This window comes from Chlorocebus sabaeus, chromosome 11, assembly GCF_047675955.1.
Source record: "Chlorocebus sabaeus isolate Y175 chromosome 11, mChlSab1.0.hap1, whole genome shotgun sequence".
NCBI lineage: Eukaryota > Metazoa > Chordata > Mammalia > Primates > Cercopithecidae > Chlorocebus > Chlorocebus sabaeus.
In genome coordinates, this window is record NC_132914.1 from 110,861,394 (window position 1) to 110,929,790 (window position 68,397).

At 48.1% G+C, this 68,397-nt stretch overlaps 1 long non-coding RNA gene across 1 annotated transcript; it reads right to left on the minus strand.

Moving 5' to 3' along the window:
• Positions 1–30,859: 30,859 nt before the first annotated feature.
• Positions 30,860–60,285, minus strand: LOC119623827 (uncharacterized). The gene is made up of 3 exons (XR_005239855.2): positions 60,217–60,285; positions 53,689–53,822; positions 30,860–32,884 (listed from the first exon to the last, which is right to left on the minus strand). It is a non-coding gene; the product is annotated as an uncharacterized lncRNA (long non-coding RNA).
• Between the last annotated feature and the right edge of the window lie 8,112 nt (positions 60,286–68,397).

Here is a 68,397-nt window from a genome sequence, read left to right on the forward strand (position 1 = left end):
TGAGAACGGGGCCTGGCAAACACTAGGTGTCCACACAATGCTGAAGGCATGAATGACTGACCCACCCAGTCCCTCAAGGGATGATAGAGGAGAAGGCAGGTTGGTTTGTTTCTCTCTGGAACCTCATGGCAGCCAGGCAGACAGGTCCTTGCAGCCTGATGTGACAGCTGGTGGCTGTCTGAGATGGGGGAAACTCTTAAGCAAAACAGACACGCTCAGTCTCTCCCAACGCCCACTGACTGCAGCTGGAGGTGGAGATGGAGAAATCAATATAAAGATTGGCTTTGGAGGAAAGGAAAAGAAGAAAAGGCCTCTCTACTTCATTGAGGAGGCAGCTGCAGAAAGGACAGGTGGGGGCTGCGTGACGGCGTCACATGGTGCACACCGACCTTCGTAGCCCTGCTTTGTGTTCTGCTCCGAGTTGCAGGTGTGGATTCCCACTCCCAGACCTCATTCATAGAGATGCTCGGCTCCTGAAGCCTTGAGAGTTCCTCCCAGACCATGTTTCCCCTGTTCAAAATTTAGGCATTTATCCTACACTGGAAGGTACCAAGTGACTTATTAAGCCCACTAGTGTCTGGCTCCGGTGTGCAGGTGCTGGGGATATAGGGGTGAACAAGAGAAGACAGACAAAAATCCTGGCCTTCATGGGCAGGGAGAGAGACAGATAATGAACAAGTTAAGTAAGCAAAGTGTGTAGTGTGTGATGGTTGTAAACACCAAGGAGAAAGACAAATCAGGAAAAAGATAAGAGTTGTTGGGTGTGGAATTGCAATGTTATATAGTGACATTTGGGGAAGGAGCAAGCCACGTGGTTATCTGGAGGAATGTTCCAGGCAGAGTAGCTAGTGCAAAGGCCCTGAGGTGGGAACATACTTGGAGAATTTGAAGACTAGCAAGGGAGCCAGCATTGTTGGAGTGAATAAACAATGTCATTCATGTCAATGTCAGAGAGGTAATGGGGGTAGTGGAACTATTATAAGCATGGAGATTGAGATTGGTGAATTAGTCTGTTTTCAAACTGCTGATAAAGACATACCAGACACTGGGTAATTTATAAAGAAAAAGAGGTTTAATAGACCCACAGTTCCACATGGCTGGGGAGGCCTCATATTCATGGCAGAAGGCGAAAGGAAAATGACAGCCAAGTGAAAGGGGAAACCCTGTATAAAATGATCAGATCTCAAGAGACTTATTCACTACCACGAGAACAGTATGGGGAAACCACCCCCAGGATTCAATTATCTCCCACTGGGCCCCACCCATAACACATGGGAATTATAGGAGCTACAATTCAAGATGAGATTTGAGCAGTGACACTGCCGAACTGTATCAATTGGGAAGCCTTTGGAAGAAGTTGAGTAGAAGAATTACATGGTGGCTTCCATGCTGTTGGGTGAAGAGACCAAATATGCCAAGAACAGAAGCTGGGGGGCAAGTTAGGAGGTGGTCATGATGGTGGCTTTGACCAGGGTGGTAGCAGGGGATATTATGGATGCTCATGAATTCATCCAAAAACTCTTTCATTCAGAAATCACTTATTGGACACCTATGGTTTGCCAGCACCATTCTGGCTATTGGGGGTGGTGATATATAAAATTCACCCTGTTTAAATGGAGCTTACTATCTAGTGGGTGCAGGGAAAGAGCCAATTAATAGGGCAACAAACTGTCTTGGTTTTCCTGGGACTATCCTGAGTTTAGCACTGAAAGTCTCATGTCCCAGGAAACCACTCAGTCCTCGGCAAACCAGAACAGTTGACCACCCTAACTGTGGAGATGTGTGTTTTGGAGAGTGAAGGGTCAGTGAGAGAGAACCAAGCTCCAACACCACACCCTTGATGACCTGGCTGACAACCTTCCATTGTTCACAGATGGAGAAAAGGCTCAGGGAGGAAGGCGTGGGCCCAAGGTGATGTGGCAAATTAGTGGCAAGGTTGGGCATCAAACTCAGGCCTCACATTTTAGAGCTGGAAGAAATCAGAGCTTGGGAAAAGGAGGCAGAATCACTAGCCACTAATGAAAGCCAAAGGAAGTTTCCAGTGAGAGACTGGGACAGAAAAGAGACTTCACAAACAGGCATGGTCTTGATGTTGACAGAGGAGACATTTGAAATCATGGAGACCAAATGGACTATTTACTGAACAGTGATTTTTTGCGGGGTAGAGATAGGGTCTCCCTATGCTGCTCAGGCTGATCTCAAACTCCTGGGCTCAAGTGATCCTCCCACTTCAGCCTCTCAAAGTGCTGGGATTACAGGTATGAACAACCACACCTTGCATGAATTGTTTATACACAGGAAACAAAATCTGAATCCCTACCTCACACTACACACACACACACACCCCAAACACACAATTCCAGAAGGTTAAAGAACTTAATTGTGAAAAAGCAAAACTTTCTTACAATTAGACAAATTAATTTCCTGATCTCAGGAGGTACAGATGTGCTTTCTAAATTATTCAAAGCAAGCACAAACAAGAAAGGAAAAGTGATACATTAATAATTAAAACTTTTATGCAACCAAAACCACCATAGTTAAAGTGAAAAATAAGCTATAAACTGGAAAAGATACTTACAATGCAGGCAAACAAGTGTTTCTCAGTTAGTATTCAGTGTACAAACCAGTAAGGTAAAAAGTCAAACAACTCGATAGAGAAATAGACAGCAGATAGGAACAGGCAGTTCTGAGAAGAATCCCATACAGTCAATAACATCAAAAAGAGGCTCAATCACATTGGAAGGCAGATTCAAATAATGAGACACAATTTCTCTCCCATGAGATTGGCAAAAATGGAAATGTCATCAATATCCAGTATTGGGGAGATGTGGTGCCAGGGAAATATTTATACTCCGCAGGTGGGAGTATGAATTGGTAGAACTACTTTGGAGAATAATTTATGAATATTTAGGAAGATTGAAAATGCATGCACCCCTTTAACCCACCAATTGTTCCCCTAGTTTCTGAGAAATGTCACACATACAAAACATTCAAGGTTGTTGATTGCAGCATTGATTATTAAAGTGTAAAAACTAGAAACACCCTAAATATGCATCAGTAGGAGAATGGACTAATGAATTACATCATACATAGGCAATAGAACGATATACAACAGTTAGCAAATAAGCTACAGGAATGTTTTATCATGAATAAATCTTAAAAAGTATAATGCTGAAGAAAAAAGGAAGTTGCAGAAAAAAATACCCTCAATACGATATCACTTCACATCAAATTTAAAGGCACACAAAACCTGTGCATATAGACAAATGTAATAAAATATTACAAACTGCTCATATCAATTTTAAACACCACATTGAAGTGTTCCCTTTCCTATAGAAAGAAAGGGAGAGTAATGCTTTTAACATATCTGTAATAGTAAAACTATAAGTGAAATATGGCAAATTGTTAAGGTTTGACAAAGCTGGGTAGAAGTGTGTAAGCATTTTGTTTTGTTTGCTCCACGATTTTTCATTTGTTTAAAACATCTTGTAAAAAGAGGAATAATAGGCTAGGTGTGGTGGCTCACACCTGTAATCCCAGCACTTTGGGAGGCCTAGGTGGGCAGATCACTTGAGGTCAACAGTTTGAGAACAGCCTGGCCAACATGGCGAAACCCCATCTCTACTAAAAATACAAAAAAAAAAAAAAAAGAAGAAGAAGATGAGCCGGGCATCGTGGTGCATACCTGTAATACCAGCTACTTGGGAGGCTGAGGCAGGAGAATTGCTTGAACCTGGGGAGCAGAGGCTGCAGTAAGCCAGGATCATGCCACTGTACTGTAGCCTGGGTGACAGAGTGAGACTCTGTCTCAAAAAAAAAAAAAAAAAAAAAAATATATATATATATATATATACACACACACACACTTTTTGCTGGGAAACTCCAAGAGGTCCAACATTCTTACTGTGGCATTCACACATGCTCCACCTACTGTGTTAGGTGTGGAAGCACAAGAATGATCGTCATCATCTTATAATTTGCTGAGCGCTTGTATATACAGCAGTAGTGCCAAGGGCTGTACATGCATTTTCTTTTTCTTTTTTTGAGATGGAGTCTCGCCCTGTCACCCAGACTGGAGTGCGGTGGTACATTCTTGGCTCACTGCAACCTCCACCTCCCACATTCAAGTGATTCTCCTGCCCCAGCCTCCCGAGTAGCTGAGATTACAGGCACGCCACCACGCCTGGCTAATTTTTGTATTTGCAGTAGAGACAGGGTTTCACCATGTTAGTCAGGCCGGTCTTGAACTCCTGACCTCGTGATTTGCCTGCCTCGGCCTCCCAAAATGCTGGGATGACAGGTGTGAGCCACTGTGCCCGGCCTGTACATGCATTTTCTCACTTTCCTTTTACATCCCAATGATGTAGGTACTATTATTAGCTTTTTGTCTGAAGAAACAGAGGGCAAGTAAGTGATGGTGGCAATATTTCACCCTAGGTCAGTCTGACTGTGGCAGATTGTATTTTCAAAGATGGCTGCCATCCTTATAATGTGACTTTGACCTTATCCCATGGAGTGGCAGGATCTATGCCCCCTCCCTTGGAACTTGGAGTTTTTGACTGCCTTGACTGATGGAGTATGCTAAGCCGGAAATGACATCATGTGACTCCAGAAGCTAGGCCCTAGGAACGTGACCCACTTCTGCTTTGTTTTCTTGGGATGCTCACTCTTGGAATCCTGTCACCATACTGTGAGAAAGCCCAATTAGCCCATGCAGAGGAACTAGTGAGAGGCCACATGGAGGTGCTTCAGTTGACAGCCCCAGGTGAGGTCCCAGCAGATAGCCTGACTCAGCCACAAGACATGTAACTGAGGGAGCCTTTGGGACGACTCCAGTTCCAGCCTCCATCCACCTGTGACTGCGTGAAAGACCATGAGCAAAACCACCCAGCTGAGCCCAGTCAACTCTTGAAACCAAGAGAGATAATAATAAAATGATTGTGTTTTTAGGCACTAGGTTTTGGGATGATTCATTATGCAGCAAGAGATAACCAGGATTGTCTCCAAAAGCTGTTCTCCCAGCCAGTATGCTCCATGCATCTCCTACCAAAGCAGCCAGCCTGAATGGAGAGGTGGACAAGCAGCAGGCAATTCCATCACAGGTTGATGGTTATCGAGTGAGCACAGGCAGCCTATATTTCCGGCCCCAACTGGATCTGTACCAGGAAGATTCTGGAGAGCTCCAGAAGTCTTCCCAGAGGTGGTGACACCTGCTCAGTTTCAAAAAGCAGGCATTCCTAGGGCATCTCAGACACAGGAAGCAGCACATAAAAGGGCTTAGGCTTCAGAGACCTTTGCAGAGTGGCCTCAGGGCCCAGCCAGGGGAAAGGCAGCACCTGCTGGGGAGGGAGGTAGGAAGCAGGTGGTAAGGCTGCTGGTGGGCGCCTGTATGTGAAGGGCCTAGACCATTCCTCTGGAGAGGTAGAAGGTGTTGCAGAAGGAACGCTAGCTCTATACTCATGCTCGGGTTCAAATTCCAACTCAGGTGACCTTGCACAAGTCACTGTATCTCTTCAAGTGCTATGAATGAGCAACTGGAAACCAATGCTAATGCTGTAGTTACCATGTCTGTTCCTATTCTGGGGCACAGGATGTGGGTTCCAGCTCTGGGTTTTCCTCACTGCCCATGGAATCTCCAGCAAGTCCCATCCCCTCTCGGAACTCATTTCCTCCCTGGTCTCGTAGGAGAATGATTCTGGTCTTCCTCCCCAACAGTACACACTGTGGCTCTGAGACACGAACATTTGAGGGGGCCGCACATACCATCAGAAGAAGGCAGACTGCAGAGGGGCCTGTGTCTTTATGTACAAATAAGTAAATAATGCCTTTATGTATAAATAAGTAAATAATGGGGGTGGGGGTGGGTGAGAGGCAGGGGGTGCATCAAATGCGCAGTTCAGCACTGTGGGGTCCAATAGATGGGGAGGCAGGGGGCTTGAAGCTGTGGAGAAGAAGGAAGACTCCACTCTGACCCTGAGGTTAATCATGATTACTTCTCCATCAAATCCCACCAAATTAAAAGGAAGTGTTTATAGGGGAGAGGGAGAGAGAGAGAGAGGACAAAGAGAGACAGTTGGCCAGGTGGCACAATCTTGGCTCACTAGTCTCGACCTCCCAGGCTCAAGTGATCCTCTGAGCTCAGTCTCCCAAGTAGCTGGGACTATAGGCATGCACCACCATGCCCAGCTAATTTTTTGTGTGTTTTGAAGAGAGAGAGAGAGAGAGAGAGAGAGAGAGAGAGAGAGAGAGAGAGAGAGATTGCTTTAAGTTGTTGCTGGAGAACTATGAGAGTGATTTTCTGAAATGGAGATGGAACTGCTGAGAGAAAAAGAACATATCACGGGTTCTGACACTCAACTGCCCTTCCAGCTTTCCCTCCCCCTACCCCGCCACCATTCTCTACAGGACTCACCTGCCATCTTACCTTTCCCAGGGCTGGGCTTTGTCTCCCTGGGGCTGCTCCTCCCTGGGGAAGAATGCTGACCTCCCTGCACGGAGAACACATCCTCCTCCAGGGCCCAGCTCCTGTCCTAGGAGGACTTCTTGTATTCCCCACCTCCCTACATAGGTTCCTCTGCTACTATTACCTTGGCTAATCTGGCCACAGGGGATGGGACATTTGTCCCCATCCCAAGACTGAGTTCCCAGAAGGTGGTCCCAGCACAGCTGGCGCCCAGAGCTCACCTCCAGACAGCCCATCTCTCCTACCCAGGGCAAGAGGACACTGTTGGGGAAAGGACTGGGCATGGGGGTATTGGGGTCACCCCAGAGCAGTGAGCTTTCACCTGCCCTGGAGTTGACATCTACCTTGCCCATCCATACAGTGGCCCACCGCACAGATGGGGAGAGAGTGGCACACCCCAACATTGCGCCAGGCCCGAGCCTCAGCACTTTACCACAACTCTCTTATTCCACATACAGCACAGTGCTTGTCCAGGCTCACCTAGCTAGGAGGGGACAGAGGATGAATTTGAGCTCAGATAACTTGATTCCAAGCCTGAGCTCTTCAACCCTGTGGGTCCTGAAGCTCAATCCTTTTTTCTGGCATACTGGTGGAAAAAGGTTTATTCATTAATTCAACAAATGGCCAGGGACACACAGGTGAACAAGACAGAGATCGCCTGTGCAGGTGGGGTTAGGGTCTGGTGGGGAAAAACGTAGTGAACCAATCATGATGCTAAGGATTGAGGACTAAGGCCCTTGTGGTGCAGGGGACCTAAAAGAGTTGAACTGCAAGGGCTATCCTGGGGGAGGAGGGGGACAGGGGTGGGAAAGTTCTCAGGGAAGCTCCTTAAAGGAAGGACTTGTCACAGCCTGGGAGGAATGTTCTAGCAGATTGGCAAAGGGTGGTGTCCAGTCAGAGAGAATAGCATGTACAGGTGCCAGAAGGCTGGCAGGGGCATGTGAGACACAGCAGGGAGGGAAAAGGAGGGAAAAGGTGGGGGCCCCCAGGCCAGTATGTGCAGAGCCTTGGAAGTTTCTGGGAGGACTTTGAGCACTTAGGACTGCTAAGCATTTCACATGATTTAAATCCTGACACCACCCAATGAGGGAGCTCATGCTTGATGCCCATTTTGCAGATGGTGTAACTGAGGCTCACAGAGTTGCACTCACTTGCCTGAGGTCACACAGCAAGTTGACTTCTGATTCTTTGCTCTTTTTTTTTTTTCCTCTCTTTGTTTTTGAGATAGGGTCTCACTCTGGTTGTCCAGGTGGCACGATCTTGGCTCACTGCAGCCTCCACCTCCCAGGCTCAGGTGATCCTCCAAGCTCAGTCTCCTGAGTAGCTGGGACTACAGGCGCATGCCACTATGCCTGGCTAATTTTTTGTTGTATTTTATGTAGAGACGGGGTCTCGCTATGTTGCCCAGGCTGGTCTCAAACTCCTGGGTTCAGGCGATCCTCCTGCCTCAGCCTCCCAAAATGCTGGAACTACAGGCACGCACCACCATGCCTGGCTAATTTTTATATTTTTAGTAGAGATGGGGTTTTGCCATGTTAGCCAGGCTGGTCTTGAATTCCTGACCTCAGGTGATCCGCCCAACACAGCCTCCCAAAGTGCTGGGATTACAGGCGTAAGCCACCGCACCCAGCCTGCTGAATATTATTAATATGGGGCCGGGAGCGGCGGTTCATGCTTGTGGTCCCAGCTAGTCCAGAAGCTGAGGCAGGAGGTTTGCCTAAGTCCAGGAATTCGAGGCTTCTGTGAGCTATGATTACACCAGTGCACATCTAGTGGTCCCAGCCATTTGGGAAGCTGTGGCAGGAGGATCACTTGAGCTTCAGAAGTTCAAGGCTACGGTGAGCTATGATTGCATCACTGTGCTCCAGCCTGAGTGACAGAGCAAGACCCTGAAAACAAAAAAAATCCGCAACGACTTGAGGCAAGGGCCACTATGTCAGGCTGATTTTAAAAATGTTTTCACAGAAATGGGGTCTCCCTATGTTGCCCAGTCTGATCTCAAACTCCTGGCCTCAAATGATCCTCCTGCCTTGGACTCCCAAAGTTTGGGATTACAGGCATGAGCCACTGCCCCTGGCCAGTTTGTTTGTTTGTTTGTTTTTAATTAAGTTAAGGCCAGGCATGGTGGCTCATGCCGATAATCCCAGTGCTTTTAGAGGCTGAGGCATGAGGATCACTTGAGCCCAGGAGGTGGAGTCTGCAGTGAGCTATGATTGCACCATTTTACTCCAGCCTGGGTGACAGAGTGAGACCCTGTCGCTAAGAAAAAAAAAAAAAAAATGAGATCTGCCTTGGAAGGTCCCTTAGATATTCATTCATTCATTTATTCCTCCAATCACTATTGCCCGAGCATCTGCTGTGGGCCAGCCAGTGTTCTAGGTGCTGGGGACCCTGCGATGAACAAACCCAGCAAACGTTCTGTCCTTACGAAGTTCACTTTCTCATGGGTGAAAGGCTGAGAGCACACAAACAATAAGTAGATTTCAGAAGGTAGTGGGCAGGGGTGGTTACAGCAGGACACGGGTCAGGGAGTACCAGGGGAAGGCTGGGTGCATTTTTAGGTAAGGTGGCCAGGGTGGCCTCATAGAGAGAACATGTTTTTAGCAATGACTTGAAAAGGATAAGGACATTTGCTATGGGGCTGTAACAGGGAAACAACTGCAGGCAGAATCAAATAGCCAGTGCAAAGGCCCTGTGGTGGGCAGCCAGGGGCTGGAGTGGAGGGAGGGAGGAGTGCGCACACAGCAGGGGTTGGGGCGGCCAGAAGGGCCGGAAGCAGATCATACAGGCCTCATCTGACACGGAGAAGACTTTGGCTGTTTCTCTGAGGGAGATGGGAGCCATGGGAGGATGTTGAGCACAGGAGGAGCTGATCTATTAGTCTAACAGGATTCCTCTGGGGGTTGTGGGGAGGTAGACTGTAGGGGGCCAGGGTGGTGACAGAGATCAGAGAGGAGCTAAGGCAATAGTCTGAGTGGGAGATGATGGTGGCTTGCACCATGTGGTGGTGTGGTGGAGTGGGTGAAATTGGATCTGTTCTGAATTTTTCTCTCACTCATTCATTCATTCCATTATCCATCCAATCCATAATGTTTGTTTGTTTTTGAGACGGCGTCTCGCTCTGTCACCCAGACTAGAGAGCAGTGGCACAATCTCGGCTCACTGCAACCTCTGCCTCCCTACCCTCCCTGCTCAGCCTCCCCAGTAGCTGGGACTACGGGCATGCACCACCACACCTGCTACTTTTGTTTTTTTTTAATTTTTAGTAGAGATGGGGTTTTGCCATGTTGCCCAGGCAGGCCTCAAACAATCCACCCTTCTCAGCCTCCCAAAGTGCTGGGATGACAGGCGTGAGCCACAGCACTCGGCCCAACCCATAAATATCTATTGGGACCCTCCTATATGGCAGACAGAAGGGGTACTAAACAGTAAGCAAAGGAGACCTAGACCCTGCCCGAATGGAGCTGAGGTTTAGTGGAGAGACAGATATTCATTTAGTAAGCATGAAATCAACATATTGTTATACACTGCAATAAGTGTCAGGAAGGGGAGGGCCAGGGGGCTACGGGAAGACTGTCACAGCCACAGGCTCCAGCCCAGGGACCTTCTGGCTCAAGCACCTCATCACACATGTGGAGAAACCGAGGCACACAGAGGGAGCATGACTGACTCAAGGTCACACAGCGGGTCCCTGGCAGAGCTAGGAAAAGAACTCAGCCTGTGCCTCCCAGCAGGAGGCTGTCAGTACCCCATCACCGCTTCCAGAGCCCGGGCCTCCCCCGCACCGCACCGCGCCACCCGTGGTTTATGGCCCCCGGAAGCCCCTCCGAAGTGTCTCGTCAGCGAGGCCCCGGGCCACAGGAGATGGGCTCGTCCCAGCTCGGGCCAGGCAGCTGCCGATCGATTGCGCGTGTGCCGCCCCGATACTCCATCTCATTAGGCCTTCGTTTTCATCTCCCGGCTTCCTGGCAGCCTTCAAATTATCCCATAAAATTTATTTACTATTTCATGAATACATAAGCAGCAGGCAGGCACAAGCTTTTTATATATTTACACTGTATATATTTCACGGGAGACTTATAGCTGTCTCTAAGGCAGAGGCGGGAGAGGGAGAGAGACTGAGCAGACGGAGCCGGCAGCTGGTGGCAGAGGGAGGCCGCGGGAGGGAGGTGCGTGGAGGGCAGGCGGGGAGGAGGGGCCCAGGGCGCCCACGGTGGCACTGGGCCACACTGGGCTGATCTGACACTGCTGGACAAGGGATGGGGGAAGGCTCCACTTTGGGACACACATGCGGGTCAGTGGAGGCAGGGCTCCCGGGCTCTGAGGCCTGGGGCTGAGGTTGATGCTGCAGATCAGTGGTGCTGGGTGTGAGGCTCCAACCTTAGAACAGTCTAGTGTGGAGGTACTGATGGGTCATAGGGGATCCTCATGCTGGTGGAGAGCTGGACCCTCATTCAGGCCCCAGAGTAAGCCCCGACTTTTGCTTCAGACTGAGACCTGATCCCAGTTACAGACTGAGCCCTGATCCCAAGCACAGACTGAGCCCTGATCCCAGTCACAGACTGAACCCTGATCCCAGTCATAGGCTGAGCCCCAACCCTTGTTATAGCCTGAGCCTTGAGCACAATCACAGAGTATCCCAATTACAATGTGAGCCCTAATCTTAGTCCCAGTATGACTCTTGACCGTAATCCCAGACAGCCCCAAATCTGGTCAAAGATTGAGTCCTGACCCTAGTCACATACTGAAGCCTGATCCTTGCTCCAGACCGAGCCCTGACCCTAATCCCAGACTGAAGCCCAATTCTAGTCATAGACTAAACCCTGATCCCAGCCCTAGGCTGATCCCTAACACTATTCCCCATGCCCATGACTCCTCACCCCAGCCTGCCGTCTCTCAAGGTTTCACTAATGTACACAAACCACAAGCAGCCTCGCCTCCTCCCTGTGAATCTGCATGGGGACTGTGTGTGGTGACCACGTGGTGGTATTGCCCTCCCCACCCCTTCACATGAGGTATGGCCGTGTGACTTGCTTTGGCCAGTGAAATGGGAGCAGCAGTGAAGCGTGGCCCTGTAGGCTGAAGTCCAAACATGGCAACGTGTGTTTCCATCTCCTCGTCCCCCATCCCATCACCAACCAGCTGTGTTCCACCAGCAAGAGCTCCCATCAGCCTGGCAACTGGTGGGGAGGACAATGTGGGGTGTAGCCCTCACCAACCCACAGGGTGAGATGTTAGCCTTTGATGAGTTAGTTGTTTTCAGGGGCTGAGATTTAGGGGTTGCTTGTCATTACAGCATAACCTGACTAATACAACCAGAAACCCCTTTTCCTCTGAAGTCAGCTGCTCAGGATTCTGTCCATTATTCATCTCCAAGGTTTTTCCCTACAGAAGGCAGAGGACAGGTGCAGAGAAATCACTCAACATGTCAGAAAACCTGTTGCACAAGATCAGGCACACTATAGGTGCTCAATAAATGCTGGCTGAATGGAAAATATGTATTTTTTTCTCCACACTTCTGTCTCAGTCCTTTAGAAAATCTGCTCATGCCAATACAGTGAGATGCCAGTCCAGGAGCCTTGAAGAACAGTGGCTGTGCCCAGAAAGTTGTTCTGGAATCGAATTCTGTCTCCAATATCAGCCATGTGGCCTTGGGAGAGTGTCTCTCCACTCTTGGTGTCTCTGAGTGCCCTATCTGTGGAATGGAGAGAGAAATCCGAGCCTCTGTGTGTCTCACATCCTGGTTTCTCCAGAGATCTGGCTGGTCAAACCCTCCAAATGTCAAGCCACTGGTACCATCTGCTGTCATTCTTATATTTCTCCACTCAGCTGTTCTATCTTCATTGTCATCACTGTCTTGACCATCATCACCACTGCTAATGTTCACTGAACACTTACTATGTACCAGACCCAGAACCTTTACTCATTTTAATCTTAATGACTCTTGGAGGTCAGTTCTTACTCTTTCATCTACCCATTAGTTCATGTACGAACTCTCTGTTTGCCTAATGATCTCTTTTATATCTCCCTCTCTCCTTCTTTCCTCCTCCTCTCCTTCCCTTCCTTCCTTCTTTCCTTCCAGTCTCTTCTCCCTCCCTCCCTTCCTTTCCTTCCTTCCTTCCTTCCTTCCTTCCTTCCTTCCTTCCTTCCTTCCTTCCAGTCTCTTCTCCCTCCCTCCCTTCCTTTCCTTCCTTCCTTCCTTCCTTCCTTCCTTCCTTCCTTCCTTCCTTCCTTCCTTCCTTCCTTCCCTCTCTTTCCTCCCTCCCTCCCTCTCTCTTCTCCCTTTCTCCTTCTCTCCTTTTTCTCTTCCTTCCTCCCTTTCTTCCTTCTCCCATCCTTCCCTCCCTCCTCTGTCCCTCTCTCCTTCCCTCATTCATTCAAAAGCAGTATATTACAAGGTGAGGAACATGGGCTCTGGACTCTGACTGTCTGGGTTCAAATTCTGGTGCCATCTTTTACTAACTATATGACACTGGGCAAATTCATTCTTCTCTCTGCCTTGGTTCCTGCATCTGTAAAATGGAAATAGTAATCACTTTTTCCTCCAGGAATTGGTGCAAAGATGAACTGAGTTATGTTTCAAATAGTACTTGGCAGAGTCAGCAGTGAGTAAATGCTGGTCATGATTATTCATGGAGCCACTGATAAACCCACATGTACCAAACCCTTCTCAGGTTTCAGTGAGGGACAAGACACAGGAAAGTAAACAATGACGGTGAACATTGGAATGGTCACTATGTGCAAGGCACTTTACGCCCATTGTTTCAATTGTCACAGAAGCGCCATGGGATGGGCACTGTCATTATAACCATTTTGGGAATAAGTGAACTGAGGCCCAGAGAGGCTAAGCAGCCTGTCTGAGGACACGTGGTTCATAGGTGATAAAGCCAAGATTGGAGCCCACGTGGCCTGGCTGCTAAGCTTGTGTGCCTCACCATCAGGCAATGCGGCCACCATGCAATGCATACATTCAAGGGCAGCAGTGCTCTCCAAGAGGCTGTGCAGAGCCCTCTGCATCGAGGACTGGGCAATGAGCTCTTCCCCAGGCCAGGGGGGCCGTGAGGTCCTCTGAGCTGGCCCATCCAAGGGAATCTTCTGGAGTGTCCTCATAAACCACCAACACGCTGACCTCCATCCAACTCCAGAAAGACCTGCTTTCCCTGTGGGTCCCCCGGCCTCTCCCACTCTCCCAGGGAGGCTGTGAATCCACGTGCCACAGAAGCAGGGGCTGCCAGAACGCCAAGGCCCTCCCCGCTCTCCTGCGTGAAGAGAGGAGCCCCGCAACTGCACAGGGCTCAGTGTGAAGGGCTCAGAGGCAGACACCCATCTCACATTGCAGCTTCTTTTGTCCGGACCATGTGGCATTTATTATTAATGGTAATAATAATTATAATTGCATATTGATCTCCCCCAATGCACCCGGCACTCTACCCAGCACTGAATTCGGGTCACTGCCCGGCAGACACACAAATCTATGCCCTGTGCAATGCATCGCACAGTGTTAGTGCTCAATAGACATCCAATAATGTGACCAGGTCCACATGTATGGTCCTGGCCTGCCATGTCCAGGCGCACAGGCTTGTGAGGTTCATGACTAACCAGAGAGCCTCCCCATCAGCCACGTGGAATCAGTCTTTGACCCACAAGCATTTATTACTCGCTTTTTTGTTTGTTTGTTTGTTTGTTTTTTAACATTTGCATTGTACCAAGAAAATGCTGTCCTGGAATATGAGAAATAAAAGGAAAATGCCGTCCTCTTCCTCAAAGACTGTCTAGGACAGTGCTTCTCAACCTTTAACACGTACACACATGCCCTGGGGACCTCATTAAAATGCAGATTCTGATTCAGTAGCTCTGGGACCAGGGACTCTGCATTCCTAACAAGCTCTAGTAGCTGCTGATGCTGCTGGGCTGCGAGGTTGCAGGCTGTGCCCTGAGCAGCAGGATCTAGTTGAGGACTGACAGTGTTCACCTGCAAATAAGTAAACATCCAGAGGGGGCAATGGGAGAAGGCAGGAAAGAACACGTGTTTTAAAGCCCAAGGTTGGGCTATCTATTTAGCTGTGTGAGCTTAGGCCAATGACATCACCCCTATGGGCCTCAGTTTTCTTGTCATTAGAAAACATGGATGATGCTACCTACTGGATAGACTCCTCACAGTGGTTTTAATGAGATAACAGATATGAAAGTGCCATGGGAAGTACTGAATGCCCTTTACCCTCCCTTCCTCCCTCCCTCCCTCCCTCCCTTCCTTCCTTTTCTTCCTCCCCTCCCTCCCTCCCTGACTCCCTCCCTCCCTGCCTCCCTTCTCTCCCTCCCTCCTTGCAGTTTTTGTCAGCACATGTAACCTAAAGTCATCAAAATGATTCAAATTATTGCCACTTTTTAAAGGGGAGACGGTGAAGGTGAGGGTGGATGGAGAAGAAGCCTTCGAGGCTGGGAGGGCCGGGGTTGGTTTTGAGGGCCTGGCTTGGCTTAGTGGGGCTGGCCAGGCGCACACCAGGAGAGAGCAACAGAGGTTGGGGATCCCTCACCTTCCCTTGCTGAGCTCAGAGCTCATCTGCAGCTGGCGAGGACATTCCGTGAGCTGCCAGCTGCCCCCACACCCTTCTATGTACCTACCCGCAGCCTCCTGCTTTTCTGGCCAAAGCCTTTCACCAAGGTGCACAGGGCAGTCAGGAAAAACTGAGGAGCTAATGTCTCCAAAAGCAATGGGAGTAGGTGGAGAAATGCCACAACTTCTATGTCCCTCAGTGGGAAAGTTCTGAGGTGGGATCTGCATGGCCCCGCTGAGGGTCCCCATGGACCGACACCCTGTAAGTAACCTGCGCCTTAACAAAAACTGCATTGTTTTTCCCTTTTCTGCCTCACTTTTCCACTTTCTCCCCTTCCAAATAAACAACCTGCACCCAAGTCCTTGTCTCAAGGTCTGCTTTTGGGGAACTCCAAACTAAGGCAGATGGTTCGTGGGCAGGAAGTCACCCTTCCAGGGATTCAGGTGCAGAGAGCATCACTAGGTTTCTCTGGCCACAGTTTGCTTTCCTTGGTGCTTATTAACATGAAGGCTCTCTCTCTCTCTCTCTCTCTCTCTCTCTCTCTCTCTCTCTCTCTCTCTCTCTCTCTGTCTCTCTCTCTGTGTGCCTCTCTGTCTCTGTCTCTGTCTGCCTCTATCTCTCTGTCTCTCTGTCTGTCTCTCTCTTCTCTCTCTGCCCTGTGTACCTTCTATCTCTCATGTCATTTTCTGTGGAGAGTTCCTACTCTGGCCACACTTAAACCTCAAAACTATCAGGTGTATCACCTCAAAAGGATGAGGTGAGTTAAATCACCTCAAAAAATAGTAGGCAAGGTCGAGATGATTATCCTTCCCATTTCACAGATGAGGAAACCGAGGCCCATAGAGATTTTGCTTGTTTAGGTGTTCATTCAGCCAGCCTATGTTGGATGTCTGCTATGTGCCAGGGACTGGGACAGGCAACACCTTGGACAGGGGCTCATCTAATGCTTCTGAGACATCATCGAGCACCAGGGCCCTTCAGGGAGCTTGTTAAAATTCAGATTCCAGGCCGGGCACAGTGGCTTATGCCTGTGATCCCAGCACTTTCGGAGGCCAAGGCGGGAGGATTGCTTGAGCTCAGGAGTTTGAGATCAGCCTGGGCAACATGGTGAAACCTCACCTCTACAAGATATACAACAATTAGCTGGGCATGGTGGCATGTGCCTGTAATCCCAGTACTTGGGAGGATTAAACACGAGAAGCACTTGAACCCTGGAGACGGAGGTTGTAGTGAGCCAAGGTCACACCAGTGCACTCCAGCCTGGGAGACAGAACGAGATTCTGTCTCAATAAAATGCGGGTTCCAGGGTCCCATCCCCAGAGATGGCAATTCAGTGGGTATGCTTCAGGAGAAGACCAGAAGTCTGCAGAGTAAACTCCTGACTTCCACCAAAAACTGCAGGTGACTCTGGGAAAACGGGTCCTCCCTGGAAAGACTCCGAGAAACTCCAATTCAGAAGAGGTAGATGTGGGCCAGGACAGGAGGATGCACAGGACCCAAGTATACAGTGGAGCCCCACCCCAGGGTGGGAGGCAGGAGCTCTCCAGCCAGTGGTTTACCGTTGCTGGGGCCCTGCCCTTCCAGTCATCTGGCCTCCCTCTGCCAAGATCTCAAGCCTGTGGATCCTATCCACAGAGCTAGACCAGCTGAGCACTCACAATTCCTCAAGGGGAGGTTTGTCAGGTGACTTGGGCCAGACAGGGACCAGAGTCAACAAGTTTGAATTTTGTAATGTCCTTTTCAGCGGATGAAGCACCCTACAGTGTATAAAGTGCTCACCCACATTATGAAGCACTTCCCAGTGAGTAAGGGGTTTCCAGAGTGCTTCTGCCCCCTGTGCCTTTCATCCTCACAGCCGCTCCTTGAGGGGGACTTCTCATCACCATTTTGCAGTTGGGGAGACTGAGTCTGAAGTAGCCAGCCCGAGGGCCCCAGCAAGTGAGTTGAGACTGGAACCCATGGGCTCTGAATCTGATTTCTAAGCTCTTTCTGATCAGGAGGCCATGAAGGACAAGACATGGCCTGAAGGTGTTTCTAACCTCAGATGACTAATGCCGCCACCCATTGATGGGGAAAATGCCCAGCCCAGGGCATCCTGTCATGCCTTCCCCTCTCCTAGCATCCTCTGGCTCCTGGCACTTGTAGCAACAAGTCCTCGTCACTAGTTGAGGTCAGCCACCTGCACATCTTCCCCGCTAACCCTGCCCTCCCTCCACCTTTCAAAAGGCTCCCATTAGAAGACCAACCCCAGCCCTTTATATCTAATCCTCACACCCCTGCAATATGAGCATCTTTATTCCTGTTTCACAGAAGAAGAAACAGAGGGTCTGGGAGGTCAAGTTGCTTGCCTGAACTCACATCCACTGAACCAGTGTGGCAGACCTGAATCCAGGTCTGAGTCCTATGTATGTGCTTCCCATGGCTGGGCTGCATTCTCTACCCTATCTTCGAAGCCTGGATCCCGACCGTGGTCCTCAGGACCATCCTCAGGTGGGCAGAGACACTGGTCTGTCCATCTGTCCACATCTGTCCCCAGAGCGGAGGGAAGGCGGCTGCATCTCATCATTCAGACTGCCCCCTGGTGGAGCCCTCACCGCTGACAGTTTTGGGATATTGTTATTGCTGAAGACTATAGCAATTAATTGCAGAGACAGATTAATTGCAGATGATTCTAGGACAAGGGGTCCTTCCTGGAAAGACTCTGAGAAACAGCAATTCAGAAGGAGAGGCAGATTTGGGCCAGGACAGGAGGAGGCACCGGGCCCACGGATGCCGCGGAGAGAGACAGAATTAATTGCACAGACAGAAACAAAGAGAAACAGATGGAGACAGAGACAGAGAGAGAAGAGGATGGGCTGAGAGGGCCCTTTGCTGGGTTCCTCTGTTGGCTGCATAGAAAACTAAGAACAGATTTTTTTTTAGGCCAGGTGTGGTGACTCATGCCTATAATCCCAGCACTTTGGGAGGCAGGGGCAGGCGTATAACTTGAGGTCAGGAGTTTGAGACCAACTTGGCCAACATGGTGAAACCCCATCTCTACTAAAAATACAAAAATTAGCTGGGCATGGTGGCACAAACCTGTAATCCCAGCTACTCAGGAGACTGAGGCAGGAGAATCGCTTGAACCCAGGAGGTGGAGGATGCAGTGAGCCGAGATCGCGCCATTGCACTCCAGCCTGGGTGACAGATCAAGACTCCGCTTCAAACAAAACAAAACAAAACAAAAAAAACACACACACAACAAAAAACCCAGACCCTCTCTCTAACCTGGTGAGTGAGTTTCTGAAAGATAAATCTGTAAAGATTAGGTTGGGACGCATAAGATGTGGCAAGGCCACCAGTGGCTTAGAGCCTCTGAGACTGAAACAAACCAGGGTCAGAAGAGGCTGCCACATACAGACAGGCAGGTTGGTCCCTGCAACAAAGGTGCTAGGCCAAGGAGATGCCTAGTGAGGGGGAGCAGTCTGTTTACCAAGCCATTGCTCCAGGCCCAGGGTTGTACCCACTTGGAAGATGGGAAGCCTTTCTCTAATTTGTACAAAGATGCCCTATGGGAGAATGCCAGGGCTGGTTCAGAGGGAGTGGGAATGTGGTGACCATCAGTTTGGAACTATACCCAATCTAGCAAAAGTCTGGGAGGAAAAGGTTCAGTTTCAGCCTCATTGAATTATAGGCGAACCCCAACCTCCCACAGGAGAGAAACACAGAGCAGAAAAGAAGGAGATGACTTTCATTTGTTTTGATTTCAAAATACCTTATTTGTTTGAAGATCAGAGATAAGCCATTGTTGCCAGGTAAATGCTACTTTAATTTTTTTTTCCTCTTTGAGGAGACGTGCCTTGTTTCAGTTTTGATGGGGATGATATTTTAAAGTGATTTTCATTAGAAACGTTCCTTTGGAGATTCAAAGTCTAGAATGGGAAAGCAAACCCTTACCCAAACCCCAGACTATCTAAACTCAATCCATCCATGCATCTATTTATCCACCCATCCGTCCATTCATCCATCCATCCTTATTCATCCATCAGTTTTCCATCTATCCATCCATCCATCCATGCATCTATTCATCCACCCATCCGTCCATTCATTCATCCATCCTTATTCATCCATTAATCTTCCATCTATCCATCCATCCATCCATGCATCTATTCATCCACCCATCCATCCATTCATCCATCCATCCTTATTCATCCATCAGTTTTCCATCCATCCATCCATCCATCCATCCATCCATCCATCCAATTTTCATGCATCCGTTCATCCTTATCTATCAATTTTCTTTCTTTCTTTCTTTCTTTCTTTCTTTTTTTTTCCATGAGATGGAATCTCGCTGCTGCCCACGCTGTAGTGCAGTGGCGAGATCTCGGCTCACTGTAACCTCTGCCTCCTGAGTAGCTGGGATTACAGGTGCACACCACTACGCTCAACTAAGTTTTATATTTTTAGTAGAGATGGGGTTTTGCCATGTTGGCCAGACTGATTTTGAACTGATCTCAGGTGATCCTCCCACCTCAGCTTCCCAAAGTGCTGGGATTACAGGCATGAGTCACCACACCCAGCCTATCAATTTTCCATACATTCATTCATCCATTGATTTCTATTTATCTACCCATCTATCCATCATTTATCCAGCCAGCCAGCCAGCCAACAAATGCCTTTATTCATTCATTGATTTACATATCTATTGAGCACTCACTGTGTGCCAGGCCCTCTCTAGGCACTGGGGATCTAGTGGTAAACTATGCAGATGGAATCCCTGTTCCCCCCACCCTTTTTTTTTTTTAATTTTCAAGATGGAATTTCCTTCTTGTAGCTCAGGCTGGAGTGCAGTGGTGTGATCTCGGCTCACTGCAACTTCCACCTCCCAGGTTCAAGAGATTCTCCTGCCTCAGTCTCCCAAGTAGCTGGGATTACAGGTTCCTGCCACCACGCCTGGCTAATTCTTTTGTATTTTTAGTAGAGACAGGGTTTCACTATGTTGGCCAGGCTGGTCTCAAACTCCTGACCCCAGGTGATCCACCCGCCTTGGTCTCCCAAAGTGCTGGGATTACAGGCATGAGCCACCACGCCTGGCCTGAATCCCTGCCCTTCTGGGGCTGACAGTCCAGCTAGGGAAGACAGACAAAAGACAAGTCAAATAAGCAATATCATGTCAGTCAATGACAAGTGCCACACCAAGAGTTAAGACACGGTGATGTGCTAGACAAAGACCACACTGAGACCACATGGTTAGAAAAGGCCTCTCTGAGGGAGTGACACATATATGAGACCTGCCTGGCAAGCAGGGAGCTCTTCCATGCAGATGATCGCCCGATATTTGCTAATTACAATATGGCGCACCAACATCATCAACATGAAAGCTCTGCAAAGCATTTTATAAAACCTGGAAATATTCACAGCCAGGCCCATACTGGTTGGAAGGCCAGTCTCTCAAGGTGATTGGGAATACACAGCTGGTCCTTGGTAACTATCTTCAGCTGACATCAAAAACCACGTATTGATTATCACTGATGACAATGATGTCCTCCATTTGAGGGGTGGAGTACAGTGTAGTGTGGTGGGAAGATCAGAGGGATAAATTCCCTCGTCCCTTCCTCTGCTGCTGCCACTCTCAATCCCTCCCTTTGAAGCTTCTGACAGCATGGCCCTTGGAGATCTGGCTCTATCATTTTCAAGCTGTGTGAACTTGGACAAGTAACTTTGCCTCTCTGAGCCCCAATTTCCTCGTTTGAAATGAAAATCTCCCTATGTTCTTGATTCCAAAACATGCATTTCCCCCTACATTTTAAAGATGCCAAAATCAAAGTAGGTTTTTTAATCCAGTGCCTCTCAGACATCAGTGGGCACAAAAATGCCCTGGGGGTATTGTTAAAAATACAGATTCTGATTCAGGAGGTCTGAGGTGGAGGCCAAGATTCTGCACTTCTCCCAAGTTCTCAGGTGACGTGGATGCTGCTGGTTCACGGACCACCCTTCAAGTAGCCAGAAAGCAGTGGACACATACATTTAATGTGGTTGTTATTAAATCTAGGGGCAAAGCTACAGTTGATGGAATTTTCGATTTCAGGAAATGCATTAACCCTGTGTTTCATTTTATTCCCCCAGTAACCCCATAAAAATGTTTGTAAAGCACCCAGCACACAGCTCGGTACGTCGAAAACATTAATAGATGTTAGCTCACTCCTTTGAAAACCTCAGGAGCTGGTGCGGGATGTGAAGGCAGACGCTGGACTTTGAGGTCCATCTATAATTGGATGCTATCCCCATGAGGCCGAATGCAGGAGGGGGCGGGACGCCGGCAGGCTCAGCAGAGAGAAAAATGTTAATTCCTCTCTCCATCCCCACATCCTCCAGCTCAGGGACGTGTTTGATCAGGCCTGCATCAAACGACACATTTGCAACAAGACAAAACCGAACGCAGGGGACTTGAGCCTGTTTGAATCGGTCCCACTCACCCCCTAGCCACCCCTCACCCTGACCTCCTTCAGACAGACACGTGCAAAAGCTCGTTTCAAGCCACAAAAACTGACAAGCACCTGGACAATTCTGCCTGCTATGAGAGACTCCAAGGGGAGGGGCGGGCAGGAGAAGCAGGAAGGGGAAGCTGGGTTTTATTTAGGGACTGGGAACTTGGGAGCAGAGAAACAAAGAGAGGAAGAGGGTTAGCTAGAAAGAAGTTGAGGAAGCAGGGTACTATTTTATAACCCTCCAACCACTCATAACAGGAATGATGTCATCTTGTAAACAGCATATTCAAGTTTGCACCTTCCAGTCCATTCTCTCACCTGATATGGGCAACAGTGCTAGGAAGAGGCAGTAAAGGGCTTTATTACCTTTTATTTTTCAGCTGAGGAAACTGAGACTTGGAGACTTATATGCAATTACCCTCAAGCGAGTGGTGAACCGGGTTCAGCCGATGCAGATGTCTGGGGTGGGACCCTGAGATGCAGCATTGCTCATGAGCTCCTAGGTGATGAGAATGGGCCTGGTCCATGGACTACACGTGGAGCAGCAGAGATCTATCGACTTGTCCATTGAAGAGACACAGACCAGGAAATTGATCTGCTGCCACTCCAGAACTGTGTCATTTATTTATTTTGCCCATATGTTTTGGGTGTTTCTCCTGTCCCAGGCATTGTATTGAGATACAATAGACGACTAGAAGACGAGACAGGTCTGCTCCCTGACCTGCTGGACTTTAGACCTAAAGCAAATAAATTAGACTCTTACAAAGTGTAATAAGAGGGGTTTTGCTTACAGCACACCGAAGTACATTATATTGTGGGGATGGATGTGATGTGTAGAACGGCCGCGGCGAAGAGACACGGGTCGGTGTAGCAGAGGCAGGATATCTGCAGACACGCTTGGTGCCAGATTCTCACTTCTCTTGAGAGTTTCTGAGAGTGGTATGCCTTAGTATGCCCATACAAGGGGTGAGAAAATTACTCGCTAACCATAGTATGAATGCTGAAGCCCAGCCCTCAGTTTACTGTGAGAGTTAGCTCTTTGGATTTTTTGAATTGCAAAGGATGTCATTGATGCCAGTACTACCCTATCTTCACTGGGTCCTCAGAATTTTCTGGGCGTATGGTTGCCAGAGTTGGCAAATAAAAACACAGGATGGCCAGTTAAATTAGAAATTCAGATAGACAAGGAATAACTAGGGGCATATAAGGAGATCCCATACAAAATTTGGGATATAGTTATACTAAAAATTTTTATTTATTGTTTATTTGAAATTCAAATTTAACTGGGTGTCCTGTATTTCATCTGGCAATGCTAACTGGAAAGCTTTTAAAGATACCAGTGCCCTGGCCACAAGCCCAGATATTCAGGGTCAATAGGTATTAGCATTGTTTTGAAATTCCCAGGTGATTTTAATCAGTGACTAAGAGATGCGATCCACTGATTTGAAAGTGGCAAATCTAGGCTGGTGAAAAGAGGCAGTTCCACACGGCAGTGATCACCTGGCCTTACTGCTATGACCCTGGAAGAGGCTGGGAATCTCCTACATTCCATTTTAAAAGCGGTCTTGGGGTTAAACATACAACAGATGATTTTCACCCCCTTGCCAGTGCTTAATAAGAACTATTTTGATGGGCCAGGCGTGGTGGCTCACGCCTGTAATCCCAGCACTTTGGGAGGCTGTGGCAGGCTGATCACTTGAGCTCATGAGTTTAATACCATCCTGGTAACAAAGTGAAACCCCATCTCTACAAAAAAATACAACAACAAAAAATTAGCCAGGCATGGTGGTGTATGCCTGTAGTCCTAGCTACTTGGGAGGCTGAGGTGGGAGGTTGGCTTAAGCCCAGGAGGTGGAGGTTGCAGTTAGCTGAGAGCATGCCACTGCACACTAGCCTAGGCAAGAGACAGACCTTGCTAAAAAAGAAAAAAAAAAAAAGAGAGAATGATTTTGATGGACTAGCAGCTGTGAATGAAGGCAGCAGCAATGAGTGAAACAGTAACCAACTCCTTAGTCTAATATTTAATATTATTATTATCATTTTTATTGGGCCCTTACTCTGTGCCAGGTATTGTGTTAAGCATTTTCACAACATGCTGTTAGGTTGTTAACTAACCCTCACAGCAATGCTATAAGATAGGCACTATTATAATGCCTATTTCAGAAATGAAGAATTTGAGGCCCAAAAATAGGTTAACTATTTTTCCCAAGGTCACACAGCCCTTTGATAAACTCTGACTCACTGGCTAGACTGATGTGCTGGCTTGGTGGAAATCTAAAGGTAGAGGGGTTGGTAGAGTGGGGAGTGTACCCCTTGCCCTTATCAGCCCTCCACTGGGCTAGCTTTGTAGAGGATGACGGCTCCTCCAAAACTGTAGGCTTTCCTGGGAGGAACAGCTAGAAGCTGACATCACCTGGATACATAGTTCCAGACTTAGTAGATCCAGAAGACCTGTTGCAAAACGTTTTTTCTCAGAAACTCTAGAAGAGAATCCTGGATGAGAAGGAAGCAAACTTCTTGGCTACTGAGAAGGACAGTGTGTGTGCTGGTCCCAAGGACAGGAAGGAGAGCTGATTCTTGAGTCCCCTGTAGCAGAGAAGGGGAGGTTGTCAGGACCCCAGGCACTGAGCATCTCTTCTGTATTCCCCGGTCTTCCTCTCCCCCAACCTCTTCCTCTCTCTCTTTCTCTCTCTCTCTCCAGGCTTCTCCATACCAGTTACAACTACTTAGATCTACACATACGGTTTAATGTGGTCACCTTGCACCTGCTGAGTTTACATATCCTCAGTCAGGAACAGACAACTTAATGTGGTGATCAGAACATGGACAAGGGAAGGTGTATTCGTTTGGAAGTCTGGAAGGTGTACTAGTTTCCTGTTGCCGATGCCATTTGGGCACTTGGCTTAGCTTTCTGAGTCATGTTCCTTTTTTTTTTTTTAAGTAGAGATGGGATCTTGCCATGTTGCCCAGGCTGGTCTAACTCCTGGGCTCAGGCAATCCTCCTGCCTTGGCCTCCCAAAGTGTTGGGATTAAATGCATGAACTGCTGCACCCAGCCATCTTTCTTTTCTTTTCTTATTTAAAAAAAAGATGGCATGTTTTCAGCTGAGTACTACCATCAGCCTATTTCTTGCCTGTAGAATTTTGAGAGACTGATAGCCTTTTTCAGTTTGTCATCTCTCTGTCCCTCTTAGTCGAAGGTGATAGTGTTTCTGCTGGTACAATAGTCTCAGAAACCTTGTGGATTTCCCATGCATGTCACAGAGATTCACTTCATTAGACAAGGCTCCTCCACAAATCTTTCCTGGGTCACCTCATCTCTATTCCTGTCTTCCGTTGAGATGGCTGAGGGAATCAACAAGTCACATGTTTGATCCCTTCAAAAAGCCCTGTATGTGACTCAATACTGTGACCTTTGGATCTTTCTGAGGCACTAGTAAGGTGCTTTCCAGCCATACCCTTGGCTTTCTCTCCAGAGCATGCTTTGCTGACAGTGAATCTACTAATGTTAGCATCATTTGCAATCCGAATAGTCTGATAATATCTCAAATCTTCAAGCCCTGGTTCCTTTTTGTTTAATAGTTCTCTGAATTTTTTTCTTTCCTCTCACATTTTACTATAAGCAGCAAAAAGAAGCCAGGCTACACTTTCAACACTTTGCTTAGACATCTTCTCAGCTAAAATATAGAAAATCATCATTTGCAAGTCCTGGCTTCCACATAATTGCAGGACAGAATTCAGCTAGGCTTTCTTACACTATATAACAAGTATCCCCTTTCCTCTACTTTTCAAAAACGTGTTTTTATTTCCTTCTGAGCCTTCATTGGCAGAATCATTAGTATTCACATTTCTATCATCCGAGAGTTTTTGACGATTTAGATACTCTCTTAAGATGATACAAACTTTCTCCATCATGGTCCACTATTACTTCTGAGCCCTCACCAGCAACAGCTTTAACATCCTCTTTTCTTTTCTTTTCTTTTCTTTTCTTTCTTTTCTTTTCTTTTTTTTTCTTTTCTTTTGAAACAGAGTCTCACTCTGTCACCCACCCAAGAGTGCAGTGGCACAATCTTGGCTCATTGCAACCTCTGCCTCCCAGGCTTAAGCGATGCTCCCACCTCAGTCTCCCAAATAGCTGGGACCACAGTTATGTCCCACCACACCTGGCTAATTTTTGTAGTTTTTCTAGAGATGGGGTTTTGCCATGTTGCCCAGGCTGGTTTCCAACTCCTGGGCTCAAGTGATCCATTCACTTCAGCTGCCTAAAGTGCTGAACATCCACATTTGTATCAACAGTCTGTTTAAGGCAGTCTAGGCCTTTTCTATCATGTACCTCAAAATTCTTACAGATTCTACCTATCAGCCAATTCCAAAGTCACTTGCACATGTGTAGGTACTTGTTACAGTAGCACTCCACTCTTGGTACTAAAATTTGTAATGGTTTTCTATTGTTGCTGTGAAAAATTACCATGTACTTAGTGGCCAAAGACAACACAAATTTTTTCTCTTACAGCTCTGGAGGTCAGAAATCTAAAATCAGCCTTACAGGGCGAAAAGCAAGATGTTGATAGGACTGACTGCTTCTGGAGGCTCCAAGGAAGAAACCATTCCTTACTCTTTCCAGGTTCTAGAAGCTGCTTTGGCATTCATTGGCTCATACCTGTATCATTGCATTTTTTCCTTCGGTCTTCACATTGCCTTCTTCCCTAACTTGGTCTCCTCCTGCATCCCTTTTATAAGGTCGCTTGTGGTTACATTAGAACCACTCAGATAATCCAGATAACCTTCCCATTTCAAGGCTCCTAATTTAATCACATTTGCAAGTCCTTTTTGCCATATAAGGAAACACTCACAGGTTCCACATGGATCTCTGTTGGAGACCATTATGCAGCTTACCACAAACACAATTCCATCAGGTTATGAACTGGTTACTAGGGCTAGGTCTGGGGTGGGGGAGGGGTAAGGAAGTGGAAGGTGTGCAAAAAGAAGAGGACGAAGTGAGGAGAGAGGGTATGAGGGAGGAATAAAGAAAAAGCCCCTCTATTATAAGAAAAAAAATTGACCGTATTTAACCAGCTCATGTGACATGAGCCCATTCATTTAAAATTCCATCTATATAAAATTAGATATATGTGTGTGAGTTAATACACAAAGAAATGAATGAAAGAATGGTCACCAAATATAAATGGCTAACAGGATGATGGGCTTTCAGGTAATTTTCATTGCCTTCCTTCTATTTTTATGTAAAAGCTTGAATATTTTTTACAATTGGCGTGTATTATTTACATAATTTAAAAAAAATAAAACTATTTTATACTATAGTTTTAAAAAAGTAAAAAGAAAAAAGATTAGATTCCCAATTCCAAACTTGAGGTGAGAGAGGATCTGATCAGCCCATCTTGGATCAGGTGATCACCCTTGATCCAATCGGCCTGGGAAGCAGGGTCACATGATACCAACATGGCTCCCAAGAGCTTTCTCCATTAGGGGATGAGGGAATGTGAGGTTCTCAGTGAAGAAGGGTGTTGACCTGGCACACACCTCAAAAATATTGATTACTCCATATTAGGGATTTTGTTAAAGAACTGTATGTGAGCCATGACCAAAGTGTTATAACCTTGAATTTCCCATTTTAATTTCTGACCCATTCTGAGTCAAGAGCAGCCATCTTGATGGAAAGTTCAACTGTAATTGTCAGCCTTTCCTGGGCATGGATATTATTTCAGGCATTCTTCCTTGGTGAAAGGCTATAGCTAAGATGACCAGTGGTTTCTGCTGAGACACTGATGAGGCTGGCCCCCGAGCCAGGTTCCCAGGGAGGGATGATTTGTAGACCAGAGTTCCAGCCCTGAATGGGCTTCCCATGGCTTCCCAACTCCCTCCTGTAGCAGATCAGTGAGGTGAAGTTCCAGAAGACCTTGTTTCCAGCCCTGCTTCATGTATTATCAACTGTGTGAACTTGATCAACTTATTTAACCTCTCTCGGCCTCAGTTTCCTCATCTGTAGAGTGGGGATAATAATGCCTACTTCTTGGAGGTACCCAGGGGATTCCTGGAGATGATATACGTAAAGGATTTAGTACAGAGAAAATGCCTGATAATTTTTTATCTTCACGATTATCATGATCGTCATCATCACTATTAACAGGCACAATGTGCTTGGATTCCAGAAAAGTCACACATGAGCATCCTGGGTCCAGATGCAAACAAGGCCCTCAGAAAGAGATACCAGGAGCCAGGAGCAATATCTGCTCTACTGGCAGTGTGAGGATTGAGGAATGAATGTATGCACATATGTGTGAAAAGCTCAGAAGAGTGTCTGGAACAAAGCACACACCTACTAAATGCTAGCTGTAGTGAATACCTACAAAGAGAGAGGAGAGGTGGAGAAGGAGGGAGAAGGAGGGGAGAGTAAGGAGGAGAGGTGGAGAAGGAGGGAGGAGGAGGGGAGAGTAAGGAGGAGAGGTGGAGAAGGAGGGAGGAGGAGGGGAGAGTAAGGAGGAGAGGTGGAGAAGGAGGGAGGAGGAGGGGAGAGTAAGGAGGAGAGGTGGAGAAGGAGGGAGGAGGAGGGGAGAGTAAGGAGGAGAGGTGGAGAAGGAGGGAGGAGGAGGGGAGAGTAAGTCAGAAAGTCACATCCACACCCAGAGAAAAAACAGGAAGAGAGAGAGAGGGAGGGAAGGAGAGACAGAAAGAGATGGAGAGAGAGAAGGGGAAGGGAAAAGGGGCAGAGAAGGAGGAATGAAGGGAAGGAAAGGGACAAGAGAGAAAAAGGAAAACCAAACATAGACGAGGAGACAGAGGCAGAGACATGGAAAGACAGAATGTGAAAGAGACAGTATGTGTCCAGGGGTCTCTTGTTCTCTCCCCAGATCGCTGCCCAAGCTGTTCCCACTGCCGCCCTTTTATCCATCTTCCCCAACCTTGCTGTGAAAAGCCACACCTTCCACCCATCCATGCCAGGTTGCACAGTGCTGTCCAGCTTGTTCCCTACCCACAGGCTTACTGATGGGGCTGTGGTGGGGGCTGGCTCTCTCTGCAGTGGTCTGTCTCGGACTCATCTAGATCCTATCGGCTATAAGTACCACCAACCACACTGACCTAACTGCTGCCCCTGCTGGCCTCCAACCCAGCTTCCCTATTGGTCCATCAGAACAATAAATGTCCTGCTGTCACCTTCTATTTGCCCACCACCGCTCCTGCTTGGATCCAGAACAGGCAGGGCCACAAAAGGAGATTTATACAATAAAATCATATCCCTATGCAACTGTCATCCTCCACCCATCTGCAGAGGGGGCAACTAGGGGCAGGGGGCTCTGTGGGCACCCCTTGCAGGTGCCCTACCATGCTCCTCACCCCTAGGCAGCAGCAGTGGCACTGATGGACGAGGAGGCCAGCTCCCCTCGCACTGTCTGCCTGAACTCCGCTCAGTACTTCTCGGAGTGGCTCTATTTGTATTGGGTGATATATAGGTCTATCCAGGCACCATTGGAGTGGATCCTGCTGCCACCTCCCCCTCCTCACCCCGGTCCCTCCGTCAAGAGGGAGGCAGTGAATTCAGCCAAATTGCTTCACCAGCCTTCTGCCTTCTGGTGCCCAGGGTGATGAGCACGGCTGTGGCAGTCATGAGAGGAGGAGGGCCACGTCACATGCAAGAGGGCGTGCAGATGATGGGTCAGTTCAAGAAACATGTGCATCTACTATGGGCCAGGAACCGTGCAATACATGCAGGATCCAAGGCTCCATTAGGCACGTTCCATGCCCTTGGGGAGTCTGGTGAGTTAGGCAGGGAACGTATCCAAAACCAAATGAGGATGAAGGAAGCACCATAGTAAGTGTCCCTTCGTGTGCCACTATCACTTGCTTATCCTTAAGTATTCAGTATGAAATGGTCACAACAATTTATGCACTTGGTCACTGAGAGGCTGGGAGGGTGAAATACGTAGAATATGTGCCATCACAGTGCCTGGCACCCGACAGGCCTGCAGTAAATGAGAGGCAGCTGGAGTGAGGCGGCCTGGGTGCAAATTCCAGCTCAAGCTTGCGCAAGCCCTTGGTGTCTTTTTATTTCTGTTTCCTCACCTGTAAAATGGGAAGAATCATAGTAAGTCCCTCATCAGGTTACTGTGAGAGTGAAATGAATTAACATGCATGCAAAGCTCTTAGACCCCTATCTGGCATGTCCGAATCTTGTGGAAGTGCAAGCTGTTTTTATTATTACAGCAGTGCCTCCTGAGCTGAAGAGGATACATTTCAAGACTTTTAGTGGATACCTAAAACCATGGATAGTAACACACAGATGGTCCCCAACATATGATGGTTAGACTTATACTTTTCTGACTTTACGATGGTGTGAGAGTGATATGCATTCAGCAGAAAACATACAGTACCCATACAACCATTCAATTTTTTACTTTAAGTACAGTGTTCAACATATAAGAAGAAGTTGGGCACAGGTTCACGCCTGTAATCCCAGCACTTTGGGAGGCCAAGGTGGGAGGATCATTTGAGGCCAAGAGTTCAAGATCACCCTGGGAAACATAGTAAGACCTCGTCTCCACAAAAATAAAAATTAAAAGATTCGCCAGGTGTGGTGGCATGCACTTGTATTGTAGCTACTCAGGAGGTTGAGATGGGAGGATGGCCTGAGCCCAGGAGTTCAGGATTGCAGTGAGCTATGATCACGCCACTGCACTCCAGCCTGAGTAACAGAGCAGCCTGTCTCTAAAAAAATAAATAAATAAAATGAAATAAAATGAAATTAAATTAAATGAAGAGATGACATATTCAATGCTTTGTTATAAAATAGGTTTGTGTTAGATTTTTTTTTTCAACTGTAGGCTGTTTTAAGTGTTTCATGTGTAAGTGTTTTGAGGATATTTAAGGTATGCTAGGCTAAGCTATGATGTTTAGTAGGTTAGAGGTAGAGGTATTAAATGCATTTTCAACTTAAAAGATAGTTTCAGCTGAACAAAGGGTTTATCAGGACATAACCCCATTGTGAGTTGAGGAACATCTGTACTGTTTTTTCCTATACACACATGCTTGTGATAAAGCTTAATTTATAAATTAGGTACAGTAAGAGACTAACAACAATGACGAATAAAATAGAACAACTGTAAAAATATACTGCAACAAAAGATATGTGAATGTGGCCTCTCTCTTTCTCAAAATATCTTAGCATACTGTACTGTACCATGGGTAAAGGGGACCACAGAACATAGTAGCTATTGGTTTCACTTTCCTCAATGCAGTTCTTTGGGAGTTTGAGGTTTTACCTGCAAAATGGGGATAATAACAATATCTATCTAATAGGTAAGGATTAAAAGAGATAATGTAGGAAGATAATGTATATTCAGGGCAACTTGAATCTATGTTCCTGGGTAAAAACATTTTTAATAAGACAGATAATGTACGCAAAATGCTTAGTCCATTTTCCACCGCTATAACAGAATACCATATACTGGGTAATTTATAAGGAAAAGACATGTATTTCTCACAGTTCTGGAGGCTGGGAAGTCCAATATCAAGGTGCCTCTGGTGAGGGGCTTCTTGCTGTGTTATTCCATGATGAAAGGTGGAAGCACAAGCTAACATGAGAGACAGACAGCAAGAGAAAAGGGGGGTCTACTACTGTGATAACAGTATTAATCCATTCACGAGGGCAGAGTTCTCATGACCTGATCATCTCTTAAAGTTCTCACCTTGCAACACTGTTGCAATGGCAATTAAATTTTAGCATGAGCTTTGGAGGGAACATTCACCCCAGCAAATGCTTCCTTATCTCAGGCCTGGTGCTTAGCAGGCACACAATATACTTATAGTGATGATTATCTGTTCACGCAAGCTTGTGTTGGAATAATTAAGGTATTTGACTTCTCCGTCCTCCAGAGGAGGTTCATAGTGACATATGTGATAGCAAATATGTATCATAGGCACTGTAACTACATAAAACAAAGGCCCATGGGTCTGGGCAGCTAGGATGGACAATTCCAGCCTCATCTCCATCTACTCTTCAGGCAGACGGGGCATGCTGGCACCTCCATGCCTCTGTGCTATAGGATTTTCCTCCCTGTATTCATTTCCTAGGGCTGTTGTGATGAAATGTTACACATTAGGTGCCTTAAAATAACAGATGTTTATCATTTCATAGTTCCGAAGGCCACAAGTCCAAAATCAAGGTGTTGGCAGAGTTGATTCCTTCTGGAAGCTTCAGTAGAAAATCAGTTCTCTGCTGTCTCTCTTTTCAATTTCTTTTCTCATTTCTTTTTTCATTTCTCTTATTTCTATATGCCTTAAGATGCAATCTGGCTTAATACCAAAGGGTATTTATGGACTCAAATAACCGCAAAGTCCAGGGGATAGTAGTGGCTTCAGGTGCAGCTGGACCCAGGGGCTCAAATGATATTTTCAGGCATCTGCTCTCCCAGCATCTCTTGGCTCGGCTCTGCTCTTATTAGCTTCATTATCAGGCAGGCTCTCCTATCATGGATGCACATATTATCAGCAGCCCAGCAGAAAGAGAGTGCCCCTTTCAGAATAGTTCCAGGCAAAGCCCTGTATGTCACTCCCTTGGTCTGGCTTGAGTCACAGGTCCAGAGTTGAACCAATCACTGTGCATTTGGTTGTCCAGGCTTGAGACCTGTACTCATTCATGACTGGGGGAAGGAGGTAGTGCCTTCAAAGGGAAATTGGGTTGAAGTTTCTAGACAAAGGGGGAAAGTATTATGAGCTTGCCAAAATACTGACTATTCCCTCCACTCTCCTTCCTTTCCTCTGATTCCACCTCAAATGCTGAGCTGGACTCATGATGTGTGCAGAGACCCTGAGTCCTGGGTGTTCTCCAAGAGCACATACTAAGTGGTAGGTGTGGTGAGAAGAGACAAGTGTTTGAAAGGTGAGATGCCAGGGCAGAAGAAGACCACTCAGCACCAAGAATTTCTTTTCAGGGAATAAAAATGTTGAGATTTGAGGCCATCAGGTCCACTACCTTAGTGGTGTAAATGGAGAAACTGAGACCTAGGAGGTGAAGGGACTTGCTTGGGGTACCCTGTGAGTCAGTGGCAGAGCAAGAAGCAAGACATTCATCTCAGATTCCCGGGCTGGTCTTCATTCCCCCACACACTTGCATGGTCAGATGGGTGGTTGTTTCGTGGGATGTAGCTACCTGCTTGAAAGAGACTCTAGAGATGGTGCCCAGGAAGAGGTGCCATTTTGGATGGACACTGAAGGATGAGTAAGCATTTGCCAGGGTAGAAGGAATGGAACCCATACATCCAAATCCATACATCCTTCTATTCTCCCTCCTTCTCTTCCTTCCTTTCTCTCCCTCTCTCTTTCATTTCATTCTCCCTCCTGCCCACCCTCTGGGATGACTTGGGAGGAAGTGATCCTGGCTAGCACCTGGGAAGAGAGGGAAGAAGTTATTACAGCATCCAGGACTGAACCCATGAGAGCCTGAAGTGGAGGGGTAGTGGTGAGACCAGAAGTCATAGCGTTCAAAAGTTTCCCAAGAAATGCGGGTGTCCAATCATGGAGGCTGCAGCTTCCCAGGAACAAAAACAAAACAAAACAACAGCCTCAAAACCAGGAACTGTACCTCCCTTGCCCAGAGTGGCCACTAAAAAAATTAACTTGATTGTGGTAATCATTTTGCAGTGTATTCATATATCAAATCATCACACTGGACATCTTGAATATATGCCATTTTAACTTTTCAATTATACCTCAATAAAACTGGAAAATAAGTAAATAAAATAATGAAAGAAAAAAATTCCAATTCACCAGGGAGTTCAGGCACAGTTCTCTGGGGACTGCAAAGCTGTGGGTTACAAAAGCTTAAGGAACAAAAGGGAGACCTCAGAGTTGGAGAAACCCATTTAAAGCTACATGCCAGCCTCTACTTTGCCTCTGTCCAACCCCATATAATTTATAACCCCAGGCTCCCTGGCAATTAGCCCAGATCCCCCTCCATGGGGAGGGGTAGTTAGAGCTGGCCATGTGACCCCATGGTCAGAAGCAGTCCAGGTCCTCAAAGTGCTCCATGTGCTTTGCTCTGTGGGGCTGATTTGTCACCCCTTCTGTCCCAACTTGGTCTGCTTGGAGGAACACCTGCTGTATTGGGGTCTGCCTCTGCACTTCCCAGCCTGGTTTGCCTTCTCCTGTGCTAGAGGGGAATGACTGGGAGAAGAAGCTGGGGTGGTAGGCTTTGTGGCCTTGGGCAAGTCCTTTATCCTAAAAATGGAAGCTCCTAAGTGAGCCTTAGACCTTTCCTAAGGGAGCCAAAGTGAATTATCTTCTAAGTAAGCCTTAGTCATTTTCTAAGTGAGCTTCACCACGGCTTTCTTCTGCTGTAAACTCCAGGAGCTGCCCCTCTCAGGGACAGTAATAGCTGAAGTTCTCATGGACGTGGGGAACCTCTCCACCCTCATCCCCTCACCTGCTGTACCTCTGGGAGGTTCCTTTCCCACACCAAGCTCGTTCCCTCCCCACTTCAGGTTTCTGCATTTGCTGTTCCCTCTGCCTGGCACAGCATTCCCCCAGCTCCTCCAGTGGACAATTTCTTCTCATCCTTGAGGTCTCATTTAAATGTCACTGTCTCTTGTCATCCGGTTACTGCCTACCCTGACCCCAGTTCCCATCATTGCCTCATCACCCCATTTCTCCGTCTTCATAGCACTCACCCTATCTGAAACTATTTGTTCATCTGTCTATTGCCCATCTCCCTTCTAGAATGCAAACCCCATGACGTGTGTTCCATCTTACTTGTCTTATTCACAGCTGAATCCCCATTCCTGATAACTGTGCTCAACACAGTAAGGACTCAATAAAGTTCACGAATGACTGACTGCCTCATTTTGCAGATGAGGAAACTGAGGCTTAGGGAGAGTAAGTGATTATCTTAAAGTCCACCACAAACTATCTGCAGACTCTGAAGTCCTTATTCCTTCCTTTAGGGTATACTTTTCCCCTCATCTGTAAAATGGGGACAATGATGGCTCCTGACTCTTTCTAATGAGAAAGTTATCAGACCTAGAGATATCCCTTCCTCTAGGCAGGAACTCGAATCGGAACAATACAAGCCCAGGTTTCTTCTTCCTCTTCAGGTGGGAAGCCTTTCAAATTCACTGCCAACAGTGCCCAGAGAAGGAAACCATAAAACCCGTGACAGCATGGTTTATTGCACCCATGCAAACACACCCCCAGGCCAAATCAAGTTTCTCCCAAATCATAAAACCCTAGAATGTCAGCGCTGGCAGAGAACTGGGAGTCTGTTTAGCCTGGAGGCTCCCAGACCTCACTGAGCAATGGCCTTACTTGGGGAACAATTTTGAAATTCAAGATTTCTAGGCTCTACCCTGAGCATCTATGTTAGTTGGAAGTGCAAAGGGTTTGCTGGGCTCTAACACCTGGAAGAACAAAGGGAGGAAGCAGGATGGGGCATGGGGTCGGGTCAGACCACAGATGTGCAGATATGACACATTTCTGCCGGCCCAGTGGGGAGCTACAGATCAAAGGTGGTTAGAGGAGTCCTGAGTTGGGCAGAAATGACCATGGCCCTGGTGCCACTGCCATGCTCACTGGCCAGGTGCCACCCTAAGGAGATCATGCCCTCATCTCCCAGGGCCTCGCTCAGCCACTGGCCAGGGGCAGCCCAGAAAAAGCAGGACCTTGAAGGAAGCAAACACGGATGAGCTAGAAGTTATCCACAGACCACACCCCTGCAGCGGGGCAAGGAGGCTTTTCTTGAAGGGAAGGCAGTGCATCTCCATGCTACTGCACTGCTTGAATCCACGCCCCTGGAGGGACCTGAGATTTGGTGTTTTAGTAAGTTCTCTGAGTGCCTTAAGCTCCTAAATGACTCCTTTTCCAGTGCCATTTCCTCTGCCCAGGCTCCTCCAGGCCAGTACAGTCAAGATGAGCATCCATCCCATATCTGGTAGCCACATTTCAGGAGAGATGGAAAGAGGCAGGTGGCCCAGGCTGCAGGATCTGAGAGAGATGGTTTAGGGCCTTGGTTCTCAACCAAGGGTAATTGTGTCCCCAGGAGACATTTGGCAATGTCTGGAGACAGTCTGGTCATAACAACTGGGGCAGGAGTTGCTAGTGGCCTTTAGTGGGTGGAGGTCAAAGATGGTGCTAACATCCTATAATGCACAGGACAGTCGCTACCCCGAGTAATTATCTGGCCCAAAATGTCAATAGAGCTGTGGTTGATAACCTGGTCCGTGACTCGCCTGAAATCAGGGATGGTGTTTGGTGAGTACTAGGTGCATTTTCCTGATTTTGGCTTTCCCAGTTTGGGCTGTGACCCAGACTAGGTTAGGACCTTCTGTCCTCCGGGCTCTGGCTTGCCGGAGCCATCTGGTATCTAAAGCTGCCATCCTTGTGTTCCCTCCAGGCCTTTGCACTTGCTGTTCCCCCTGCCAGAACAATCTCTCCTACCCACCCCCAGCCTTCCTCATCACCTGACACCTTTATTCATCACTTACTCTGTGCCAGGCACTGTGCTCAGTACTTGCCTGGTTTTTCTCATTTAGTCCTCACAAGCACCAACCTCTGAAGGTGGTGTGATTGTTGTCCCCCATTTAGAGATGAGGGAACAGAGACATAAAAGGCTTGCCCAAGGCCACACAGTCAGGGAGTGATAAAGCTGGAATCCCAGCTCAGGCAGGCTTCAGAGCCCAGAATCCTAACCACAGCACCACCCTGCCTCCAACAGCTGCCTTCCCACCCTGTCTGTCCGTGCACTGGTCCGCAGTCTCCTCCAGATTCTGGGCTTGGTGTGGGCAGGGACCTTGTGCCTGGCCTGGTTCCTTTTACAGAAGGGGACCTCTGGAAATATTTGGTGAGTGGATGAATTCATAGCATTCTGGTCTCGATTCTCAAAGCTCTATGGCTACACTCAGGTCAGCATCAGAAGGCAAAGAGCCTGTGATCCACTGTTGAGTTAGAATTGAGTATTCAAGTTCCTGGTTCTCACTGGAGGGTGATGGAAGAAATGCCCACTTGAGGAAGGCTTCTCTAGGTTCAGTGGAAGTCATAGACACCTGTGTTCATCACTGTGACTCCATGTCCCTTCTGTGAATCGTCACAGGATAGCTCCTGCTTTTGAGGATATTGTGTCTAGGGAAACACTGGGCCCCTTCCTCACTTTGCTGTTTCCAGTGCTGGGTGTGGTGCCTGCTGAACAGTGGTGCATTAGCTTCCAAGGGCAGCTGTGATAAACTGCTACAAACTATGTGGCCAGAAATCCAAAATCAAGGTGTCAGCAGGGCCATGCTCCCTCTGAAGTCGTCAGGGGAGGATCATCCGTTGCCTCTTTCAGCTCCTGGTGGCTCCAGCCATTCCTTGGCTTGTGGCTCCTTCACTCCAGTCTCTGCTTCCATCTTCTTGTGGGTCTGCATGTGGTCTTCTTCTCCTTTTCTATATCTTAAAAGGACACTCGTCATTGGATGTAAGACCCACCCTAAATCTAGGACAAGCTCATCTTGAGATCTTTAACTACATCTGCAAAGGCTCTATTTCCAAATAAGGTCACATCCACAGGCATCAGGGATTAGGAACTGGACATATCTTTTTGATGCCACTATTCAACCCATGATAGTGAAGTAGTTACAAAAAACAACAGTATTGGTATCAGTGATACTGATACCACGGTTAATTCTTCAATTCCAATCCTGAGTCCTTTCCATATGCCTTGGCCTTATTAAAGCCATTTCTTTGTTGTTTGTTTTTGTTTGTTTGTTTGTTTGTTTTCAGAGTCTTGCTCTATCACTCAGGCTGGAGAGCAGTGGCGTGATCTCAGCTCACTGCAACCTCCGCCTCCCGGGCTGAAGCATTTCTCCTGCCTCAGCCTCCTGAGTAGCTGGGACTACAGGTGCCTGCCACCATACCTGGCTAGTTTTTTTTTTGTATTTTTAGTAGACAGTGTTTCATCATATTGGCCAGGCTGAACTCCTGACCTCATGATCCGCCCGCCTTGGCCTCCCAAAGTGTTAGGATTACAGGCGTGAGCCACCATGCCTGGCCGGCTTTATTAAAGACTTTACCTGCAGCATCTTCTTTGATACTCACACCAACCCTCACTCCTCCCCAATTCACAGACAAGGAAGCTAAGACTCAGAGAGGCAATGTGACTCTCTTCCAAGGTCTTAAATTTCCAAAGCTGGCTGTGCATCTGAATCACCTGGGGTGGGAGAGCTTGTCTTTAAAAAAAAAAAAAAAATGCAGATTCTTACACCTTATCCACAGAAGATTTTGACTTATGAAGGTCTAGGATGAATTTTAAAAATCAGCATTTTTATCAAGAGGAAATTTCCTCCTCTTAGTTAGGTTTGGGAATGTGTCCCAGTTACTGTTGCTGTGTAACAAATTACCCTGCTCCTTAAAGGCTTAAAACTGTTGTTTTATTTTGTTCTGGGTTTTGTGGGCCAGGAACTTGGGAAAGGCTCAGCTGGGCGGTTGCCACTTGAGGGTCTCTCATGCGGTTGCAGTTCATATGTTGGTTGGGTCAGCAGCCAGTTGAAGGCTCAGCCAGGCTGGATGTCTGAGATGGCTCACTTCTGATTGGCTCACTTCTGGTGACTGGCAGGTGATGCTGGCTCCCTGACAACAGGGGCTTCTCCAAGTGGCTTCTTCAGCACGCTGGGCTCAGGGGCACTGAACTTCTCAGAGAGAGGCTCACAGGCATGAGGAGTTCAAACAACATCACTTCTTCCATATTCTTGGCTATAAGTGAGTCACAAGCTCATCCAAATTCAAGTGGGGGGACATAGACCTCACTTCTCAGTAAGAAGAGAGTCAAGGAATTTGTGTTCATTTAAAAAAAAAAAAAAAAAAGACTATGACAGAGTGGCTGCACACTACCTAGCAATGCCTTCATTTTGTCTTTTGGCTGAATGTTCATTGAAGTAGGTTATTTTAAGATGAACATTATCTTGGAAAATGGAGGTCATGCCAGGCTGGAAGACCTCACTCCTATCTACCCCATCCAACAGATTCCCACCCCAACCACATTGGAGAAATGTTGTTTAGTCACCAAGTAGGGGGACAAAAAAGAGAATAGAAACTTCTATTTCGGCTCTGACACTTTCTCTCCCTCAATCCCATCCATGCCATCTGCTGTGGTCTAATGTTTGTGTGGCCCCAAAATTCCTTGCCCTTAATGTGATGGTATTAGGAGGTGGGCCTTTGGGGGGTGGTTAGGTCATGAGGGTGGAGCCCTCATGAATGAGATTAGTCCCCTTATAAAAGAGACCCCTGAAAAATCCTTTACCCCTCCCACCATGTGAGGACACAGCTAGAAGGTGCCATCTATGAACTGGAAAACAAGTCCTGGCCGGGCGCAGTGGCTCAAGCCTGTAATCCCCGCACTTTGGGAGGTCGAGACGGGTGGATCACGAGGTCAGGAGATCGAGACCATCCTGGTTAACATGGTGAAACCCCGTCTCTACTAAAAAAATACAAAAAACTAGCCGGGCGAGGTGGCGGGCGCCTGTTAGTCCCAGCTACTCGGGAGTCTGAGGCAGGAGAATGGCGTGAACCCGGGAGGTGGAGCTTGCAGTGAGCTGAGATCCGGTCACTGCGCTCCAGCCTGGGCAACAGAGCGAGACTCTGTCTCAAAAAAAAAAAAAACAAAAAACAAGTCCTCACCAGACACCTGATCTGCTGCCATCTTGATCTTGGACTTTCCAGCCTCCAGAACTAACAGCAATAAATTTCTCTTGTTTATAAGTCAACCAGCCTATGGTATTTTTGCTACAGCAGTCCACATGGTCTAAGACACCATCCCTCATCATGGGAGAGGGGAGGAAAGAAGGAGGTCTCTGTGTTTCAGTATGAACCAGTTCTAAAGGCAGCCACAGCCTTCTGGTCCTCCAAAGCAAAAGTGGATCAGGGGTTGTCTGTCCTTTGCCCTCCCTCTATAAGCATTGACAAACACTTTTCCCTCTATCTTTCTGGGTGACCAGCTCCTATTCTCTTTGCCTCAGTTTCCCCTCTATAGCTGGGCTGAAACACAGGTTGCAAACTTGTTAATAGACAGATTTCTTGTATCCCTTTTAATGCTTTTAATCTGAATGTGCTGTCGTTTTTAAAGATAAAAAAATTTCACCTTTAAGCAAAATCTGGTTTAAGCAAAATTGGCACGTTTGGCTTTTCTGAGCCCCTCTTCCTGCATGGCAAAGACTGAATAGTGGCCACCCACATACAGGGGCCGGGGCTCACATGTTGCCCATCCCTCAACCCCTTTCACCTGTCTTCCCACCTGCCCGGCCCCCGCAGGCATTGGAAGCTTCAAGCCATAGTGTACATTGTATATTGTGAGTTAGATAACATGATGCCCACTCTGCAAATGAGGAAACCAAGGCACAGAGAGTTTAAGCAACTCCCCAAGGCCAAATGCACAGATGATTGCAGGGCCCAGATTCAGGACTCCTCCCTTTTCTCCACAGGCACTACCGCCTCTGAGTGGTCAGCACTGCCCCGCAAAGAGAAGCCGACCTGGTTCATTTCCCAGAGAAGCACCTGAATGACGCTCCTCCCCGCTTGTCTCTTAAAGGGGCTGGGCTATTTCAGGGCCAACCTCCTCGCCATCTTCACCTGCAAGGCATTTCTCCTACAAGCTGGGAGAAGCCTCTTTCAGAGAAGATTCAGGAGACAGAGCAGATCCTGCTTAATGAGCAGTGGGCAGCAATGGAAGAATGAATGTCCAAGGAGGTGGGGGAGGGGATGCTGTAAGGAGAAACGGTGAGGGCACCCAGTGACTTCAGGGAGCTAGCCACCTTCTCTCCTGTTGGTGCCTCAACCCATGGGGAATCCAGGTAAGAACTACCTGCACCATGAGGGTCCTCTCGGCTCTTAGCTCCCATAAGGCTCCTCCTGTGTCCAGTGCCCCCAGAGAGCAAGGGGCCTGGGGGGTTACTGCCATTCATTCACTCGTTTGTTCATTCATTTATCAGCACAAAGTGTATTTACTGAGCAACTACTATGTGCCAACACCAGGCACTGCCTTAGCACTGGGAACACAGCAGAGAATAGGTAGAAAAAGAAATCCTGCCCTGGTAGAGGTGACAGTCTGTTGGAGGCGGCAGATGGTAAATAAATACATCGACACACAGAATCATGTCTAGGAGGACATACTATGGAGGAAGAGCAAAACAGAATAAACGGCCAGACAAGAAAGATAAGGGTCACTATTTCAGATGCAAAAAAAGGAGAGGAGGGGAGGGGAGGGGAGGGGAAAACCCCACCTCCCTGCAAAGGGACATTTGTAGAGATGGGGGTCTTGCTATGTTGCCCAGGATGGTCTTGAACTCCTGGCCTCAAGGTAATCTTTCCATCTCAGCCTCCCAAAGTGCTGGGATTAAAGGTGTGAGCCACCATGCCTGGCTGGGGCAAAGGGACATTTGAGAAGCCACTGGCATGAAGTAAAGGAGTGAGCCATATGGCTATCTAGAGGTGGAATGTTCCAGGCAGGTTGGAGTCCCTTGAGTGGGCGGGTACCTGGGGCACCCAGGCCAGGGTGGTAGGGATCAGGGGAGATCAGAGAGGTCACAGGCAGGATCTGGTAGGTACTTGGTTTTAGCCTGAATGAGATGGGAGCCGTGGAAGGAATGATAGGATCTGACTTAGGTTGTCAGAGGCTCACCCTGGCCACCAAGTGGGAAATGGATGTGGGGGGCAGTAAGGCCAGGATGGAAGCAGGGAGACCAGGGAGGAGGCTCTAGTGTCATCCAGGTTAGAAGCAGTGGGGGCTTGAACCCACGTGGGGGTAGAGGAGATGGCACAAAAAGGTCAGACTCACGGGGAAAGTGACAGGCACCTCCACCCAATCCAGCTGTCCTTCCTCCCTTTCCTGCATAGGTGGAAAAGGAGTAATAAGTGATAGGCCCATTTCCCATATTCCTGGATGGGTGAGGGAAGGGCTCCCAGCTCCTCAAAAAAGATGCCCTGCTGGGAACCCCCTCAGCCTCCCAGGAGATGGGGCCTGGGAAGCCACGTAGGGGTTAGCAGCAGAGCTGGTGAGTTCAGTGCTTGGGCAACAGTATCGAGACCCAGGTTTCCCCTCTAGCCAGCCTCTCTAATGCTGGTCAGCCATCTCCAAATGCATGTCTTTTGCTAGAAGGGTCTATTGTGGCTCATGACATAAGGGCTAAGTCCCCACTCTGCCACTCACTAGCTGTTCGACCTTAGGCAAATGGCTGCACCTCTGTGAGCTTCAGTGTTTCCGTCTATAAGTTGGGGACCTCTAAATGGTGCTTATTATCTCAAACGGTTATTATGAGGATGGAATGAGATAGTGTAATGAAAGCACTTAGCATAGCGCCTGGCACTGGCCCTGAGGTGGACTGCAGAAATGGCCATGATATCTAGGAGCTCTTCCTGTTAGGAGGTAGAGTCTGTTTCCCCAGTCCTTGAACCTGACCTGGCTCTGTGTCTTGCTTTGTCTCCAGAATGCAGGGGAAGTAATGTTGTGCCCATTTCAAGCCTCAGCCTTAAGTGGCCTTGTAGCTTCTGCTCTTGGAACCTGATGCCTACCAGCAAGGAATCCTGCGCCAGCCCGTTGGATGATGAGAGACCCCTATCCCTGCAGACAGCCAGCCAGCCGCCAGATATGGGAGTGAGGTCTAGATCATTCAGCCAATGTTCAACCTACCAGCTGCCTGCAGATACACGAGCAAGACCGGCCAAGACCAGCAGAGCCAGCCCACACCAAAACTGTCACCCAGCCAACTCACAGAGTCACAGACAAAATCAATCGTTATTCTGAGTCCTAAATTTGGGGGTGGGTTGCTGTGTCATAAACACCAACTGACCCAAAGCCAACTCAGCTTATGTGCCTTCCCGTTGTCTAGGCTTAGCATAGGTGCCACACTAAATAATGCCCCCCGCCGCCAAATGTCCACATCCTAATCTCCAGAACCTTTGACTATGTGACCTTCCATGGCAAAAAGGATTTTGTGGGTGTGATTCAGTTAAAGATCTTGAGCTGGGGAAATGGTCCTGGATTATCTGGGTGAGTCCAATGTTGCCACAAGGATCTTTATAAGAGGGAGGCAGAGTCAGAGAAGGAGAAGTGATGATGGACGCAGAGAGAGAGAGACTAGAAGATGCTACACAGCTGACCTTGAAGAAGGAAGACGGAGCTACAGGCCAAGGAATGCAGGTGGCCTCTACAAGCTGGAAAAGGCAAAGAAACAGGTGCTCCCCTAGAGCCTCCAGGAGGAATGTAGCCCTACCAATGCCTTGATTTTAGGACTTTTTTTGTTTTTTAAGAGATAGGGTCTTAAAAAAAAACCCTATCAAAACTCAGAACAATGATTGATTTTGTTTGTGACTCTGTGAGTTGGCTGGGTGAGTCTTTTGGTGTGGGCCTGACCCTTGGCTATATTGCCGAGGCTAGCCCTGAACTCCTGGACTCAAGCGATCCTCCTGCCTCAGCCTCCCAAGTAGCTGGGACTACAGGCATGCACCACTATGCCCAGTCTCAGGACTTCTGACCTTCAGAACTGTAAGAGAATAGATGTTTGTTATTGTGAGCCACCAGGCTCGTGGCAATTTGTGACAGCAGTAACGGGGGACGAACACAGCATACTAGGTCTCTGTGCCCGCTGCACTTCCCACCTTCTGATTAAAAGCAAGCTGGGAACCCGTTTTCCTTGAGACAGATGACCCTGACTATTGACAGGTATAAGGAATCAGAGTAAAAACGGCAAACCTAATAACAGTTACTATTAATTCTTGATCACATGCCAAGCATGTTAGGCTAATGGCTTTGTTTATGTTATTTCATTCAATCTTCACCTAAGGCATATGAGGAAGTACTATCACCAGCCCCATTTTACAGATGGGAAAACCGAGGTTCAGAGAGTTTCTAAAACATACCCAAGCCCACACCACCAGAAAGTGGTGGGAGAGTGTCTCATCCAGGTCTGTATGATCCCTGATGATCAATGACACTCAAACCTTCCCTGGGCTCAGCTCATGCAAGAGGAACCCTTTTCTCCCTCCCATCTCTGTTTTGCCTCTTCCCCAGGTGGGGGAGGGGGGCTTCCCATACATTTTCCCTCGCTCTCAGCCCCTTTTTCTTTCTCCCCAAGCCTCAACAAAAGGCTCTTTCACTCTTCACATGCCATTTTATCCGGCGCAAACAGCCTGGCATTTTTGAGAGGAACTTTATTTTCTTTTGGCTTTCTCTCTGCTTTGTAGCAAAGAAAATAGAAATTGCAAAATTATAGACAAGTTCTCAGACTGTGGATTTCTGATCCCAAGAATTCCCTGCAGCCAGGACCGGTTGGCACTGATGACTGGCACAACGCCTGGCTGCCCGTCCTCCCAGCTCCAGGCCTCCACCTGCTGGGCGGCATCTTGTCTCCCATCCTTGCAAGAGATTTACCTAAAATTAACAGTACACGATGATCGCATTTGTAGAGGACGTCTGCGATTTGTACTTGACTCCTTGTTATGTGAGAAGCACTCCAGTGTTTTTAGGGGAACCGCAGCTTGCTCCCTCTCAGGCCAGGTGGCCTTGATGTAGCTGACTCCACCCCCAATTCGTGTGACCCAAGGCCAATGGCAGTGCCACATCCCCTCTCCCATAGTGACTGGTCCAGGCACGGGCATGTGCCCCAAGATGAGCCAATCAGAACTGAGGAACAAGGATGCCTATTTGTGCCTTTCCTGGCACTATTGGGTAAAAGTCACAATCATTTTATCATTTTGTTGTGGTCACTGGCTGAGCAACTGGAGACCGTCATTGCCAATGTATGGGGAAAGGATGCCTGAGGCTGAAGCCAACACAGAGGAAAGTACAAGTGAGGTTTCAAAAAAGACAAACTATTGAGGCCATTGTTTGAGGACCTGGATCCAGCTGTGCCTGAAGTCTTAGATATAACCATTAACTTTTCAGTCAATGAGAAAATAAATTGCTTTTTGCTTAAGCCACTTTGTGCCAGGTATCTATCACATCTAGCTTGACCAATGTAATAGCCAACATTTACGGAAAATTGTTTATTTTATTTTATGTTTTTGAGACAGAGTCTCACTCTGTCACCCAGACTGGACTGCAGTGGTGTGATCTCGGCTCGCTGCAACCTCCGCCTCCAAGGTTCAAGTGATTCTCCTGCCTCAGTCTCCTTAGCTGAGATTACAGGCACCCATCACCATGCCCAACTTTTTTGTCTTTTTAGTAGAGATGGGGTTTCGCCATATTGGCCAGGCTGGTCTTGAACTCCTAACCTCAAGTGATCCGCCCACCTCGGCTTCCCAAAGTGTTGGGATTACAAGCGTGAGCCACTGCACCTGGCCAGACTGTTTTAGTTTGGATTCTCCTGAAAGCAGAGCTTGAGACAAGGACTTGGGCGCAGATAACTTATTTGACCAGTGATCTCTGGAAGCAGGAGTGAGGGATGAGGGAGAGTAAGTCAGGGAAGGAGGAACGTCAATGTAAAAGTGCCACTACAGACAACAAAGACTCGATGTCTCTGGAACCTGTTGAGGGGTGTAGAGAATGCTTTCCAGAATTGTCTACTGAAGACCAGAAGACTGCAACAGCATCCACGGTCCCTCACTGTCGCAAGGGGCTGACCCCGGGAGCGATGTGGTAGGCAGAATGATGACCCCTAAAGCTATCCATTTCCTAATCTCCAGAGCCTGCGAAATGTTCGGTTACATGGAAAGGGAATTAAGGGTGCAGACGAAGTGAAGGTTGCTAACCAGCTGACCTTAAAACAGGAAGACCATGCTGGGCTATCTGGTGGGCGCCGTGTAACCACGAGAGCTCTGGTAAGTGGAAGGGAGGGGATGAGTCAGGGACAAGCAGAGATGGCAATGGGAGAAAGACTCAGCCCAAAACATTGCTGGCTTTGAAGATAAAGGAAGGGGCCATGAGCCAAGGATTAAGGGCAGCTTCTAGAAGCTGGAAAAGGCAAGGAAACAATTCTCCCCTAAGCCTCTAAGGGTGCAGTTCTTGATTTTTAGCACAGCGAGTCCCATGTCAGGCTTTTGACCTCCAGAACTGTAAGACAGTAAAGATAGAGGATGAATCCACCATCCTCCTCAATTGCAAAGCTTCAAAATCCTAAAATTGAGAAAGGAAAATTCTCTTGGGATCACAGCTCTGCGTAAGAGGAATGTTGCTAAAGGAATTCCAAATTCTTCCCTATCTCCACATCACCCTAAGATTTGCCTCTTCCCTTAGGTTTCTTATTACTTATATGACTACCACATGCTAGTAGATTATCACTGTCTACAACCATTAAAATTGCTTCTACTTATTGAGCACCTATTCCATGCCAGACACTGTTACAGACCTGTCACCTAAATTTTAGAACAGTCTCAGAATGAAGGTATTAGCGCTACTTTGAAGGTGAGGAAATTGAAGTTCAGAGACATTAAGTGCCTCTTACTAGCCCAGGGTCACATTATTGGCACCCCTAGTAAGGGAAGTGCTCCCTTAAATGAACAAAACATAAAAGCAAACTGCTTGCATTTAATAATACAGCAGGAGGGACTGAGCACAGTAGCTCACGTCTGTAATCCCAGCACTTTGGGAAGCAGAGGCAGGAGGATCCCTTGAGCTCAGGAGTTTGAGACCAGCCTGGGCAACATGATGAGACCCCACCTCTACAAAAATAAAAATAAAAAATTAGCCAGGCATGGTGGTGCACGTCTGTAGTCCCAGCTATTCGGGAGGCTGAAGTGGGAGGATCACTTCAGCCTGGGAGGTGGAGGCTGCAGTAAGCTGTAATCACGCCACTGCACTGCAGCCTGGGCCACAAAATCAGACCTTGTCTTCATCATCATCATCATCATCATCATCAATAAATAAATAAATAAATAAATAAATAAATGAAGTATGAGGACGGGACTGAGATAGCTTTCAAATTCTCAGAGCAAAAATGGGAGAAGAAGTATGTGAGAAAAGGGGACTCATCCCCTCATTTATTCATCCAGAGTTTCCTAAGCAGCCACTATGTGCTGGGTGCTGGGGCTACAGCACTGGCTGTGCCAGATGTAGTTTCAATCCTCGTGGAGTTCACAGTCTCCTCGGGGAGGAGAGGCCACACACACAGGCCAATACACAAACCAAAACTTCCAGATTGTCACAAGTGCCCTGGTGAGTATGAGGAAGGTGCCAAGATAGAGAACTTCAAGATGGCCTTTTGAAAGCAGCTCTTTCCCTCCTTACAAATTCCCTCCCATCTGCTTCCTGGGATTCTCCCAAGCAGGTCACTTTTATCCTCAGTGCCCAGTGGTACAAGTTCATTTTCTCAAAAAGCTACCCTATTTCCCATAATGGTTCTAATTTCAGTCTCCCTAATCATTTTGGCTCATCTTCCTGTATTAATTAAACATTTACTGAGCACCGACTGTGCGTATGAGGATGGCCGTATAGTTCGCCCTGACTCTGTGATCACCCCCATGAACTCTATTATCCTGGGTGCCCAAAACCACGGTGACTGAGGTATGGGTCTACAATCCACGTGTTAATAGATTGTTAGAGCCATAAGGATCCTGGAGTTTATTTGCAGAGTTTGAAAGTTCACCAGCACTCTGGGAGGCTGAGGCAGGAGGATCGCTTAAGCCCAGGAGTTGGAGACCGGCTTGGGCAACATGATGAAACCCATCTCTACAAAAAATACAAAAATTAGTCGGGTGTGACGGTATATACCTATAGTTCCAGCTATTCAGGAGGCTGAGGTGGGAAGATCACTGAAGCCCAGAAGGGAGGTTGAGGCTGCAGTGGGCTGTGATCACACCACCACACTCCAGTCAGTGTGACAGAGTGAGACTCTGTCTCCAAAAAACAAACAAAAAAACCACAAATTCCTACAGAGGGCAGGCAGTCACCACGAAGGTGTGAAAAGTAGCTGGGTGGAAGACAACAGGGAATGGTGGAAACTGTGGTAAACTGGAGACCTCATACTCTGCTTAAAAGTAGGGACTACTACTCCTTTCCAGCACATGGCTGCCATGTGGAAATACAGGCCCAGCATGCATAGATTTTCCTATTTTTTAAGAACCCAGAAATTAAACAATTTTTGCAAACTCTCCCAACTTTTAAATGCTGGCAACTAATGCAACCAAAAATAAAAACTGAATGGGGAACACGGGGCTCATTGCCCATAGGCTGATCTGACTCTCCATCTATAACACTTCTTATGTTATAGATGGGGAAACTGAGGCTCAGAGCAGTGAGGTGGTTTGTCTAAGATTTTACAGGGCAGCTCAGTAAAATTGGCCCATTTTTCTTAGGACCAGAAGCCCATGGCACCTCTTTTCCAGGGTCACTAATCCCTTCCCAGGAACTCCAGGGCCAAGGAATCTCCCCGTAGATGGGGGCCAAAGTGGGAGGTGGAGGCAGAGCTTTTTCTAAGTTCAGGACTCAACATGGGCACCCACATTCTTGATGCATTTTTCAAAGCTGGAAAATGATTCCGAGTGTGTGGATACAAGAGTCCTCGTTTTCACTCCAGGTCTCCGCCTTTGTGTCTCTCAGTCTCTCTGTCTCTGTATCATCTATCTGTGTCTCTCAGTCCATTTCCTGGTCTCTCTTCTTTCTGTCTCTCTCATCGTTTCTGCCCATCTGTGTCTGTCTCTCTTCCCTTCCTCTCCTTTCCCTCTCCTTCTCTCTCTTCCTGCTTCTCTCTCCCGCTTCTGTCTCTCTGCTCTGTCCCTTCCTCTCTGTCTCTCTGCATCTCTCCCTTCATCTCTGCTGCTCTCCCTTACTCCCCTCCCACACCCCCGTCCCCCCGCAGGTCTCTCCTCTCCTGCCCTCTGAGTCCCTCCGGCCACCATGGAAAGGTTACTGTAAACGGGAAAGAAGCTGAGGGCAAAAGTAATCAACCCCCTGGCTGACCTCCGATCCCGCTCCCCACGCCCAGGCTGGCTCCAGCAGCGCCCCCTCCCCCGCCACAACCCCGGCCCCCCTCCCTCCCCACCCCCAGGTCCCCTTGCTGACAAAAGGCCTATCTTCTCTCTGCCTAAATGATTTAAATTCTAATCAAACATCATTTATAGTACATCTCGGAGCCGTCTCCTGGGAGCTGCTCCCACATGAGACGTTGCCATGGCAACCGGGGGGTCTTGTTTCAGAAATGTCAGATTGTATTATTGTCTTCACACTTCTCTGATAACCTGGTGTCTCTCTCTCTCTCTCTCCCGCTCCCTCACTCACACCACCATCCCCAGGATTTTATTTCTCCTCTTTCCCCCTCTTGCTGCCTCTCTAACCTCCATTCAACCCCCTAGACTCTTCCCAGGACCCCCCAGCCTTCCTCCAGCCCCAGGACAAAACGGCCTGATCGATTTCATCCTCCAGCCTCTCGCCAGGCCCAAGGCCCCCGCCCGTGCCCGTGCCTCTGGCCCTGGGGCCTCCTCCCTTTGGGAAAGGTGTCTTCCCCGCCACCACCCCTCATCTTCGGCAGACACGCTCCCCCCTCTAGGGGTTTGCTGGAGTGCTCTTCTGTCATTTTATTTTGCTAGATATGAAAATGAGACATAGATTTTTTCCAGCGATGCGTGTGTGAAGTTCTAATCTGGCTTTTCGGATTTTTTTTCTTTTTGGGGAGGAGGTAGTGGTGGGAGAAATCAGGCACCAGGCTCCTAACAGGATCCGAATGGAGAAGCAGAGCATGGGGCAAAAGATGTGATGGGGTGCATGCCCTTGTGCATGTGTGCATGTGTGTGTGTGCATGTCCGTGTGCATGTGTGTGTGTATGTCTGTGTGTGCATGTGCCTGAGCATATGCATGCAAGAGCATGCATGTGTGTATATGTGCTGATGTGAATGTGTGCCCGTGCTCATGTGAATGTGCGCTCATGCCCATGTATGCATGTGCGTCCATGCATGTGTATGCATGTATGTGTGTGTGCAGGCCAGTGCCCATGCATGCATTCATATGCATGCATGAGTGTGCCCATGCCCTATGTGCACTGTGTACATGCATGTGTGTGTGTTCGTGTGTGTCCATGTGGGCATGTGTACATGCATGTATGTGTGTGCATCTGCCTATGGCCATGTGTGTGCATGCATGTGTGTGACACAGCAGATATCTTCCCCAGCCTGGCTGTTGGCACCTAACAGACAGCTCTCAGGAGCCAGGCACTTGCCCTGGTTGTCACACAGTCCTTCCTGTGCTTAAATGGGCACATTTCAATGATATTTTCACATTTAGGTTAAGTTCTTCACCCTGTCTGCTGCGGAGATGCATTGGCCCTGCAATAGCCCAGAGAGATTTTTCTAAACCCAATAATCCCCTCATTCCACAGATGGGTAAGCTGAGGCCCCAGGAGGGGCAGTGGCATGTTCCAGGTCCAAGGTCACAGGAGGGCCAGAGGTGGCACTGGAGCTGAAGCCTCCCCGTGCCAGGCCACTCAGGAGACTGGCTGGGTCTCAGGGCTGGAACTGATGGAGCCCCACTGCCCCTCAGAGATGGCACCTTGGAGGCACAGGCTGGCAGCATTTGTGCAGCCCCTGCAGGCTCTTATGGGGCTGGCAATGATGCTCACTGCATGCCACGCACTGCTAAGCCATTACAAGAAGTACGTCATTGAATCCTCAGAACAACTAGGAGGAGGGTCTATCATTATCCCCATTTTGCAGCTGGAGACACTGAGGCTCTGAGTGGTGATGTGAGGCAGCCTAAGTTTGCAGAACCAGTAAATGGCAGAGGTGGGATTGTCTGTGGTTCTACAGTGCATCTTTTCCATTCACCACACTGCTTCCTGCAGTGAGGGCCAGAGAAAGCCCTACCCCCTTGAGCACTCGGAAGATGGGGAAGCGCATTCGGCTTTGTCCCTGACACCCTGAGAGTCACATCAGCAAGTTCAGGGACCAGCAGCAGTGGTCAGGAGCAGCAGTGTGGGGTGGAGGACCTGGGATGGAGCAACCACAAAACGTGATACAAAATGCTCCCCAAAATCTTATTCCCCTATTTCACAGATGAGGAAACTGAGGCTCAGGGACGGTCAGGAACTTGTAAAGGGCAAGGATGGTCCCCACCTGGGTCTGAGCAACTCTGGTGATTTCTACTGTGAAATGAGGAGGAGACAGCCTGGGTCTGCCTCTCCCTGGTTGAGTGACCCTAGGATCACTCCCTACCTGCCCGGAACCTCAGTTTTCCCATCTGTAAAATGGTGATCAAAAGGGTACAACCTATGTAGGATGGAAGCGAGGATGATGTGAGTTAACACTGGCCAGCACTGGTGCCTGGTGCAGGGAAGCCCTGGATAAAGCTCTGCGCGTGACGCATGTTTTGCAGCCATGAGTGCCTCTGCTTGGATCTAGGCCTCTTCTGTGGCTATTTTCTTTCTGCCCGTCCCCGCAGCTGAGTGAGGTCAAATCCTTAGCAGATGCCAGATTTCCCCCTTTCCCTCTTTTTACTTTTTGCCTATCTCCCCAGGGAATGGAGCCTGGAAGAGCAGTGAGCGGGTTCTTATGGGCCTTCCACCAGCCTAACCCCTATGCCTGGTACCTCTGCAGCCCCACCCCAGCACATGGTAAGAGAGAGAGGCTGCCAGGGCCCAGGGCGTGCCACCTGTGCAGCCACACATGGTCAATTCATATTACTTTTTTAACATTTTCATTTCTCATTGGATTTTAAGAAGTGTGGACCTGGTCTTGACCTAGACACAGCCAGACATGGAAAAACACGACCCGCTGTTTCTCACTGTCTCTCTGCTTTCTCAGTCTCTATGTCTCCCTGGGAGTGTCTCTAGATCTCTCTGTGTCTCTCACTGTCTCTGTGTCTCTCTCTCTGGTGTCTGCCTGTCTCTGTCTTGCTGGGTCTCTCACTGTCTGTCTCTGTGTCTCTCACTGTCTTTGTGTCTCTCTCTGGTGTCTTCTTGTCTCTGTCTCTGTCTTGCTGGGTCTCTCACTGTCTCTCTAGGTCTCTCAGTCTCTGTTTCTTTGTGTCTCTCACTTTCTGTGTCTTTCCTTGTGTCTCTCATTGTCTCTGTGTCTCTCTCTGGATGTCTCCCTATCTCTGTCTCTCTGAGTCTCTGACTGTCTCTATGTCTCCCTGGGAGTGTCTCTGTATCTCTCTGTGTCTCTCTCTGGATGTCTCTCTGTGTCTGTCTCACTGGGTCTCTGGATCTCTCAGTCTCTGTGTCTCTCACTGTCAATGTCTCTTTCTGTGTCTCTCACTGTCTCTGTGTCTCTCTCTGGGTGTCTCCCTGTCTCTCGTTGTCTCTCCTTACCTCTCTGTGTCTCTCACTGTCTCTGTGTCTCTCTCTGGATGTCTCCCTGTCTCTGTCTCTCTGGGTCTCTCGTTGTCTCTCCTTACCTCTCTGTGTCTCTCACTGTCTCTGTGTCTCTCACTGTCTCTGTGTCTCTCTCTGGGTGTCTCCCTGTCTCTCATCGTCTCTCCTTACTTCTCTGTGTCTCTCACTGTCTCTGTGTCTCTCCCTGGGTGTCTCCTTGTCTCTGTCTCTCTGAGTCTTTTGCTATCTCTCCGTACCTCTCTGTGTCTCTCTCTGGGTGTCTCCCTGTCTCTGTGTCTCTCCCTGTCTCTGTCTCTCTGGGTCTTTTGCTATCTCTCCTTACCTCTCTGTGTCTCTCACTGTCTCTGTGTCTCTCACTGTCTCTGTGTCTCTCTCTGGGTGTCTCCCTGTCTCTGTCTCTCTGGGTCTTTTGCTATCTCTCCTTACCTCTCTGTGTCTCTCACTGTGTCTGTGTCTCTCTCGGGGTGTCTCCCTGTCTCTGTGTCTCTCCCTGTCTCTGTCTCTCTGGGTCTTTTGCTGTCTCTCCTTACCTCTCTGTGTCTCTCACTGTCTCTCTCTCTCTCTGGGTGTCTCCCTGTCTCTGTGTCTCTCCCTGTCTCTGTCTCTCTGGGTCTTTTGCTGTCTCTCCTTACCTCTCTGTGTCTCTCACTGTCTCTCTCTCTCTCTGGGTGTCTCCCTGTCTCTGTGTCTCTCACTGTCTCTCTAGGTCTCTCACTGTCTTTGGGTGCCTCTCTGGGTCTCTCACTCTCTCTCTGTATCTACCTCTGGGCCTCTCTCAGGGTCTCATTGTCTCTCTGGATCTCTCACTGTCTCTGTATCTCTCTCTCTGGATCTCACTGTCTCTCTGTCTCTCTCTGGGTCTCTCACTGCCTCTGGGTCTCTCGCTATCTCTCTGTATCTCTCTCTGGGCCTCTCTGTATCTCCCTCTGGGTCTCACTGTCTCTCTGTCTCTGACACCGGGCGTACGACCGAGCCCCAGGGACAGCATGTGGAAGCGAGAGAGACAGGGAGAGAGACAAGGCGTCCCCGAGTCGCCGAGTCCCAGCCGGAGAGCGAGGAGGCGCCCTCGGGGTCCCCGCCCCCGCCCCCACCCGGCCCCCGCGCCGCCCCCCGCATGTTTGTCCAGGGCAGGCCGCATTGATCCGCCGCGGCCGCAACACCGTCTGATAAATCCCGGCCGCGGTAATGAACCTCCCCGCACACCGCTCACAAAGCACACACTAGCCCTGGCCCCAGCGGTTAATATTTAACTGAATAAGGGCCATAAATATGGAAAATGGGACTTTTAATTAAATAAGCAGCTTTTAAAAGGGCCCTTGGGCGGGAGAGGCTTTTGTTTAAATATGATTGATTTGACATGTCCTTTAACTCTCACACTCTCCCGAGCTCCCTTCCGACGTTAACTCTTGGCCCCCAGCCCCGGTAGCAAGTTGGCGAGGCCAGATCCTGTTCTGCTGGAGGGAGGGGGCTCCCTGCTGGAGGAAGCGGGGTACGGTGGGAAGGAGGTGCCCTGGGGACTGGGACTGAAAATCCGGCTGCCCCGGCCCTCGCATTTGGCTTCACCCCCACTACAAGCTGCCTCCATTTCGCAGAATGTGTATTTCACCCTAAAAGAAGGGGCGAGTGGGGTAACATGCCTCCAGATCCGGGGGCATAGGTTCCCTTTTAAAAGCCACGCCACCAGCTGCCGGTCCTTTGGCGGCTCAGCTGGTGGTCCCTCTGTGCCTCAGTTTCCCCATCTGTAATATGAGGATAACAACAGCACCTACTCCACAGGGCTGTGTTCAGATTAAGCACATCCCAGACCATGGGAGGGCCCACAGTGCTTGCCAGGATTCCAGCTGAGGGCTCTGTGACTGCTGCGAGGCGCGAGGCCACAGAAGCAGCTTGATGGGCACATTCCCGTATTTAGCGCCGACCTCTCATTTGCATTTTTCACTGAGCCCCGCAAAGGAAGTAGCTGGTTCTACTCATACTCACCCAGAGGCTCACAATCTTGGCAGCTTATGACTCATCTGAGGAGCCTGGAATGCTCCAATTTCAGGCCGGGAAGAATTCAGCAGTCAAGGAGATCTGTCTGCTGCCTCCAAGCTAATGGCCTTTACCTTTCAAAACTTTTCAAAAAAAAAAAAAGAAACCATATCCTATTATAAATTAATATTCATGAAGCACCTTCCATATACCAGATTCTGCACATGCCTGACCTCAGAACCCTGTCGTCTGCCCTGCTTCCTGGGTGAGGAGGGATCTGATGCCCAGAGAAGCCAAACAGCCAGTCCAGAGTTGCCCAGCTAAGGAGCAGCTGGGCTGCTTTGCCTCTAGTGCCTTAAGACCCCTGTGGACCTAGCCTGGTGCAGGCCTATGCCCTGGGACTCATGTCTGATCTGGTCCTGGCTTCTCTGAGCTGATGTAGAAGTCACCTCCCTGGATAATTCTGACATTCTCCATTACCTAAGGAGGGGGATGATGGTGGTCACACAGCCTCGTAATTTATCAAGACTCTGCCCCTTATGCCTAACCGCCATTTCTTCCTCTCCCCAAGTCATGTAACTTAGTTTTTGCTTATTCCCACTCACAGACTGCCTCTTCCAGGAAGTCTTCCCAGATGCACTCTGCTTGTTATGGTGGATCCCTTTTCTAACTCTTCCAGTATTGGTGAGTATAGCGAGCATAGTATTTGACAGCGTTCTATTGCATTGTCATTTCCTGTAACCATTCATTCACACAGTCAATTACCATTTATTAATGACCTATTATTTTATTTCTCCAACTTTAAGGTGAACTTTTTTTTTTCTTTTTAACATTTTGAAACTGGGATCTAGTACATGTATAACACCCATTTTTACTTGCTCTGGCACATTGGAAGGCTGAGGCAGGCAAATCACTTGAGGTCAGGAGTTTGAGACTAGCCTGGCCAACATGGCAAAACCCTGTCTCTACTAATAATACAAAAATTAGCCGGGCATGTGATACATGCCTATAGTCCCAGCTACCCAAGAGTTCAAGGCACAAGAATTGCTTGAACTTGGGAGGCGGAAGTTGCAGTGAGCAGAGATCACACCACTGCACTCCAGCCTGGGTGACGGAGCGAGACTCCATCTTAAAAAAGAAAAAGAAAGAGAAATACTCTAGTTAAATGGATGCTGCCTCTTATAATGGATGGCATTTTCAGACTGTGGAAATAAAGCGTTGTGCCCAGCCCTGTGCCGGGTGTTGGAAGAATTGGGGGAAATCAGATAGACTTTTACTTTGCTTTCTGCTCCCTGAAAACTTACTGTCTACAGCAGAGTATATTAAGAGAGGACCCTTCAGCTGGGCACGGTGGCTCACGCCTGTAATCCCAGCACTTTGGGAGGCTGACGTGGGCGGATCACCTGAGGTCAGGAGTTCAAGACCAGCCTGGCCAACATGGTGAAACCCCATATTTACTAAAAATACAAGAAATTAGCTGGCTGTGGTGGCAGGCGCCTGTAATCTCAACTACTCGGGAGGCTGAAGCAGGAGAATCGCTTGAACTTGGGAGGCGGAGGTTGCAGTGAGCCGAGATCACGCCATTGCACTCCAGCCTGGGCAATAAGAGCGAAACTCTGTCTCAAAAAAAAGAAAGCACCCTTCTTTCTAATTCCCAAAACTCTCAATTCTCACTCATTCACTCTTTTACACTTTTACTTAACCCCCTGAATTCTCATGGCCAAAAACGTGTGCCTCTCTTCCCAGGAATGGGGTGATTTTAGTGAAGGCAAGAGGTTATAGACATTAAGTGTTTATGTTCTGCCACGCCCTGTCCTAAGATTGATCACATATTATCTCATTTAATCCTCACCACAACCTAACAAGGTGAGTGCTACTGGAATCACTACCAGCTTGCAGATGATGAAAGGAGGTTCAGAGATATTAAGTAACTGGCCCAAGGCCACACAGCCAGTGAGTGACAGAGCCAGAGTCAAATTCAGGCAGGTCTGGCTCCAGAGGCCTCACCCCTAACCTCAGTTCTTTTGACCCTTCTTTCATCCTCCCCCACTGCACCTGCGAGCTCCAGGCCCATCACAGAAAGGAGGTTCAGAAGCTCATCTTCTATCAACAGTGCAAGGGGGAGAGAGCCCCAAGAAGAAAATGGAAGCAGACGGTCTCCCAGAGGGGCTGTAATCAAAGGTGTCATGTAGAGAAAGCTGGAAGAGCCAGAGAACTCCATCAGGAGGTTGGCCTGGTGCTCTGTGACTAGTGACTAGTCTGTAGGAGACCTCTCCTTTGGCGGGATGTCGAGTGCCAAGTCCCCAGGGCCAGCTGCAAGGACAGTTTATGGTTCATGCACCCCTCTATAGGGGCGGCCAGCAGGCTGAGGATGGTCAGCAAAACTCCCTATCTCTGTGCCAGCACATCTGTTGCCATGGTAACTCCTCTCAGGCATCACCCGGTTCTAGGTCTGTTTCCCGGGCTCAGTGCTGGGGTAGGTAGGGCTGAGGCTGGTTTTGGGGTTGGGGCACAGGGTTGGTGCTGGTGTTGGGGAAGAGGCACAAGGGCCATTTCTCATGCAGACCACCCACCCATGGCGGTGGCAGGGGGTTGGGGAGCACTGAGCAAGGCATCTGTATTCCTTCCTTGTAAGCCCAGAGCAACAGGGGACAAAACCGTGTGTTGAGTACATTTGAGAAGAGACCTCCACCCTAGAGAATCTCCTCCCTACACCCCTCAGGCTAATGGTTGGGGCCCTGCACATTCCACTTTCCCGGTGACTCTTCTGCCAGCTCCGTTTCTGGCCAGCACTCAGATGCACTCACTGTCATATTCTCGTGGACTGTTGTCCTCCTAACAGACATCCCTATCTGGCAATCTGTCCCCATGGATCCATCCTCTACAGGTGAGCTTCATTTATCTGTTTATATAGAAACAAAGTCTCACTCTGTCGCCCAGGCTGGAGTGCAGTGGTGCCATCATAGCTCACTGTAACCTTGAATTCCTGGACTCAGTGATCCTCCCATCTCAGCCTCCTGAGTAGCTAGGACTACAGGTTTGTGCCACCACACTTGGCTAATTATTTTATTTTTGTAGAAATTGGGGTCTTGCTCATTGCCCAGGCTGGTCTCGAACTCCTGGCCTCAAGCCATCCTCCTACCTTTCACTTTTGAGTAGCTGGAACTATAGGTGCGCACCGCCAAGCCAAGCTAATTAATTTTTTGGTTTTTTTTTGAGAGACAGGATTTTGCTGCATTGCCCTGGTTAATCTTGAACTCCTGGCCTCAAGCAAACCTCCCCGCAAGGCCTCCCAAAGTGCTGGGATTAAAGGCATGAGTCACTGCACCCGGCTGCAGGTGTGTTTTCTTGAGCCAAAGGCCTCCACTTGCCCTGTCCCTCCCTACTCCTTCCCCCAAGCACTGGCCCATCCAGGCCTCCCTCCACTCACTCCAGGCCACATCTATGCTGTGGGCAACATGACGCCCATCAGGCCCAGGAAACACCGGAAATCAGTGAAGCAGGGAGCAAAGGTCGGGGTGAGGCCAACTCTTTTTGGTGTCAAAGGAGATTACGAGTCCGGCTCTCAAAGTTGAGGGCTGGGGCCAAAATCAGCCTGTGATCCCAAGTGGAATGAGTTCAGAGGTCGCCAGCTGGTTCCTTTGTGTGTCAATATTAACATGAGAGTCACCTAATTGGGGTGGGTCAGCCAGTGGCCAGAGCCAGGACACACATCAGAAGAGAAAGGGCCTGATCATGCCCCAGGCAGTGTTGGGTGCTTGGCATAAGCCAGCTCATTCATTATATTAATATTACTACTAATAATACTAATATAGGAGTAGTAGAAGAATAGCATTAGCCACATACATTGAGTCTCTATTAAATTCAGGCTTGGTGGCTGGCACTTAATTCATTAAATAGCCTCATCGTTCCAACCTCTCTAAGAATTAGATTCTGTTGCTACCCCATCCTACAGTCAAGGAAACTGAGGCACTAAATGGTAAACCAGTGAGCCGTGTTCACACAATGCGAAGGGAGGAGCAGGGACTTGGACCCAGCCAGTCTGTCTCCTTGCAACACAGGGATGACATCTCCATTTTATTGATGAGGAAAGCAAGTCTTTGAGATGGATCAAGGCTGTCTAAAGCCACACAGCTAGTCAGTGACAGGGATGAGTTACAAACCCAGGTAGGCCCTCTCCGGAGCCCACAATATCCTTATTTAATTTTATTCTTTTCCTGTCTCAAGAAAAGAATAAAAGGCTGGCGTGCCTCTCATATCTCAAAACTCAGTAGCCTCATGAATAAAATGGGGATATCAATAACCCCCTCAGTGCAGATGCAACATGAAAATATGTGTTAAACCTTTGCACATGCTGTTCCTTCTGCACAGAATGCTTTTCCTTGTTAAAATTAGCATCTTCTTTGTTAACCTAGCATCTAACCTGCATTCTAGGCCACAGTACAGTGGCATCATCATGGATCACTGCAGCCTTGAACTCCTGGGCTCAAGTGATCCTTCTACCTTAGCCTCCTGAGTAGCTGTGAGGACAGGTGTGTGCTAATTAACCAGTCCTTGCTAATTTTTAAACTTTTAAAAATAGAGACAGGGGTCTCACTATGCTGCCCAGGCTGGTCTCAGACTCCTGGCCTCAAACAATCCTCCTGTCTAGGCCTCCTGAGTCACTGGGATCACAAGTATGACCCACCACACCCAGCCTTCATCTCATTCCTTTTAAGCTCATCCCTTGTATGGGTTCTTTGAAGGCCACTTGTCCTTCTGTGTGCCACTGTTCCTGCCTTCTTGGACCTAAGGGAACAGTGACTGTCCATTGACTGATAGATGAAGACCTGCCATCTGCATGGCTCAGGCTAGTCATATAGAGACCAATGCTCATCTCCATTGGTTTTGGGTCGGATGAACCCATGTGGACACTTGCTGGAATCATAGCATCCTAGTAATTTCAGATGCCCACTTCTATGTAGGCTGAGTCCAAAGAAACACTACTTACCTAAAACTTTTCTTTTTTCAATTTTTAATTTTTATCTTTGGAGACAAGGTCACCCAGGCTGGACTACAGTGACAGGATCCTAGCTCACCGCAGCCTCTAACTCCTGGGCTTTAGCCATCTTCCTACTTCAGCTTCTCAAGTAGCTAGGACTACAAGGATGCACCACCATACCCGGCTAATTTTTAAATTTTTTTTGTAGAGATGGGGGTCTCGCTATGTTGCCTAGATTGCTCAAGCAATCCTGCCATGGCCTCCCAAATCACTGGGATTATAGGCCTGAGCATCCGACCCCCTAAAACTTCTGATTACAGTCTAGTACAATAGCAGTTAATGCATTGACCATTTCTTAAAGGCCTGCTCTGTGCAGGGTACTGGAGATATAGTGGTGAGCAGAAACTGACACTTCCCTGTCCCCCTGGAACTTACATTCTAGTGGGGGAGGTGGACATTAATCACACAGTCGTGCCTAGAACGACACATTGATTCAGTAATGCAAGCTCTAGACGATGCCACAATTTCACAGAGCAACTGGCCTTGGCCAACAAGGTTAGGGAGATAGCTCTGACAAAATGACTCGTGAGCTGAGACTCTGAAGTTGAATAGATGCTAAGTCAGCAAAGAAGAGAAGGAAGAGCATTCTGTGCAGAAGGAACAGCATGTGAAAATGTTTAACAAACGTTTTCTGTTTCATCTGCACTGTGAGGGGAGATATTAATATCCCCACTTTATAGATGAGGCTACCGAGGCTTTGAGAGATGAAAGGCCTTGCCTAAGGGCTTCAGGTCCGGAGGGAGCAGCAGGAATTTGATCCAAATCCACCTGCCTCGGCCTCAGCAGTCTGATGCCACATTTGACACTCTTCCACACTGGTGCTTAGAAATAGCATCACATGGCCGGGTGTGGTGGATTAAACCTGTAATCCCAGCACTTTGAGAGGCCGAGGCAGGTGGATCATTTGAACTCGGGAGTTCGAGACCAGCCTGGCCAACATGGTGAAACCCCATCTCTACAAAAAATACAAAAATTAGCTGGGCGTGGTAGCACACACCTGTAATCCCAGCTACGTGGGAGGCTGAGGCATGAGAATCACTTGAACCCGGCAGGCAGAGGTTTCAGTGAGCCCAGATTGTGCCTCTGCACTCCAGCCTGGGCGACAAAGCTAGATCACGCCACAAAAAAAAAAAAAAAAAAAAAAAAAAAAAAATATATATATATATATATATATATATGGCATCACATGATGTTGGGAGGAAAGCTTCTTTTGGGAAAAAAAATAATGCAAACGAGCCAGACAGTTGTGTCAGACAGAGCTTTTTAAGTTGCTGTAGTAAAAACCCAACTCACACCGACTTAAGCAAAAAAAGGAAATGTATTGTCCCATGTAACAAGAATCCAGGAATGGAAGACTTTAGGCTTAGCTGGACCCAGAGGCTCAAACAAGATCATCAGGGCTTTGTGTGTGTGTCTCTCTTCCCCTGATACTGCTTCCTGGGTATTGGCTTCCTTCTCACGTCCCACGAGACGGCCCCTGGAAGTCTCTTGCTTACCCCTTTCTCACCGTTAGCAGTTGCAGAATTTCGAGAGATTCCTCTTTTCCAGCCACTCCAGGGAAATGTCCCTGGCTTGGCTCTGATTGGACCAACTTGGTCATGTGCCCATCCCAAGGCCAATGAGTGTAGTTAGAGAGCTGTAATGTTCTAATTGGCCAAACCTCGGTCACATGCCTATCCTGGAACCAATCAATGAGGCCAGGGACTGGACTCCTTTGGCGGGTACTGGGTCATGTGATCACCCTTGTATCTGAAAATAGGTTCAGCCTCATCCAAACTCCACAGACTGAGAATGTAGGAAAATAGGAACAAGGAATAGGGAATGCTGGAAAGAAAAAAAAAAAAAAAAAAAAAAGACTGGACCTGCAAAAAACTCAAAATAGAAAAGTCAGCTAGGCGTGGTGGCTCACGCCTGCAATCCCCACACTTTGGAAGGCCGAGGCAGCTGGATCACTTGAGGTCTGGAGTTCGAGACTAGCCTCTCCAACATGGTGAAACCCCGTCTCTACAAAAAATACAAAAATTAGCTGGGCGTGGTAGCACATGCCTGTAATCCCAGCTACTTGGGAGGCTGAGGCATGAGAATCACTTGAACCCGGGAGGCAGAGGTTGCAGTGAGCCAAGATCACGCCACTGCACTCCAGCCTGGGTGACAGGGTAAGAATCTGTCTCAAAAAAAAAAAAAGGAAAAGAAAAGAAAGCTTGGGTTTTACTGAACACAGGGATACTCATGAAGATAATTTAACTTGTCCTGCCCTCATGCAGGCTCTGTCCAGCGAGCATCCCAGATAGTCATAGCATCATTTAATTTCCCAACCTTTTATGGTTGAATCTCCCATTTTTATCTCGTACCCCGGGTTTATCCCAGTTTCTGCTAGAAATTAAGATGCTCCCTACTTCTGAAGCTGCCAGTTCTCCTTCTGGATGGTTTCTCTACCTCATCTGAAAAACGGAGATCATTCTAATACCAGCCTTACAGACTTCAGGGGTCGTGTAAATAAATAAATTTAGCCCAATACATAGGCACATAGCATTACGTCAGTGTTAGTGTTATGAGCTTTATCACGCCCATTTTGCAGACACATAACCTGAGGCTGAGAAAAAAAACACAGCTTGCTTTAGGCCATGTAATGGGTGGTGGAGTCAGCCACAGCCAGATGTGGGTGTTCAAAGCCTGAGCTTTGTCATCTCACCTCTGGAAGGGTAAATCTATGTTGTTTATTGTGGTTTTTCCTTTAGCTGCTTGGGCCAATTCATAGAATGGATGCATTTATGCACGCCTCATTTTAATCACAATTCTGATTAGAAGGTCCCTTAGATATGGATCATCCACACATGGGTAAGCCGAGGGAATGTATCCATCACTAGAAATTAATCATGTGTTCTACTGTGCTCTACATGAGAATCAGAATCATCAGGTCTAGCAGGTAACTGGGATGGGAGCACAAGGCAGGGATGTGAAGGAGACGTCCCGTGTAAGGCACTTTCGGAAAACTGCTCTAAGTGCTTCTAAAGGCCATTACAATGGCTACTCTTTTTTGAGTACCTACTATGTGCAAAGTACATTAACACAATCTCATCGAATCTTCCAACAGCCATATGAGGGAGCCATTATCATGCACATTTTGGAGATGAGGAAACAGAGGTTCAGAGAAGTGAGGTGACTTGTGCAAAGTGGCAGTTGCGTGGTGGAGCCAAGACTGGAGCTCAGGTCTATCTCCAGCTGACTCAGGAATCCATGTCATGACCGTGACCTTCCATCTTCTCTTAGGGTGTCCTATAGTTTACATAGCTGCTTCTTGATTGATTGATGCTTAAACGGGTTCTGGTTTTTCAGCAGGGCTGGGCATTTGCATGACTCCAAGAATGGATCCTTCCTTAAAGTTTGGGCCTTTGGCACCTCTCTCTTGCCTCACCTGGTCCCGGTCCTGTTTTTTTGTTTGTTTGTTTTTTGTTTTTTGGGGTTTTTTTTGTTTGTTTTTTATAACAGGCAATGTGTTGATTCAACAAGCATTTACTGAACACCTGCGATCTTAAATTAGACTCCCTTTCTAGGAAGAGCCTTAGAGCCTTAGGATTCACATAAAATCTTTTATGGAGGCTGTGTTTGCAGGAGAAACCCGTGAGAGGTTAGGGAAGCAGGGCAAAGCAGGAGAAGAATTTGGGCAGACGTGATTGTAACTAGAGTCCAACCTCAGTCAGATCCCATAGGGAACTATGGGGTGTTACTGGTCCCACAGAGTTGCCGCTAACCCTGAGGCCAAGGGCTGGCCTTTTGTACCCCTGTATCAAACAGCATTGGCTGTGGGCCACCTTAGGGGCTGCACATGGCAAAACTTCTTACTCAATGGCAGCTCCCATTAGCAGAGCTCTGGTTCCTCCTCTGGACATGGAAGATATTGACAGCCTAGAGGAACAGTGGGGGACAGGTCCGTGAGTAAAGACATCTGAGTGGGATACCAGCAGCATCTACTATACCTACTATGTCTTGGACACTGTTTGCCCTTGTGGTATTACTTACATCATCCAGAAGGGCTATCATTTGCCTAACATTTTAGACATGTGGCCAAACCGAATTCTCCCTACAACCCTATGAGGCCCATATAGCCCATTTGACAGATGAGAAAGATGAGACTCAAGGAGATGTTGGTACCAGAGCTGAGAAAAACACAAAGCCCATCTTCTGTCCCTGAGTCCAGTCCGCAGGTCTGGGCAGCTCCCTGCTGTGCTGTCCTCTGCCTTTGAGAAGGTCAGCAGGGAGGCGGAGACCCAGCCAGCAGCAGGCAAGACCTGTAGCCGAGGACGGCTTTAATGGCCCTGGCATTGGCTGACATTTGGGTTTTACTCTCTGTGGGAAGTGCACTAATTACTCCTGTTCACTCAGAAGTCCAACTTCACTACTGCTTGGGTTTTATGGAGTGCTTTGGGGTTGCCATTTCTCGAGACCACGATAGTGCCAGGGAGGCTTGCCTCTTCCTGAGTCTCCAGTGGATGCTCACATGTGGACGATTTACAAGCCAGATGCTGGGGGAGCCTCTTTGATCTGTTCTCTCTGTGCCAGGCATATCACTCACAGCTCCGCCACCCTCCCAGCCATCCTAGGAGGTAGGTTCAACAAATCCACCCCATTTGGCAGATGAGAAAACTGAGGTCCAGAGAGGGTAAATGGTTTCCCCAGCTCCCTGAGCTAGGAAGTCTGACGTCAGAGCCTGGATGGTCTCGACCGCTTGACATCATGGTCTCGGCCTTTCTGACAGCCCTCACCTCCCACAGGAAGAACTCTTCTCAACACCCTTGCTAGGTCTGCAAGGAAGATACTGAGAGCCCTACTTGGTAGGTGGGAAACTGACTCAAGAAGCCATAGAGCAAAGAGGTTAAAAGCACAGGCCACCATGAAGTTAGATTACCTGGTTGGTAGCATAGCCTCCCTACACACTAGCTATGTAACGTTGTGCACCTCTCTGGACCTCTGTTTTTCATCTGTTGGGAGAATTAACTATAAGGACAAAAAACAGAGAATGGAAAGCTCTTGGCACATGCTGGCTAGAGTAATGAGCCAGGGTGAGTTTGGGGCACTATTTTATGTCCCCACCTCTCCCACTCTATTCTCTATCTGACCCCCACCTTAGTTCCTGGGTCTTTGTCCCAAATAGCAACTGCTCTTAAGAAACTCTCTCACTTCAACAAGTGTCCTGAGTTCCTGTAACTGGGAACTGCCATGATTTCTGCCTTTGGGGAAAAATATCAGGCAGGGAACAGATACAGGAGTTGCTTCCAGGGAAAAGGGGGAGGGGTTTCTCAGTCTCATGTTAGAGACATGTTAGTTTCTCATCACATGTTAGACAAGAAGGAATTGCCTTATCCAATGGTCCCCTCCCCATGCCCCCATTTTATAGGCAGGGAAACTGAAATAGCATCAACAAATATTCACTGATGAATGAATGAATGAATGAATCACATGTGAAAACAGAAGGCAACACCTGCCAAGCCCTAGGCCAAAGGGTGAGATCTGGCAGTGAGCAGAACTGCCTGGTAAGGTGACTCAGCCTGTGTTCCGCAGACCTCTGTGGATGCTGGTCGCTGGTCGCTGGTCGCTGATGAGGTGGCAGGTGCCTCCAGAGTGACCCTGTGTCTAGGACACAGTCTTTGCTCCCAAGGAATCCATGAATGGCTAGTAAAGACAAAAGATGACCATTCCACGTGATAAATGAAATACAATTGACTCTCCATATATCCATGGTTTCACCTCTGTGGATTCACCCAACCTTGGATAAAGAATATTTAAAACAAAATAACAAATGCCAATATACAATTTTAAAATTGCAAAAAATACAGTATAACAAGTATTTACAGAGTATTTACATTGTATCAGGTATTATATGTAATCTAGAGACAATTTAAAGTATATGGAGGATGTGTGTAAGTTACATGAAAATACTATTCCATATGCCTTATATCAAGGACTTGAGTGTTTGTGGATTTTGGTATCTGTGTGTTGGGGGGGAGGAGTGGGTGTCCTTGAATGAATTCCCCATGGATACTGAGGGACAATTACAACAGTAGGAGGAAGCACCCATTACATGCAGGGCACCACTCTAGGTATTAGTTGCATCTTCTCAGTGACTCTCGAAGACGGTGTTACCATTCCCATTGTATAGATGAGGAAATGGAGACTCAGAGAGGTTAGGTAATATGCCTGAAGTCACACAGAACACAGCTGATATGGAATCCAAACCCAATCTCTTCAGGTCCAGAACTGCGTACCTGGGACTGGAGATTGCCCACCTCTTCCCTCTGCCCTTGAGGGGAAGTGAGTCTCTGAAGAGGCAGGAATGTGAGCCAGCTGAGGTTTCCCCTCTGGAATGTGGTACCCGGATGGGCAGCAGTCAAAGCAAAGCCCATCCAAGCCAGAAGCTTCTTAGCAAAGTCCCTCCTCCTCCACATCTCCTCCTGGGATGGGATTCAAACTGAGCTTAGCCCCTTTGTGTTATGTCTGGAAAGCAGACATCCTGCCCCCAGAGGGGCTCCGGCTTCCATCCCACCCCCTACCTTTCCCCAGATTCCAGTGGCTTTCAGTGCCCCACCAGGCCTTCTAGACAACTGACATTTTACACCGCCCTACGCTTTCCCCTGTGGTCAGAGCCGGGCAGCGGTAACAGGATTAACCCCATGGAGGCAGATCACTTAATTAAACTTTGGAAGGAAGAAGGCTGTCTCCTCATCACAGCTCTGGGGGAAGGGGAGGGGGCTTCTAATGGGCCAAGTTGAGGGGCTGTGTCCCCTGCAGTTAATGCTGGTTCAACCAGTGGCCGAAAACATCCACCCATCATCTTCCACCTATACATACATCCAACAGTCACTGAGAGCCTCACCTGTGCCCCGGCATATGTTATCACTAGGGATAGATCAGTGGTGGACCCAACTGGCTTCCCTCTATCCACTCTTCCTACCTTTTGCCACCCCGTAGTTCATTCATCACACAGCAGCCAGAGAGATCTGTATAAACCGTAGTGGGATGGTGTCTCTGCCCTGCTTAAAACCTTCCATGCCTTCTGTGGCTCCAGCTCTCCCCTATCTCCATGTTCTCCCCTTGACATGTGACTTAGACTCTACTTTTTCATGGGAGGAGCTTCAATTTCCCCACCCCTTGAACCTGGGCTGGACTTGGTTTGACCAATAGAATTTTGCAGAAGTGACACTGTGACAATTCCAAGACCTTGTGGCTTCCATGCTGTCTCACCAGTAGCCCTGCTTCCACTTTGAGAATAAGACTGGGCTGGAGGATGAGTGATCACATGGGCGAGAGCTAAGTCCTCCCAGCAGGGCCATTCTAGACCCACTGCCAGCATGCTGACCCTCAAACAAGTGGGAAAGGCCAGCCTAGATCAGCAGAGCCACCTAAGTGACCCCTAGCTGACCGCAGAAGAATGAAAGGGCCCAGACAAAACCAGAAGGACTATGACATCTAGACTCATGTACTAATACTTAATGCTTATTGTTTTAAGCCACTGAATGTTGGGGTAATTCGTTTTGCAGCATTATTGTAGCACTCACTGACTGAGACAGTCTCTCTTTTCTTCTTGTGTTAAAGTCAACCTCCCACTTGATCTAAGCTCTTTCCACTCCTCCCTTCTCTCACTCTCACTCCCTCACTCACTTTGCCCAGTCACAGTTTTTTTGCATTCATTTTCTTATAAGAATCTCCCTTTTTCCTGCTTCCTGGTCTCCCTGACCATCCAATCTAGCATATGATAGGTCTTCAATAAATATTTGTTGAGTGAATGAATGAATGAATGAATCAGTTAATCAATGAACAGACATCATTACTCATTGTTCTCATGGGGTTTACCACCCAGTGGAGGAGATGATGTTACCAGATCACAGACTCAGCCTGGCACGAAGGAGAGTGTTTAAGGAGGGAACAGTCAGGCTATCGAGAAAGGCTTCTCCAGGGAAAGGACATCAGAGCTGGGATCTAAAGGATGAGTAAACATCAATTAGGTAAAATGGGCAGGGAAAGGCATTTCAGGCAAAGAGAACAGCAGGTGCCAAGGCCCTAAGACAAGAGGGAGTGTAACAAACTCAGAGAAATGAAGAGAAGCAGCCAGGCATGGTGGCTCACGCCTGTATTCCCAGCACTTTGGGAGGCTGAGGCGGGTGCATCACGAGACCAGCCTGGTCAATATGGTGAAATCCCATCTCTACTAAAAATACAAAAATTAGCTGGGAGTGATGGTGGGTGCCTGTAGTCACAGCTACTAGGGAGGCTGAGGCAGGAGAATCACTGGAACCCAGGAGCTGGAGGTTGCAGTGAGCTGAGATCACACCACTGCACTCCAGCCTGGGTGACAGAGTGAGATTCCTTCTCAAAAAACAAAAAAAGAAAGAAAAAGAAAAAAATGAAGAGAAGCTGAAGTAAGGGATTTTGATTTTTTTAAAGCAAAAGGAGACTTTAAAGCCCCGTAGAATGGTCACCCCTTCCTTCCCCTGCATATGCACCCCCACCTCGGGAAGTCTGGGGCTGTTTCATTAGTATTTTCCCACTCTTCCTCTTATGACAAATAGGGGACCTGTATTACTAGAAAGCAGAATATCCTAGGGTTTAACTAACTACCCTTAAAGCTTCTCCCAGGATTTGCTAGACCCAGTTTCTTCCATGTGGGCCCAAATCTTCCAGACAAGACCATCAGAAGCCCAAGTTGGAGCCAGTAACCTCAGAAGCTCCCATTTATGGGGTTCATAGCAACTGCCTGGTGTTGTGCTAAGGATTTTACAAACACTTTTATCTCGGACTTTAGGACTTTCCCAGTCATAAAATAAACTAGCACTAAAGCAGCTATTCTCTTTCTTCTTATGGGGCCTGAATGGCAATTAGCTTTTATCACAAAAGCAACTCTGTTTGATTTAATGGTTACCTAAGGTGGGAAAGATTGTCTTGATTGATTAGTAATGTCTGCCTTGGTACAGGAAGGGAGCTTGCATAACGTATGCTCCGCATTTGCCATTTTGCTTTAGGTAGTGCTCTAGTAGTTCCTCAAAAATTTCAGCTTGGTATGTGAGCCAACTCTTGAAGGTCAACTCTGCACTGACCAGCCAGGGAAAGAGGCATTCCCAACAGTGAAAACTTCAAGGAACAAGTTTTTGGAGGGCCACAGGGCAGGACAGTGGGGCAGCAGGGAGTGACAGGAGGCATGCACTTGGAAGGGCAAGTCCAGGACAGGTCAGGGAGGAAGGACATCCAGGGCTGGCTTAAGGAAATGGTTGGGAAACTGATTCAGCTTTCAGAATTGTCTGTGTTTTCCTGCAGTCCTGATGCTCATACACACAACTGGGGTGATTTCAGCTTGACAGAGTGCTGATTTGGGTGGGTTTCTCACGCTATGGTTTTGTTCCATCAGACCAGGGGTCAACAAACTGTAACCCATGGGCCAAATCTGGCCTGTGGCTTGTTTTTGTAAATGTGTGTTATTGGAACACAGTCACACCATTTGTTTACATACTGTTTATGGCTGCTTTACTCGACTCTGCTACAATGGCACAGTTGAGTCATTGCAGCAAAGACCATCTGGCCTGCAAAACGGAAAATACTATCCAGCCCTTTATTGAAAGAGTTTGGAGAACCTCCAGTCATCACTATACTAGGCAGGTCACACACAGTATTGCTAATCCTTCCAGCAA